At 47.5% G+C, this 72,089-nt stretch overlaps 1 protein-coding gene, 1 long non-coding RNA gene and 2 pseudogenes across 2 annotated transcripts; 2 read left to right on the top strand and 2 right to left on the bottom strand.

Annotated features, from left to right (window-relative positions):
- Positions 1-4,237: 4,237 nt before the first annotated feature.
- On the top strand, positions 4,238-5,476 carry LOC115310009 (annotated as a pseudogene).
- A 16,207-nt stretch (positions 5,477-21,683) lies between these two features.
- On the top strand, positions 21,684-36,584 carry LOC115329943 (annotated as a pseudogene).
- Positions 36,585-41,384: 4,800 nt separating this feature from the next.
- LOC120837860 (uncharacterized protein K02A2.6-like) lies at positions 41,385-41,843 on the bottom strand. The gene has a single exon (XM_040207478.1). The coding sequence runs from the start codon at positions 41,841-41,843 to the stop codon at positions 41,385-41,387; it is 459 nt and encodes a 152-aa protein (XP_040063412.1).
- Positions 41,844-60,916: 19,073 nt separating this feature from the next.
- Positions 60,917-62,889, bottom strand: LOC121833398. The gene is made up of 3 exons (XR_006076670.1): positions 62,760-62,889; positions 61,981-62,195; positions 60,917-61,431 (listed from the first exon to the last, which is right to left on the bottom strand). It is a non-coding gene; the product is annotated as an uncharacterized LOC121833398 (long non-coding RNA).
- Between the last annotated feature and the right edge of the window lie 9,200 nt (positions 62,890-72,089).

Genomic DNA, 72,089 nt, shown 5'->3' with positions numbered 1-72,089 from the left:
CATAAATTGTTTAGCCCTATTCTTGCAACATCATAGGGTTCCTCAACCCTTCATCTAGCCTTAAGACCTGCTAATTACAATCTCACCGTTTAAGTTAACACCTATATCTCTACGTTGATTTGGAAGAAAAGAACTTCTTTACATTTACGGCATTCGCGGCACAAAAATATGTAGTTACAAATGTACTAGTGTTTCCTTCATATTATTTACAAGTTATAAATCAAATCGCTGGCCTTTTTCAGCTCACCAGTGTCAAATGTGCTACGAAATTAACAGTTCAATAAATAGCCTGTTATACGAGAGGAACATTACAGCTAAACAGAACATAACGCTTGAATCAATCAAGCATTTCAAATAAATCACGTACGTAAAAAAAGCTTGACGAGTAAAGAAAATTACAGGCAAATACACTCAAATAGCGCGTTGATATAAATTAAACTCCACTTCCAGCCAACAAACCGAATCTGGGCAAATAAGGGTTAACCAACGCTTCTGTGGTATTCAGCTTCAGACATACATCTTGCGACACGAAGACACCCATATCTCAACAGGAAACATAAAATAAAAATGACTTCGAACATATAAAATAACCAATCAGCTTGTCTCTAACAGTCTATTTGAATAAAAAAAAAAAAAAAAGACACTTACAATTAGCGCTGTACAAGGCCTGTCGGGCCGATCTCTGTGGGTTACAGGCTGGACTCGTCGGAGATTCCTGTCACAGAGTTCGACGCAGTCCAAACTCATCGGATCATGACAAAGAGTACATTGTGTAGCAAGAACACATGTCCCCGATGGTCAAGAGGTCATCTCTCTGTTACTCACATGGAAGGAAGGGCGGTCCATCGCGTCTTCGGTCCGTCGAGGCTAGTAGTGACATGTATGCACACAACAAAGGAAGGTCACAGGTGTGTAGGGACTGCCAAGAGTATATCCATGGTTTTGTCACTGTTCCCTTTGAGTTCCGTGGGTATAAGAGGAGGAGTAACACTGCACCATTGAATCGGGTGCTCCTGTGCTCCCTTTGAGGGCAGTAGGTGTAGAAAGTGGAATAACTGTACACCATTCAATGGGGTGCACCCGTGTTCCCGTTCAGTGAAGGGGTGTATAAAGCAGTGTAACAGTACACCTTTGAATGGGGTGCATCTGTGTTCCCTTTGAGTTCCGTGGTGTAAGAGGACGTGCAACACTGCACCATTGAATCGGGTGCTCCGGTGCTCCCTTTGATGGCAGTAGGTGTAGAAAGTGGAATAACTGTACACCACTCAATGGGGTGCACCTGTGTTCTCGTTCAGTGAAGGGGAGTATAAAGCGGCGTAACAGTATACCTTTGAATGGGGTGCATCTGTGTTCCGTGGGTGTAAGAGGAGGTGTAACACTGCACCATTGAATCGGGTGCTCCGGTGCTCCCTTTGACGGCAGTAGGTGTAAAAAGGGGAATGATGGTGCACCACTGAGTGGGGTGCATCTGTACTCCCCACGATTAAAGAGGGTGCACAAAGTGGTGCAAAGGTGCACCCTTGAATAGGGTTCACCTGTGTTCCCTTCGAGATCAGTGGGTGTAGAAAGAGGTGTAAGAGTGCACCACTGAATGGGGTGCTCTTGTGTTCCCTTTGAGGGCAGTAGGTGTAAAAAGGGGAATAATGGTACACCACTGAGTGGGGTGCATCTGTGCTCCCCACGATTTAAGAAGGTGCACAAAGTGGTGTAAAGGTGCACCCTTGAATAGGGTGCATCTGTGCTCCCTTCGAGATCAGTGGGTGTAGAAAGAGGTGTCACAGTGCACCATTAAATGGGGTGCACCTGTGTTCCCTTCGAGGTGTAGAAAAAGGTGCACATGTGCACCACACCAACGGGTGTACAGATACTCCCATCTTTGGGGTGCACTTGTATTCCTCCAAAGGGTGTAGTATATGTGACAAGCACTTACACCCCCTATGGGTGTACCCCATTACACCCTTTTTTTAGAGTATTATTATTATTGTGTAAGAAAACTATTCTTTGCTTCAGAAACCAAAGACTTGCTACTTCGGGCGATGGGGAAGGAGAGGCTGGCACTACCACGTGTCATTTATGACACAGGAGAAGAACAGCCAGCAGAGGTAATTGAGTGCAATATGATGTCTATAAGAGCTGTAATGATGCATTCACCCTGGAAGCAGATCCGCAACCGCAAAGCAGATCTGCACGTTTCCAACCGCAATTAAGCGGCTGGAATTGTGCAGTTGAGGTGCGTTTTTGCCAACCGCTTCGTGACAGATTCCTTCCAACCACTTTCGTGAACTGCAAAGCGGCAACCAACTTTAACGTGATGCTGACGTAACGTCAATGACTTTCGAAGCGAAAACGCACCCTTTGCTGGTGAGGTATCCTATGCGCTGTAGTTCTAGCATTGCAGCAGGCTATTCAGCGAAGAAACATGTTGTTCAAGTCCATCATTTGAATCTGCTGCGAAGGTAATTGACTCCTGATCTTAACTGGCTTCTGGTTTGGGTAATTCGAGCTGTTTATTATTGGGGGTGCCAAAGCCTGTCACTGCGCTGCCTTGTTCGTCTTAGCCCGTAGAACATCAAAGCCCACCTCCAATCACCCAAAGTCGCGACTTCTGTACCTACCTCGGCATTCGCATAAACTGCTGAAAGCTTTTGATACCATGCATGACAACCTTGAAGGCTGATAGAGATGCCGTGAACATAATTGCGTAGCGCACACACTATCGCGGAATTAGCGGGACACCCAATATAGCTGTGCTAGCTTGGCCTGTGATGTTTCTACCACCGAAAGGAATAAAGTAAATCTACTCAAGAAATCAAGTGTACATACCAGACTATCCATAGGTAATCCATGTGGCGTTTATTTGAGCTTCAAGGAGCACTAAAGAGAGTTTTGTGATTGTCGTTTCTTGGTAATAACTGATTCTACGGGACCCCATGCATCCTAAATTCAAAAAATTAAAATCACGCACGATTGTAATTTTTGGAATTTTAGGATGCTTAGGGCTCGTAAAATCCTGTTTAGTGCCCTTTTAATATAAACAAACAGCAGCCTCGATCGACGTGTGAGTGACGAGAGGCGAGTCAGCCACCAACCAACCACGCCTCTAGCCGGATACATTTCCCGCACTATTCCGAAAATAAAAAGCGAACGAAGAGGCAGGTAAATTAGGCCCTCTTATCCCGAAAACAAGGTCAGCTATTCATGCAGGACGGGCCCACTTCGAAGAAAGGGTCGGGTGAATCTTCTTTTGAGTCAGCTAGGCACATCTAGCTGGGCTATGCACGTGGGTGCAGTCGAAGGAATTGAAGGCGTGGGTTTGCAGGTCCTTCTCTTTTTTTTTTTTTTGCTACCTGAACTTGCGATGCGTGTGTACCAAGTGCTCCAGCTTCTATAGCGTGCAAACAGCCCCCCCCCCCCCCTCCAAAAAAAAAAGATTTTTATATTTGGTTTTTGATTGTAAAACAAGGTTGCCAAACGCAAAACGCCAAAGATCACTCATGATCGCCCAGGAATCGCCAACAACCGCGTCTCTGTGTGTCTGAGCAGGGTTGCTCGCAAACCGCATTCATGACCTGGTTTGCAAACTCAGATCAACCGCCAGTGTGAACATAAGTGCTGTCCTAAAGGTCACTTTTGTTTCTCTCGGCATGTCTCCGGGCTGTTGAAATATTTCCTTCAGATGGTCGATAATACTTTTTTAAACACTGTTTTTAATTTTCTATCCACTTTCTGAAATTGCCTCCTTAGAGGTATATGGTATTTATGTGCAACGGATACAATAAATTCAGGTTGCTCTGAATATGTTATTACAGGGGCGGCCAGGCTGCGGCTCGAGAGCCGCATGTGGCTCTTTGTGCGTTAAAGTATGGCTCGTGGCTCCCTCCCTCCCTCCCTCCACTTCCCCGCCTCCCTCCTGGTCACACGTGCACTTCCCCAAAAAGAGAAATGGAACATATTTTCATACCTTTCGAGAATCCTTTCGGATTTTGACAATTTCGTACGGTTGTACGATTGACAGGAAAATCTCCCGAAAAACGCACTTGGCCCCTGTTTCTATCCGACTCCTGCTCTTTGTCTGGCCACATTGGCATAAAATCCAATCCAATCCTATCCTATCCAAGCACTTGATCGTTCTTTATCCAATCAGAACTAGTTGGCTTGAATTCTCTTTTCTTTGTTGTCACTAATGCCGTGCTACAGCGTCCCTCGGCGTGCGACGTTTCCTTGGCCTCTGCCAGTCATGGCTTTAAGCAAAGAGCGCGAACGCAAAAAGTATCTGCAAATATTTTTAAAGAGCAATACAGCCGAATTCGGTTGCATTGTGGAGTCACGGAAAAGCAAACTTGACGCATTCTGCGTCGTTTGTAGTTGCGACATAAGCGTTTCCTATGGTGGCAAGAGCGATGTTGTCGCCCACTCCCGATCGCAGAAGCACGTCAGCCAACTTCACGGCCAAGAAAAGCAGCAGCAGCTTGAACAATTCTTTCACAAACAAGACAGCGGCAGCGACGTTGTCCGTGCGGAGTGCTTGTTTACCGCATTTTTACTTTAACATAACCTCCCGCTGGCCGCCGCCGACCACGTAGGTCCCCTGCTCCGCAAGATGTTTCCCACTTCGGATATTGCGAAAAGGTATGCCTGCGCCAGGACGATTGTCGGCGAAATTGCTAATCATGCCCTAGAATGCATTGTGATCGCGCTTAAACAAAAAGTTCTCGCCGTCGCAACAGACGGCAGTAATGATAGCGAGTCCCAGCTGTACCCTATCGTAGTGACATACTATGTGCAAGATACGGGCTTTGTTGAGAGCTTGCTGCTTTGCTTAAGCACCCTGCAAGAACAAGCAACAGGGCGCAACATTGGAAACTTGATTACAGAAGCACTGGCATCCTTTGATATTCCTATTGCGAACTGCGTAGCGTTCTGCTCAGACAATGCCAACGTTACGCAAGGTAAGAAGAACGGTGTGGCTGCAGCGCTGACAGTACAAGAGAATCTCATCAAAATGGGATGTCCATGCCACCTTATTAACCTTGCAGCTGAAAAGGCAGCATCGTGCTTGCCTTCAAAGGTGGATGAACTGCTTGTTGACATTTTTTATTCCCTGGAAAAAAGTGCAAAGAGAAAAAAATTGTCTTCGAAAGTTCCAAGGAATGCGTGACACAGAATGCAGAAAAATCTTAAAGCACGTTCACACCCGGTGGCTTTCTCTTGGGAAATGTTTGACAAGACTGCTAGAGCAGTGGGTGCCCCTTTTGAATTTTTTTTTTTTTTAAGTGAGGTCAAGAAGGACGACACGAGACCCAGCTTTCTGGCAACCTACAGCATCCCAAAGGTGGCCTCAACTCAAGTAGGAAGTCCAGAAAATAAAGGTGGTGGCGGCAAGCCCAAGAGAAGAAACCCCGCTATGCAGGTTCTGCAACCACCAGCAAAGAAAGCCAAGGGTCCAGAAAAGGAGAAGACTGAGGGCATTACATAAGTTGTGAGGAAAGAATGTTGTGTTCTTAAGTTCGGAACTCGGTAGGGCATACTGCCTGTTCCTCCAAAACACAGTCAGTGTTTTTGAGAAGGTGAACTGCTGTCTGGGCAAGCAGAGGCACCCCAGGATCTTGTGTTGAGGTCTCACCTGTTTGGTCTGTTTGAAGACATCCTATCAAGATTTGTAAGCCCTGCTGTGTTGAAACAGCAGGGAACCTTGCTAGGTGTCAAGTACCAGAGCAGAGAAGCTCAGAAAAATGACGGAGACTTGGTCATTGGCCAAGAAACGGGCTGCAATTTCTAAGCTCAAGCCAAAGAAGCAGAAGAATTCTATGATGCTGTACGAGACTACTTCGTCACAGCACGTGACTACATCCGCCTCAAGTTTCCATTGGAAGACGCTACAATGACACATGCAGAAGCTGCTGGTTTAAGGGCTATTGATAACATGTCTTTTCGAAAGGTGCTGCTCTTTGTGGAGTGATTTCCAACCATGCTGCCGCAGCGGATGGAAGAGACGTATATTGGAGCTCTTGACGCTTTAGAAATAGAGTTTGTAAGCTACAGGTTTACAGCATTTCTAGAGATATACTGCAACAAGAACGAGCCGACACTCAGTGGACAGCTATCTCGAAGCTAAGAGGTCCAGACGAGCTCTTGATGTTCAGCCGCACTGCTGAAGTGATGCTCGGTATATTGTCCATACCTCACAGCAACGCAGAGTGCGAGCGGCAATTTAGCATTGTGAAAAGAACGAAGACGCAGTTCCGCTCATCCATGTCTGATAAGACGCTGGGGAACGTCTTCCTTGCAAAGTGTCACAGGAGTGGATTTTGCTACAGTCAAACATACTTTGAAGAATTTTTGAAGAAGGCAAAGTCAGCTGCAACAAAATGCTTGCAGAAGCGAGTTCTTGATGCTGGTGTAGTCATGTGTTAATCTGCATAGCCAGTAAGCTGGATACTGAGAATATATGATGTATTTTCTTGCTGCTAAGTGCAATATTTACGTCGCAGTACGCGATAAGTGCAATACAAATGTAATGATGTTGTCTTTATGTAAATTCATTGTCATTATTTCCTTAAAAAAAACGCTGACCCCCCCCCCCCTCCCCCCCGCCTTTGAAAATCTCCCTGATTTGGTTTATCCGAATTTTGCAGGTATGTATTTTAAATCGAAAGACAGGTTGCGGCTTGGTAGTCTTGACCTACTGCTACTTTACGTACAGTTGAACTGCTTTTAACTCCGATATATTGAAAGCAGTTTGAGTTTCGTATATTGCTCTCGACAAAAGTTTGACCCCCCCCCCCCCCCCCTGGCTCTTGGAAGTTTTGTGGCTTTGTTTGCGGCCCTTAGGCCGGGTTAGCCTGGCCAATCCTGTGTTGTTACAACACAAGCTTGATGCACAGTTTCAAACCAAAAAATGCACAGGGCAGCATTCATCAACTGCTGTGATCTTTTGAGGGTGATTGGCATGCGCCATGGAAAAAGTGTCCTCTTTCAAAACAGAAAAAAACAGCCCTCTAATTCCAGCTAGACTAATTTAGTGTTTCTTTAATATAAAAACAACCTAATGAAACGAATTGATTAACACTAAGGACCTCTGCCAGCCTACAATCCACCGTTGAGATAATTCAAACCCCAAACAGAGAGAAAATAAATGGTTGTTTTGGAGAGACTTCCAGCCTTAAAAGCTCTAATAAAGTTGGTAACAATCTGATATAGCTGAGTACAAGGAATTAAGTACCAGAGGTTTTCTTTAATCCCTCATTGCCTTCATTACTTCAGGATCACGCTTCCCAAAAACTGCTTTTTTGGAATCAGTTTTATTGTTTTTATTGTCGATGTTTTAGGATGAAGGCTCATGCTCAGGAACTGTTGCTGAGCTGCCACCGACTCCCCAAGTCTCATCCCACAAGCGTCGACATGACGAAGTGGATTTGGAGGGTAAGTGTATTTGCGTTTGCCTTACACTGTAAAAGATTTCCGTAATTTTACGAACACTTTTGTCATAATTTTGACGGACTTTGTGTCCGTTTCTTAGTTAACGGACACAAAACACGTTTTTTTGCCATATCGAACCAGCAACTTTTTCCGTAAAATGGGGAGACATTTTTTTTACAGTGATAGGTAGAATAAAATAGCATACAGTTGTGTGTCAAAGCGTACTATGGTAGAGGATAAAAGTGTTAAAAGCGCTTTTAATGTTTAATCCTGCTAAAAGCAATTCCTTATAGTGAAGAGGCCAAAGGCTACCAAGAATCCTGCAGTACCCTGCAAAAGGAACAAAGAAAAGGGGTGGGGGAAAACACTGAATAGAAATTAAGTAAAAGTCCATAATTCACAGTAAAGCATATAGGCACTGCTCTACCTCACTGGGAGTGAAGGTGACGAGTTGCATGCCTACAGAAGTTTTCGAGCTTGTGACGATTGTTAGGGGGTTTCTGCGTGAGTACACATAAAGGGATTGCCAGAACAGTGAAGACAACACCAAGACGGAATGCTGTTGCTCTACCGTAGGAAACTGTTGAAAGGCACCGGCACAATTCTTGCGAACAACTCCCTTCAGTGCTGTCTCGTGACCTTGCAGTTCCACAGCATTGTCTAGGACGCACAATAAGACGACCCACTAAAGGGCCGCACTTCAGGTCACATCTGGCCCACCAGCGAAGGGCCAGAATTCTAGCGAATGCCAGAACAGTGAGCGATCCGGAGCGAGCTTGGCTGCCGAAGAATAGTGTAAGCTGCCCGCCTTTGCTGAACACTTTCAATTGATCTCACAAGATCAACCTCATAGGAGTCTCATATGAAGCTGCAATACTTTAGGTGTGGCAGGACCAGGGCTGTGAAAAACACCTAAGTGTGCTATGGACGGTTCCACTGGACACGCAAAGTACAAAAACCCAGCGTTCCGCATGTTTTGGAGAAAACTGCCAAAATGCTGTGTGAAGAAGCATAAATGGTTATTTATAGTAGACCCTGTCGATGTTGTTCTGCAAACCTTCGTTGTTTCTAGGGTCATTTGATAAGCAGCACCAGCTTCACCTTGTCCGTAACAGCAGTGGAGTCGATTGCAGGAGCATTATCACAATTAATGAACACGTTGAGAACAGTTGTACTGAGCACACTGTCCCGTCGAAATGTCGAGCACTTGGGCCACTGGAAATAGTTCCATGGTATACATTGCACTCTGAGCGACTCAGCTTGAAGGCTTCTAGTAAGCACACATTTAATTAATTTTTGTGTTAATGAGCACCAGTGGCTCGCCGGGCCAGTCGTAAGTCGTAAGGGCGAGTCGTAAGACTGAGCTTTCACGGAAGCCGCGCACCAGGCACAGCATAGCAGCAGCTTGCCATGCTTGCTGAAGGTCACAGCTCGAGGTCATGGCGTCACCAAAAGGGTAGTCGGAACGGTATCACGACGAGCACACCTCTACAGTTCTTAGCACGATCCTTTTTGTAAACATCGTGCTCCAATGTATCATTTGACAATGTGACCACCATTAACCGAATCCTGAATCCACGTTTTCCATACCGCTAGAACTGTCTTAGGATGCGTCTCGGAGATTGAGTGAAGGAGTGCCCATTTTGAGAACCACACTGCGAGTTGAAACAACGAAAAAGGCTTGCGTCTTGCAGCGGCGCCTGTAATTAAGTCAGGCAGGGCTGAGATCAAGGCTGGGGATCCGCCGCCGGATAACTGGAGAAACAAACTAAACGACGTGAGGCTGGCAGACGCGGTTCGTGGGAGCCGACGACTTGATAATGTGGATGCTTGGGCAAGTTGCCGACGACGTTAGAGCAACCAGTGGGGGCTTGCTTGCAATGAGAGAATATTCCCGCCGACGAGCAAACCACATCTAGACAGCCTGAATGTGGCTGATCTTAGTCGCAGGAAATGGATACTGGAGCACGGTACACGGGACCGAACGTAAAGAGGCTATAAGGAACGTTGCTCAATGTTCGCCGTCATGTTGAAAGTTGAAAGAAGCCAAGCTCCAGTTTCGTACACAAAACCGCTCCAACCAGCTCCGACACATTAGTCACATGTAATACTGCCCAATTTTTACTACAAATATTTATTATATTCTTAAAATATCTTGTATTTGACACTTTGAATTTCAGTCGACTAAAACATGCACATTCACGTTGCATCGCCGTATCGCCATCGCCATCGTTCAAGAACGAATTGAGGTACGTAGTACGTACTACGCAGTACGGGGTATCAACTTTCGAGCTTTCAGAAACCGCAAACGTTCTCGGAGATACTCGCCCACATGTCGGCGTGCCCTTCGAACCAACTCTGCATTCGAGTCTAATTGGTAAGTGCTTGTTTTCCACCTTTTTCTTTTTGTAGCGTATGACGTGTGTTCTTGTGTGTGCAGGCAGCGTGCATCAAAAAAAGGAACGTGTGTGGCTCCTTGCGGACACGTGCTCCGCGCGTTGAATTGGTTGAATGACCCTCGAGTTTTCGCCAGGAAGTCCTGGAAGCAATCTGTCACACTGAGTGAACAGCAAGATTGGAGAAACGCGGCCAAAGGCAAAGGTCCCACCAGAGGCAGCGAGGGCCGAGCGGGGCACTTGGTGAGTGTATCAGGGATATGTATCACGTATAGATCGGTGGACAATAAATCAGAGTTCTATCGGGTGGCGGCTTGGTGGCACCTAGCTAGGGGGTGTGTTTCGCGGGATTCATCACTGATAAAGATATACTGCCTAGCGGGCTGGCACTCGTGTTTGCGCCTCACAGAACGAGGGACATTTCCGTCGACTGCGGGAGGTGGTGTTCAAGTTTAATTTCCGTCCTTGCAAGTCACTCGGAACAATGCGTAACGTGAGCCTTTTCCAGTGGGGGCTCTATTGATGGTGTTGCTTCTAAAGAGTGTAAATATTTCTTTTCGGATTGGGCGTGAACTTTTTATAGAACCCTCTAACAAGACCTCGTAAAATAAAATAAAAACACGCGCATTGAGTACTTACAAAAAAAAATGTTAAAAAAAGTAAAACAATAGATGATTTAAACGACTTTCTTAAAGAGACCCCAAACTAATTTTTCGACTGCTTTTTCCTCAAGTTTCTTTCGTGGCTTATAAGCCAAAAGAGAAATCACATCATATTTCCATGGAACTGGAACTTTTCCCAGCTGTCTGATGGTTGGCGAGGATAAAGCCCCTTTGATAAAAATTATTCTTCACATATTCACAAGTGCCAACAACTATAGCTGCATGCACGCGAGAAACGCGCGCTACGAGTGAGTGCTGTGCTGCCATTCACTTCCAAGTACTTCTCGTTTCAGGGCTAACTGCCATTTGCTTTCAAGTGCTGCACGGGTGCATTGACGCCGCTTGCAAAACTAACACAAACACATCAAGGTGTTTTAGGCGAGGTTAGCCTCCGTGTTCCTTGCGCCTGATACAATCGTTGATAAATGTCGAGCGACCCTGACAGCCCTCTCAGCCTTCTTGCCGACCTGGTCGCTACCCAAGAGTGGTCACTCTAATTTAGCTGTCATCGACGAAAATAAGAGCAACATCAGACTGTCGAATTTGACACTGTTGGTTGCTCCCACTGTGCTTTCTATGTACACCATCGAGCTTGTTATAACTATATATAGACGAGGAATGACTCTGAAAGTGGTTAAAATTGGGCAATATATTTCACGGTATTCATTGGCCAAGAAAGCAAATATAAATATTTGTCCAAAATTGTTGACAAACACTAACGTCCGAGTGATGTTGTGCTCAGGTCCTTTACGTGAGCTGGTTTCGGCTGACTTGCTTTGGCACTGCGGGTACATCACACTGAAAAGGCGGAGTGATTTTCGAAGCAGAGAAAGGGAGAAATAGTTAGTTCTTACTTTCAGAAATTTGGCTGGAAAGCTGGCTTTTATCTGAACGATAGGCAGCTAATACAGCCCTAATTAGGTGCACTAAAGGTGTTTTTGAGACTGTCTGTGCTTGGTGATAACTTATCTTACGGGCTCCAAGCACCCTAGAAATCCAAAGATTATGCTTGTGCGACGTCTATTTCCCATCTAAAATGTGATAGAAGTTCGTGCCATGCCCCTTTCTGGATAAAAAAAACTGGAGCACAGAATCCAGCGGTGGCGCCGGCGGCGTGACAACGAGCGCACCTCAGTCAGTTGCAAGCCGCCTTTCTGAGAGAGGCGGCTTGCGACTGGCCGATGCGCGCCTATCGTCACGCCGCCGGTTCCTCCACTGGATTCTGTGCTCCAGATTTTTCTGCGTGGCGTGAACTTCTATCACATTTTTAGTAGAAAATTAAACGTCGCACGAGCGTAAATCTTTTATTTTCGGGATGCTAAGATCCCGTAGGGATGAGTTATCACCAAGAACAGATGATCTCAGAAATGTCTTTAGTGCACCTTTAAACATTTACCTTAATCCAAAATTAAATTAATGGTCCCTTCAATTTAATGTGTTCTGCATTAATACAATCTAAGCCAGGGGCGGATCCAGAACTCCTTTTTTTTTTGGGGGGGGGGGGAGGGGAGGGGAAGGGAGGGGGGCAGGAAATTCGTAAGGATACTATTCTCTCATTCTTTGTGTGCACCTGGGGGTCCACCCATGTCAAATTGCCTTCCGAAAAGGGGGGAGGGGGGGGGCGTCACCCCCCCTTGGATCCGCCCCTGCTCGTATGTCAAAGGAGGTGGTCCTGGTGTGCGAGAAGAGGCAAGGTTTGTTGAGATATAAATTTATGATGTGTTGTTATCTGCGGTTTCCCAGTGTTTCTCACCGAGCCTACTTGAATACAAGGGTTGTGCAACAGACAGAACCACAGGCAACTGGGCGGCACATTGCTACTTCCATTAGATGGGTATGTTTAGTTCTGGAGCATTCTGCTCCCGAGCCACTCACGAAATTCCAGAAATTCGTTGGCATGAAATAATATGCATCTTAAATTAGACTCACTCGTCCATAGTTTCTTAATATTTGAAAAACATGGATATATCTGCAGAATAATGGTATATTTAACTTTTTTCACATATGCAGAAAATTCGTAAGGATACTATTCTCCCATTCTCTGTGTGCACCTGGGGGTCTACCCATGTCAAATTGCCTTCCGAAAAAGGGGGAGGGGGGGGGGCGTCACCGCCCCCCCTTGGATCCGCCCCTGCTCGTATGTCGAAGGAGGTGGTCCTGGTATGCGAGAAGAGACAGGGTTTCTTGAGATATAAATTTATGATGTGTTGTTATCTGTGGTTTCCCAGTGTTTCTCACCGAGCCTACTTGAATACAAGGGTTGTGCAACAGACAGAACCACAGGCAACTGGGCGGCACATTGCTACTTCCATTAGATGGGTATGTTTAGTTCTGGAGCATTCTGCTCCCGAGCCACTCACGAAATTCCAGAAATTCGTTGGCATGAAATAATATGCATCTTAAATTAGACTCACTCGTCCATAGTTTCTTAATATTTGAAAAACATGGATATATCTGCAGAATAATGGTATATTTAACTTTTTTCACATATGCAGAAAATTCGTAAGGATACTATTCTCCCATTCTCTGTGTGCACCTGGGGGTCTACCCATGTCAAATTGCCTTCCGAAAAAGGGGGAGGGGGGGGGGGCGTCACCGCCCCCCCTTGGATCCGCCCCTGCTCGTATGTCGAAGGAGGTGGTCCTGGTATGCGAGAAGAGACAGGGTTTCTTGAGATATAAATTTATGATGTGTTGTTATCTGTGGTTTCCCAGTGTTTCTCACCGAGCCTACTTGAATACAAGGGTTGTGCAACAGACAGAACCACAGGCAACTGGGCGGCACATTGCTACTTCCATTAGATGGGTATGTTTAGTTCTGGAGCATTCTGCTCCCGAGCCACTCACGAAATTCCAGAAATTCGTTGGCATGAAATAATATGCATCTTAAATTAGACTCACTCGTCCATAGTTTCTTAATATTTGAAAAACATGGATATATCTGCAGAATAATGGTATATTTAACTTTTTCACATATGCAGAAAATTCGTAAGGATACTATTCTCCCATTCTCTGTGTGCACCTGGGGGTCTACCCATGTCAAATTGCCTTCCGAAAAAGGGGGAGGGGGGGGTCACCCCCCCCCCCCTTGGATCCGCCCCTGCTCGTATGTCAAAGGAGGTGGTCCTGGTATGCGAGAAGAGACAGGGTTTCTTGAGATATAAATTTATGATGTGTTGTTATCTGCGGTTTCCCAGTGTTTCTCACCGAGCCTACTTGAATACAAGGGTTGTGCAACAGACAGAACCACAGGCAACTGGGCGGCACATTGCTACTTCCATTAGATGGGTATGTTTAGTTCTGGAGCATTCTGCTCCCGAGTCACTCACGAAATTCCAGAAATTCGTTGGCATGAAATAATATGCATCTTAAATTAGACTCACTCGTCCATAGTTTCTTAATATTTGAAAAACATGGATATATCTGCAGAATAATGGTATATTTAACTTTTTCACATATGCAGAAAATTCGTAAGGATACTATTCTCCCATTCTCTGTGTGCACCTGGGGGTCTACCCATGTCAAATTGCCTTCCGAAAAAGGGGGAGGGGGGGGTCACCCCCCCCCCCCTTGGATCCGCCCCTGCTCGTATGTCAAAGGAGGTGGTCCTGGTGTGCGAGAAGAGGCAAGGTTTGTTGAGATATAAATTTATGATGTGTTGTTATCTGCGGTTTCCCAGTGTTTCTCACCGAGCCTACTTGAATACAAGGGTTGTGCAACAGACAGAACCACAGGCAACTGGGCGGCACATTGCTACTTCCATTAGATGGGTATGTTTAGTTCTGGAGCATTCTGCTCCCGAGCCACTCACGAAATTCCAGAAATTCGTTGGCATGAAATAATATGCATCTTAAATTAGACTTACTCGTCCATAGTTTCTTAATATTTGAAAAACATGGATATATCTGCAGAATAATGGTATATTTAACTTTTTTCACATATGCAGAAAATTCGTAAGGATACTATTCTCCCATTCTCTGTGTGCACCTCGGGGTCTACCCATGTCAAATTGCCTTCCGAAAAAGGGGGAGGGGGAGGGGGAGTCACCCCCCCCCCTTGGATCCGCCCCTGCTCGTATGTCAAAGGAGGTGGTCCTGGTGTGTGAGAAGAGGCAGGGTTTGTTGAGATATAAATTTATGATGTGTTGTTATCTGTGGTTTCCCAGTGTTTCTCACCGAGCCTACTTGAATACAAGGGTTGTGCAACAGACAGAACCACAGGCAACTGGGCGGCACATTGCTACTTCCATTAGATGGGTATGTTTAGTTCTGGAGCATTCTGCTCCCGAGCCACTCACGAAATTCCAGAAATTCGTTGGCATGAAATAATATGCATCTTAAATTAGACTCACTCGTCCATAGTTTCTTAATATTTGAAAAACATGGATATATCTGCAGAATAATGGTATATCTAACTTTTTTCACATATGCAGAAAATTCGTAAGGATACTATTCTCCCATTCTCTGTGTGCACCTCGGGGTCTACCCATGTCAAATTGCCTTCCGAAAAAGGGGGAGGGGGAGGGGGAGTCACCCCCCCCCCCTTGGATCCGCCCCTGCTCGTATGTCAAAGGAGGTGGTCCTGGTGTGTGAGAAGAGGCAGGGTTTGTTGAGATATAAATTTATGATGTGTTGTTATCTGTGGTTTCCCAGTGTTTCTCACCGAGCCTACTTGAATACAAGGGTTGTGCAACAGACAGAACCACAGGCAACTGGGCGGCACATTGCTACTTCCATTAGATGGGTATGTTTAGTTCTGGAGCATTCTGCTCCCGAGCCACTCACGAAATTCCAGAAATTCGTTGGCATGAAATAATATGCATCTTAAATTAGACTCACTCGTCCATAGTTTCTTAATATTTGAAAAACATGGATATATCTGCAGAATAATGGTATATTTAACTTTTTCACATATGCAGAAAATTCGTAAGGATACTATTCTCCCATTCTCTGTGTGCACCTGGGGGTCTACCCATGTCAAATTGCCTTCCGAAAAAGGGGGAGGGGGGGGTCACCCCCCCCCCCCCTTGGATCCGCCCCTGCTCGTATGTCAAAGGAGGTGGTCCTGGTGTGCGAGAAGAGGCAAGGTTTGTTGAGATATAAATTTATGATGTGTTGTTATCTGCGGTTTCCCAGTGTTTCTCACCGAGCCTACTTGAATACAAGGGTTGTGCAACAGACAGAACCACAGGCAACTGGGCGGCACATTGCTACTTCCATTAGATGGGTATGTTTAGTTCTGGAGCATTCTGCTCCCGAGCCACTCACGAAATTCCAGAAATTCGTTGGCATGAAATAATATGCATCTTAAATTAGACTTACTCGTCCATAGTTTCTTAATATTTGAAAAACATGGATATATCTGCAGAATAATGGTATATTTAACTTTTTTCACATATGCAGAAAATTCGTAAGGATACTATTCTCCCATTCTCTGTGTGCACCTCGGGGTCTACCCATGTCAAATTGCCTTCCGAAAAAGGGGGAGGGGGAGGGGGAGTCACCCCCCCCCCCTTGGATCCGCCCCTGCTCGTATGTCAAAGGAGGTGGTCCTGGTGTGTGAGAAGAGGCAGGGTTTGTTGAGATATAAATTTATGATGTGTTGTTATCTGTGGTTTCCCAGTGTTTCTCACCGAGCCTACTTGAATACAAGGGTTGTGAAACAGACAGAACCACAGGCAACTGGGCCGCACATCGCTACTTCCATTAGATGGGTATGTTTAGTTCTGGAGCATTCTGCTCCCGAGCCACTCACGAAATTCCAGAAATTCGTTGGCATGAAATAATATGCATCTTAAATTAGACTTACTCGTCCATAGTTTCTTAATATTTGAAAAACATGGATATATCTGCAGAATAATGGTATATCTAACTTTTTTCACATATGCAGAAAATTCGTAAGGATACTATTCTCCCATTCTCTGTGTGCACCTCGGGGTCTACCCATGTCAAATTGCCTTCCGAAAAAGGGGGAGGGGGGGGGCGTCACCCCCCCCCCTTGGATCCGCCCCTGCGCGTATGTCAAAGGAGGTGGTCCTGGTGTGCGAGAAGAGGCAGGGTTTGTTGAGATATAAATTTATGATGTGTTGTTATCTGTGGTTTCCCAGTGTTTCTCACCGAGCCTACTTGAATACAAGGGTTGTGCAACAGACAGAACCACAGGCAACTGGGCGGCACATTGCTACTTCCATTAGATGGGTATGTTTAGTTCTGGAGCATTCTGCTCCCGAGCCACTCACGAAATTCCAGAAATTCGTTGGCATGAAATAATATGCATCTTAAATTAGACTCACTCGTCCATAGTTTCTTAATATTTGAAAAACATGGATATATCTGCAGAATAATGGTATATCTAACTTTTTTCACATATGCAGAAAATTCGTAAGGATACTATTCTCCCATTCTCTGTGTGCACCTCGGGGTCTACCCATGTCAAATTGCCTTCCGAAAAAGGGGGAGGGGGGGGGCGTCACCCCCCCCCCTTGGATCCGCCCCTGCGCGTATGTCAAAGGAGGTGGTCCTGGTGTGCGAGAAGAGGCAGGGTTTGTTGAGATATAAATTTATGATGTGTTGTTATCTGTGGTTTCCCAGTGTTTCTCACCGAGCCTACTTGAATACAAGGGTTGTGCAACAGACAGAACCACAGGCAACTGGGCGGCACATTGCTACTTCCATTAGATGGGTATGTTTAGTTATGGAGCATTCTGCTCCCGAGCCACTCACGAAATTCCAGAAATTCGTTGGCATGAAATAATATGCATCTTAAATTAGACTCACTCGTCCATAGTTTCTTAATATTTGAAAAACATGGATATATCTGCAGAATAATGGTATATCTAACTTTTTTCACATATGCGGAAAATTCGTAAGGATACTATTCTCCCATTCTCTGTGTGCACCTCGGGGTCTACCCATGTCAAATTGCCTTCCGAAAAAGGGGGAGGGGGGGGGCGTCACCCCCCCCCCCCTTGGATCCGCCCCTGCGCGTATGTCAAAGGAGGTGGTCCTGGTGTGCGAGAAGAGGCAGGGTTTGTTGAGATATAAATTTATGATGTGTTGTTATCTGTGGTTTCCCAGTGTTTCTCACCGAGCCTACTTGAATACAAGGGTTGTGAAACAGACAGAACCACAGGCAACTGGGCCGCACATCGCTACTTCCATTAGATGGGTATGTTTAGTTCTGGAGCATTCTGCTCCCGAGCCACTCACGAAATTCCAGAAATTCGCTGGCATGAAATAATATGCATCTTAAATTAGACTCACTCGTCCATAGTTTCTTAATATTTGAAAAACCATGGATATATCTGCAGAATAATGGTATATTTAACTTTTTCACATATATCTACTAGGGCTGGGCAATTGAATAATCAACCTATCAATTAATGTTTTAATAGCAATTAAAACTTTTTAACTGTTTAATTGGTAAAATTTTTACTAACAAAAATGTAGAAATTAAACTCTTCATGCAGGCACGGACGAGAACACCTGTAAAAAGGAAAAACTTAAGGTGAAATTTTAACTAAGCTGTACAGGCTAGGCTTCTACTGAGGTACAGATGATTACACATGAAACTCGGCCAGTTCAACACCATGGAAGTGTCTGTTTAGCGCAGCAGAGACTATTATAAACAATCAAAGAAAGTTGTTTTGCCGGTGAATATCAACGAACCCTTTTGCCTCATGTGGCTGAAGTGAGTGTCTGCAATATCTGTAAACGTGCGTGTTTTTAAACTGTTCGCAACTACACATCGAGATTGATTCATCATCCTAATTGTATATTGCTGCATTTATTACATATTGATAAGAAGCAAAAGGAAAATAGAATTTCGACTTTTGAAAACATTATACATGGAAATGAGTGAGACCTTTTGATTGATTAATTAATCGATTAAAGGTGACGATTAATCAGATTAATTTTTAATTGATGTCCAGCCCTAATAGCTACATTTATTTTGCAAATGCCTTTTTGGGATCTATTCCTGACGAGGCAAGATCTCAAGACTTGTAATAAGTGTAACATTATGGTACTGTTTTACTTGCTGGTCACTTATGGGACTAGGCTTTTCCTGAACATCACCACACAGCATCAAAACCAACACTCCAAATGAATCAAGACGTGTACAAATAAAGGGAAGAACCTAAAAGACGAGGACGGACAAGCTTCAAGAAAAGAAAGCATGACTGTACCAGCATACTTCGGTTGAAAACATGGATCAGCATCACACTCACTGGGGTTCGATATAGAAAATGAAGCAGTCTTTTTGGCTCTCATAGACTACACATTGCTGAGAACCAAAACTCTGTGTGAATGGGTGGTGGTAGAATGCAAAAGTTTGAGAGCAGATACCTTAATCAAAAGCTACATTCGAAAAACAAATTTCTTTCTTAGCATGCATCCACTTAGGAAAGTAGGGCGAGTTGGTTAGCATTCATGGTGGTAACAGCGTGAGTAGAAACGAAGTATTGATGAAGAGAACGGACAAGATCATCAAACCAAGACATGGCGTTATAAGTGCCCAAAACATAAATTTCAATTAAAGAAAAGATGCGACAGGAAAGAAAACAAGGTTGTATTTTGGGCTAACACATTTTTCCAGTAATATAATTGCCGCAGGCACCCCAACAATATTTATTGCTTCGATGAATGTTAAGCCTCAGAAGACACAGCTCATAGAGAAGCTTTATGTTTTGGTGTTTTTTATCTAGGTAACATTGTTTGTCAAATTTTTCGTATTTTATCACTGCCGCTAGAGTCACATTCGCACACAGTTACAGCTCTCTGCGATATACACCTTTTAATGCAGGCCAATAAACAAGGTTTCATTGTTTCTATCGGGCGATATAGAAGAATGTTATATGCTATGCTGTGAGGCCCCTATTTCAGAGAAGTAATGAGGTCCTTGCTTTTGAAGAATGAAACTAAAAGAGGAAACTGAAGAATGGGACTAATGACATATCATTGAAGCTGTTGTCGATAGAACAATGAGACAGCCCGAGTTGACCTCTGAATCGGAGGCGGAGCACTCGGCCTCGAAGCTTTGACTCGGCATTGAGAGGGCGGCATACCGCTCCGGTTAGGGCAACGAAGGCATAATGTAGACGACAATTCCAAGCATCACCTCCAGAATTGTGCACCATCCCACTTTCAAGCTGAAGTAGAAGAATGAAGAATTCTACTTTCTGCGTTAACCCATCCATCTGTGACCACATTAAGTTGAAAATACTCTCTTTTTTCCAGGTTGTACTTGGATCAATCTTCGATGAACTGCTGTCGAATCTGTGGCCGTCGTTTTTCCACGTTGGTGGACTACGTTAACCACTGCAGATTTCACAGTAGCATAACGTGTGGTGCTTTGTGCCCTGCATCAAGCTGTGGTGCGAAATTCAAAAGCTATGCAACTTTCATCAGCCATTTGAACAGGGCACACAAACAAAGTCAGGTGTCTTCGGAAACTAGACTGTTAATATGCCCAGTAGCAAAATGTGCCCAACAAGTAGCAACACGACCAAGGATGATCTCTCATATTGCTGACCACCTGAAGTTGGGAAAAGAGCTCATTGTGTGCCCTTTCACTGGGTGCATCAGCAAGATCAGCACGCGAAATGCCTTTAGAATGCATGTTTCAGGTTATCATCATCCACAGAAGGACACTTTGGAGCTCTGCCATACTGTACTAGACGATCCAACAGCCCAAATCTCCGAAGATCACGCCTCGCTAGATGTTGATGAAGAAAACCTTGAAGAGCCCTATGACCCAAGTGCCCTGCTGGACATTTCTGAGCAAAACCCTGAGGAGTCCCATGACCCAAGTGCCGTACTGGACATTGTTGAAGAAAGCAGCCATGAAGAGCCCTGTGATCGAAGCGACGTCTCAGATTATAAACTTTTTAGAGACAATGCGGCATTGTTTTTCGTCCGATTAGAAGCCCAACATCATATCCCTGCAGATACGGTTCAGTATATTGTGAATGAAGTCGACAACCTCCAAAAGCTTAGTCAGAAACTGATGGAAGAAGAACTTGCCAAAATCCTTCCTAGTGATGCACTAGAATTACTGCTTTGTCATTTTAGGAACAATGACCTTGATGCTGTAACATCAGGTAGTCTGAAATCATCGTACCTGAGACACAAGTATTTTAAGAAACGTTTTCACTTTGTAAAGCCACTTCAGATTAACCTTGGCACCAACAAGCAGAACTTTCCTTCTTTTTTCCGCTGTGTGCCTGTGCACGAGTCGATAGTTTTGTTGATGTCCAACTTGCCCCAGGAACCTTATAGGTCACATCAGTTCAATGAATGTTTCGCTGACTTTACAACGTGTAAACACTTTCAGCCCTCTGATGATGTTATACAAGTCATCTTATATCAAGATGAATTTGAATTGGCAAATCTCTTGGGGTCTGCAAAACGAAACTTTAAGTTATTGGGTGTGTATTTGACGCTCGGTAATTTGCCGCAACACTGTAGGGCTCGTACCGAGAGTATGCAGCTTGTGTTGCTTGCTCTTCAAAAAAATGTAAGAGTTTAGATTGAAGAAAATTTTTCAACCATTGATTGACGATCTGTGCTACCTAGGTCGTGTGGGTCTGGAGATCAAAGGGAAGCCTTACAGAGTGCAGCTGTGCTTCATTGTTGGGGATAATTTAGGGAGCCATGCGGTCGGTGGGTTCACGCAAAATTTTAGCACGTCTGCATATTTTTGCAGATTTTGCCTAGTTACTCGTTCACAATTTCATGAAGACCCAACCCTGACAGGTGAAAGGAGGTCTGTGGAAAACTATGAAACTTGCATTACACATGACGACGAAGAATGTACGTGGCATGTATGGTGTTGTGAGCGACTCACCTTTTAACATGCTAAGCAGCTTTCACGTATGTCAAGCTGGCTTGCCGCCATGTATTGGTCATGATATGTTTGAAGGAGCATTTCAGTATGATCTGCCCTTGTTCATTAGGTACTTTGCGCGCAGAGGGTGGTTTTCTTATGACTACTTAAACATAAAGATTATGACTCTGAAGTACAGTGCACGGGACCTGAGAAACAGGCCATGTAAGGTGAGTAGCAAGGGTGATAAGTTTGCAGGCCACGCCATGCAGAACTGGACGTTACTGCGGCTGCTGCCGCAGTATGTAGGGGATAAAGTGATTGATGCAAGCGACTCTGTGTGGCAGTTAAGTCTTGAGTTAATGGAAGTAATTGACTTGCTAATGGCACCCAAAATAACGTACGCACAGGTTGCTTACCTCAAGGTCTTAATCCAGACGTACCTCCACAACCGTAAAGCGCTTTCTCCTGATGTCAAACTGAGGCCGAAGCATCGTTATATGTTGCACTATGGTGAGCTCATCCAAGCGTTTGGCCCATTGTCTCACGTATGGACACTCAGATTCGAAAGCAAACACCAGTACTTCAAAAATTGCATTCGTTTGACAAAAAGTTTTAAAAATGTAACCAAAACACTAAGCGAAAGGCACCAATTCTTTCAGGCGTTTTTGACTTCCCGCGGTCTGTTTCCGCCAGATGTCGAGCTTCATGGTGCGAAAGCTCACGAACAGCCAGATGAAGTGTCTGAACTTTCTCATGCCTTTGGAGGTGCAGAATCAGCAAGAAATCTGACATTTTCCAAAAAGGCTGTCGTAAAGAGAACAACTTATGTAACTGGTGACTATGTGCTCATTTCAGGCAATGGCTTTGACATAATCTTTGGAGTTGTGACTAGGATTACATCCAATCCATCGGGAGAGATAGCATTTCTGCTTCGATGTGTCCCAGCTACACTCTTGCCGGCTATGTGCTTGTATAGCCTTCAGGATCCAACTGGAGACGTAGTTCTTGTCAATCAAGAAAAGCTTCTTGATTCCACATCTTACCGGCCATATTCACTTGGCCACAGTAAAGTTATAAGACTTCATTTTGCGTTTCCAGAAAGTTTCTGAATGTTCCTTTGTTATTGCTTGGTCTAATAGAAACAAGAAGGGACCGCTCCCTTTTTTTATAAGTTCTGCAGAAGTGGACCTTGATTCAGTCGGGTGCTTTATTGTACTCCCAAGCCGAAAGTGATGCTTTTACCTTGAGTCGTTAATGCTTTGTGAGGTGACAGTAGTACGTAGTTTTCTGCCAATTCATTCACTTTTCTTATCCCTTCCCCCTTCAACGTCTGGGTTAGGATCCAGTTGAGGGGCTTTTTAATGTCTTGATCCATGTGATGTATTCCTTTCATGCCCTTAACAAATAGTAGTTCTGAGCACCTTGCACAGGGATACCGCATCGTGAACAAAGTGCCTTTGAGATGAAAGAACTAAATTGTCGGGCTGTACTTGCCACACTCATAATGTGCATTTCTAGTCACTGATGGAAAAAGAAGCTCGGGGTCCCTCTTTTGGATTCATGCACTCGTTGGCTTTCCTCATGCATTGGCCATGCATGCACGCTCAGAGCTTGCTAGATTTCCAGAACCGGCTTGCTAGAACAGCGTCTCAGCTGAGACTGGGTGAAAGGAAGCACTGCAAAGGCTGGGGCATGCGAGCGTCTCAAGACATGATTTGAGTCCCGCTTGGCAGTGCTTTCTTTCACACAGTCTCAGCCGAGACAGTTTCTAGCAAGCCGGCCCAGGTATAATTTAACGTAGGAAGCTTACACTGGAGGTGGCACCATTCAAGGATCTTGACATTCTTATTCTGTCCATGACTACTTAAAGGGATCCAACTGTCGAATCTCTGGTGGCCAAGTTGAGAACTCAACACATTGGTGCAACAAGGACAATAATTATTTGTTAATATCTGATACAGCGCTCGACAATGAAAAGATAATGAAAAGAATCCTATTCACGGGCCTTGTGTTCGGTAAACACAGCTCCGTGGATAATAAGCTGGAAAAAGCGCTTCTTTACGTAAGATACTGGGCAATCGCCCCATCAAAATTTAGAGATAATCGCAGAAAAATGTGGGATGGGCGCTTGTCTGGTTATCAATTTTACATATCGATGTACGGTGCATATTTTCTCAGATCTTAGAAATTTGGGAATGGGCGCTTGGTGTGGAATGGGCGGATGCGCGGTATTCTACGATAGTTAGATCTTCACGCCAATAGCATACCAAAGCAAAGAACTGAAGATCCTTTTAATCACAATTACTAATAGAAACTTAAAATTCTCATTAAAATGCTTAGTAGTAAGAGTTAAAATAGATCATCTAAGTTACAGCAGCGTGCATAGCATCAAAACCTGTGCCTAAAACAAACTCTGAAAGATGCCCAATCTTGTTCTCATTCCACATTAATTTTGGTGGCAGGTTGTTAATCTACACGTTATGGTCAGTCATCTGGTGCTCAATCAAATGGAGCCTAGACAAGCATCCTTTGGGCCACACACTGCAGTAGATGTGGTCAAAGTTTCCGATAGTGGCACTGTGGAAATAATAATTGAACATAAATATTACGGTTTTCTCTTCCCAGGTACAATGCCGCTCGTTAAAATATGGAGTGCAGACCTCTCTGTGAGAAAAGTTGGAAACGTGAAAACGATGAGCGACGTCATAACAATTGCTAAAGAAAAAGACATGCACTTCAGAGAAGTCTAAGGTAAGACAGTGCTATTCTTATTATTCCATTCAGTTGCTTTCATAAGAATATTTGTTTTGACAGGTGTTTCTGCAATATTGGACTGAACTTGAGGATTAGGCATTCGGTGAACTGCTTTTGGAACTGCCGTTTGAACAAAGAGTATTCATTGTGGCAGAAAAACCACCATGCAAAGCACTCGACGAAACACAACCAGGTATCTCTTTTTTGTGCATGATGTTCCAGATTAAATTTTACTAATCCAAGCATGCCATAAAATATTAAGCAAGCACCCACAAGCTGGGCATAACCACACAAACATGGGGTTTGGTACTTCTAAGGTCTAGCATCAGAAAAGCAGTAGTGGCAGATGGTAGGCCAAGTGCAAGTCAGCTGGTTAAGTATTTCAAATTAATGTTTTGTCACTGGAAAAGGAACTGAAGAGATGTTGCAACCCACATCAGAAAAGCTTATGAAACTTGTGGTCAATTATGATGTACTATCGGGGAAAAATGAAATGCGAACTGAGGAGTGCTAGGCTCGCGGTACAAGCTGCGCCACCTGGAAGTGAGCCTAGGGACGAGGGTGCGTGGCCTACTCTGATGTGTTTACACCCTTCGCTCGGCGCTCTCCAAGCTTCGGCAGTGTACTGAAAACTATCACCGCTATATTTGCTCGCTCGGCGCGTGCAACACGATGAAGCTTAGTGCTACTAGCAGCTGAAGGGCGTGCTCCTGCTACTAGAGGCGAGCTTCCTCGCGCCGCATGCGCCGAGCGGGCAAAGATAGCGGTGATAGCTTTCAGCACACTAAGAGGCGCACTGCCGAAGGTTAGGGAGCGCCGAGCGAAGGGTGTAAGCACCTCCGAGTAGGCCTCGCACCCTCGCCCCTAGGCTCACTTTCAGGCGGAGCAGCCTGTATCGCAAGCCATACGGTACAGGCTCTTCTGTTTGCATTTCATTTTTCCCCGATAGTACATACCGTATCTACTCGATTCTAAGCATGCTCTTTTTTTCCACACCCGCGATGTTCAAAGAGGGGGGCTGGGGGGGGGGGGTGCTTAGATTCGGAACATGCCCCGAAAATATGAGATTTGCACAAGAAATGTTCTAAAGGAAATAAATAAAGTAAAGACTGGAGAGTAGCCCGCCTGCCATCAATTTGTACCACGGTCGACTAGTCGCCCTCGCGACTAGTCTTTTGAGGATGCTGTAGGGCGCAAGTTTCCGACCGTTGGCTGTGATGCATAGCCAACCCTTTGCTTCTGATAGCCAGTCGTACGCACTTTTACTTCTCGGGCGCCTACTTTGTTCACGGTGCACGTCCTTGGCATGTCGATGTACACAGGGGTCTCATCGGCATGGCCGATCTGCCCAAGTCCGAAGCGAGATTCGCGACGCAGCTTCATCACATAACGTTGGAAGTTCACAAGCTTGTCCTCGATGTCCAGCGGTAGCTTCCGGCAAATAGTGGTGAGGCGTCTCAAAGAGAAACCGTTCCTCTTAATCATCCGCTCCACACAGCCTCGGCTTGCGCGGAACGCCGCACTCCGAACTGTTCAGCATCGCCGTGATTTCCGTTGTCTTCCGCGTAAGAAATAACCATTCTCTTGAACTTCATCGTGTATGGAGTTCTCTTCGCACTCGTGACGGACGACTTCCGCAAACCACGGGCACACAGTGAACGGAATACGATCGCGAAGCGAACGCGGACGAATAGGCTTAACAGACTAAACAACCGACTGCAACAAGTGCAAGGAGACCGAACAGACAGAACATCTTTGATAGAGGGTACGGCAACGCACCCTCTTTCGCAACTTGCACGGATGCGAAAGTGGCAAATGGCGGTATGTGCCGCCATCTATTAACTGACGTTGAAACCAAGCGCCAGCAGGCGTTCGCGACTCCGGCGCTCGGCGATACCGGCGTCTCCACTCTCAAATTTCTTGTCGGGAGGGGGTGCTTACATTCGCATGCAAACTTTTTTCAGGTGTTTATGTTTGGAAGTAACGGGGGGGGGGGGGGGGGGGTACTTAGAATCGGAGGGTGCTTAGAATCGCGAAAATACGGTATGTAAAAAAAACAGTCAGTCTGCTTTCAATCAATTTCGAATTTTAAAATTATGCTCTGAACTGTAAGGTTGTTAGAAGTCAGCACCTCATTAAAAATAGAAATGTAGCTGTAGCTCTAAACCTACTACTTAGAAAGGCAGTGTTAGAAAAAAAAATTACCATAAAATCTTGTAAGGATGCCCACCCAAAATGAAGAGGTAAATTGGGAAAAACATAGGGTGGGCTATCTTTAAGCATGCGACAGCAAATATTTATAAAAAAAATGCGATAAGACACTGGGCTGTCCACTACATACCATGTAAAATGGAAACTGGTACTGCGGATTGCAGACACGGCAAATTTGCGTTTTATAATGCGATAAACACGCGGTACTTTGCTGCGACATCCTGTGTCAGGGTAAAAGGGTTTGCGGATGCAGCAGATTTTCTTTACAGAGTTTGCATGTTTCTAACACACTCCCGATTCTAATGCGCAGGCAGATTTAGCTTTCAGATATTCAAAAAATAAATTGTGGCCGATTCTACTGCACAGGTGAAATAATGAAGATTGAACACATACAAATTTTATGAAACGAACGCCAACACAAAAATAAATGCTGTGCACTAGTTGCCGTCCTTTAGGAAGGGTAATCTTCCAAACAACTTTGTGAGCTCGTTGGGTTGCGAGGTCACGTAGTGCTGTCCGTTGTTATCTTTTCCGCCAGCGTGATGGCCTTTTGTTTAAATAAAGCCTCCCAATTGATTTTTGTTTCTTTCCAATCATAAAACGGCGGACTTGAGTCCGTAGACGCCAGAGAGTGTGCGCGATACGAATACCAAAATGGCGAATGTAAATAAACTTTTCCGATGGTGATGGGGCTAGTCACCTTATACCAATTATTGCGTTTTTCTCGAGTTCCTTTAGGTGTCGATTGTAATGCGCATGTAGTTTTGGGCACCAATTCTGGGGAAAAGAAGTGTACTTTAGAATCGTGCAAACACAGTATGCGGTGCGAAGGTCACGCGGGAACCTGCCGCAAACTCGTATTATTGAAACCGATGCCGCAAATTGCAGATGCAGCAAATTTTCATTTCACGGTGCAACGGTTTCATGGTGCAAACATTTGGGACACCTCGTGTGTCGCGGGAACCGATATTGCTTGCAAAGATTGCGGACCAAAAATGCTGGAACCCACTACGAACGCGCTTGTTACGGGAACAAATACGGCGGATTGCGGGTGCAGGAGACTCGCATTGTACGCTACAATAAACGAGCGGAATCAAGTTCCATGTCACATGAACCAATACCACACGTGCAGATCACAAACAAAAACGCTTGAACCCGCTAGAAACTCCCTTGTCAGACGCACCGGTACCGCAGATCACGCAGTTAATGTGATTCCCTTCGGACATCAACTGATGTACGACAGAAATAGGGGATGGGCGATATTTCGGAATTTTAAGACATTTGGTCCTAAAAAACAGGATGGGCGATCTCATGGGGGACGGCGCCCTTACGGGATTTTACGGTAGGCCTTACAGTAACACAATTTCAAACTGTTTCTTTCCTCCGCCTCTTGAGATAAAGGGAACAAAACCATCGGATTGTGATTGGTATGGTATGACTTGATGCAGGCACATCTGGCGTGCAGCAAAGGGGGCTCTCAGCTGAACGACCGCCTGAACTGGAGACAACCAGTTTTAGTTTACAACTGGAACTTCTCCCATGCAGCGCACAGAATGCATTAGTAGCGGGCAAAGCACTAATTACCAGGGACCGACTGGAGCTTGTCAGGATTGTCGTAAACAACTTAATGCAAAAGTCATCACGGCCCCCGAGAGACTGCATCAGGCGTGTGGCCGAAGAACTTGTAAAGACGTTTCCGACGTCACTGGAGGATCGAAGGATTAACGGACAGATGATGGGCACTGGGTATGGTTCGCTTCTCCGTCAATTGGAAAACCGGATTGAAAACCAAAACCGGGAAAAACGGTTGTCAGCTCCTGAAGCACAGGAATCTCACCCACAGAGAAAAAGTTCTAAATCCTCTTATGGCTGCTTAAATTGGCTACCCAGGTCATCGGGTGGGGGGGGGGGGGACATTCATGACGCAAATGAAAACAAGGAATGGATGAAGAGAGAAGCCTTGAAGGCAACGAAGGATCTTGACCTGTCCCGGGCAATGGAACTTTCAACAGCTACAAATGGTGATCAAAGAGCGTACATCAACAGCGTGAATCCCATACACACTGCGAGAAAAGTGAAGGAGTGACCTCTCCTTTTTCATAAACCCCTGTTTTATGCACATGTGAAGACCCCTGCTGGGAAAGAACATTGAGGTAAGCAACTTGCCTTCTAATGTTTTTACTGGTGCATCTTCAAAAGCAGCTATTCAGTAGCAAATAGCACAGAAATTCCCAATATCAGATAGTTTACTCCCAGCAGCTAGGCTACAAATTGGTGGTGCTCAGTTAATTATACAAAGTTCAAAATGAACAGCACTCTCCATTGAAGGACAGGTGCAGCTCTTTAGTCTGTAACAATTTTTTCGTTAACATGTGAATGTGACAGGAAATGTAAACTCTTCCAGAAATTTGGTACAATGCATCCAAAGCGTGACAAAAAAGGCATGAACAAAAACTTCCTCTTTGTTCCAGTTTTTTTTTTTTTCATTTTCATATTCCTAATAAAAGTGAATGGAATATGCTCATTTGGGGTGACAACTTGGTCTTGGATACAATTTGTTGTCTCTATACCCTGTTCTAGGAAAGTGGAAAGTCATTAATGACATGTTTGTGCTAACTAATTTGCACAGCATATTTACTACCGTAGTAAGGGCGCCCAACCAAAATGAAGAGATAAATAGTGAAAAACATGAGTGGGCTATCTTTGGGAATGAGACAGAAAAATCTTCTAAAAAAATTACGATGAACACAAAGGGCACCGCTACAAACCACTTGACATGGGAACCGATACTGCAGATCACGGACATAGTAAATTCGCGTTTCAGAATGCGGCAAACATGCGGGAATCCACTGCGAAGTCCTGTGTTCATGCCATGGTATAAACTTGCATGCCATATGAACCAATATCACGCGGGCAGATAATAACCGCGGGAACTCACTAAGAACTCGCACGGGAACAAATATTCCACATACAGATCGCTGACAAGGACGCGGAACCCGCTGCGAACCTGCTTGTCACATGCACTGGTACCGCAAATCGCGCAGTTGGTGCGATTCCCGTCGACGGGAATTGGGGCATGGGTGATGTTTTGGAATTTTCATGCTGCGAATATTTCGCCAGACAATCGGGATGAGCGATCTCTCAGGGGAAGGCACCTTTACAGGATTTTACGGTAGCTGGGTTCCAGTGCCAAGTTAGAAGGGAGCTTCCAATGGCTGAGTCCCTCCCCACCTGCTAACCAACTTGTGCTGGTTGGTTAGCAGGTAAGGTTTGGGGGGGGGGGGGGGGGGGGGGGGGGGCTTGTGGGTTACCCTTTCTTTACCAAATGAATTGGACCAAAATATGCATGAAATCACTCTTCATGCCCCGTTCCTTACCGGCTGTCACCACCCCCCCTCCCTCCATAAAAGAATACTCTATAACCACTGTCATCTAACCAGAGCATATTTGTTTTGCCATTCCATGATGCCATTACTAAAGTGGATATCATACTACTCAAGAATTTGTCGAGTACAGGTACCACAGATATGCAAATGCCATATTGTAATTTATGACTGCTTGACTTTTTCTCTTTTAACAATGATGCTGTTGACATGCCCATAAGTGTTCCACCGAAAAAAAAAGTATTCAGATAGAAAACAATATTGTAGAGATGGATGCTCTTTGTTTTTCATGAGACCTGGTTCTACAATACAATTTTGGTAGAATCTAAGATTAGATCAAGTAAGGGAAAACAAACTGTAAACAATGTTTTCTTAAATTTATGTGCTATTTTTTTCAAAGAAACTTTTCCTGAAGGACTGAAATGATGCACTGCATTATTAGCCAGGCACTTTGCAAAGAGCTCGAATAGGGAGATTTTGTTTTGGACTGTCCAAGCCGGAGAGGCAGAGAAGCGTGGTGAGGCCATGGCAAAAGAAAAAGTGCTGCTGCCACAATTGCCATGCTATTTCAAAGAAAAGACCGAGACCCTGGTGCAGGTACTTGAGGTACGTGTTGCCAGTATACAGTTGTTTAATGAATTCTAGATTCAAGTTTCTATCCTAATCTGAAATGAAAGAAGAAAGGTGCTATGGCAGAAAAGAAGATAAAGTGAATTCGCAAGCTATGGTTATCCTACGTTACTTTATGGTGTGAGAATGAATGTTTGCTTCCAGTTGTTTGGATTGTTTTTCTTCACAAGTCTTGATTGCAATTTTCAGGAAGGAAATAGCATTAAAGACCTGCTGCCCTCCCTACCATGCACCCCCCAAGTGTTTGCTGTCGGTGAGCTACCTGATAGCCTTGTGCTTTCTACCTTTTTAAACGAAATTAACTGTTCTTGTAGGTGCAGAAGTGAAAATTAGGCTACAACCATGTTTGCCACCTTTTTAAATATTTATTCCCTTAGACCGAAAGTTTGTCTTTAGTTTGATTCACATCCACCGTACAATTGCGGCATGTCTTAAAGGGATACTTCAACGAAATTTGAAATATTCCCGTCGTGTTCAAAAATAGGTTGAATATGATCCACGATACCCGTAAATGACAATCGTACGTTTGTATTTTGATCCTGGTGGCTGTATTTTTCGTTATAAACGGCCCACTCTGGCAAGCGCTCAGAAAAGGCCCAGCTTAGAGCACGTGACATCCAACGCAATCGTGACGTAGGTCGTCTCAAGACAAGCAAAGCTACGGCGAGGCTGACGTCGAGAGGATGGCCTAGTTGTTCCAGTCACCGAAGCGGCTGCTTTTGTACGAATTTTGAGTGACGGGTTAATCTTCTATAATCTTCTAGGGGGACAATAGCGACCTCTGCGACACACAAAAGGGATTCTCGGGAGGAGGGGAGTTCCTCCTTCCACACTTCTCTCGTCGTGGCCGGAGACGAGACAACCTCCGTCACTAGCTGTCAAGGTTCCTAGACGAGCATCAAAAACGAGGCGTTAGCGACATCCACCAGGTGCTCTTTGCTAATCGTTTAATTCGTTTTAAAATTTCTTTTCAAGACTTTTTTAACAAAATATTGGTATGTCCCATGTGATACTACTCTTTTGAACACATATAGACCAAAAAATGAGCGCCGAAATTTCGTTGTAGTATCCCTTTAAGGAAGTGTGGTAGCCAGTAATTTCTATTGTGGGTTGTTGGGGGGGGGGGGAGCTTGGGTTACTTCGCTGACTGAGTTGGTAGGCATTAGATTGAGAGAAAGAGGAAGGTAGATGACATACATCTGTCAATTTTTACTATGAAAGCCTTTTAATACGTGACTAATGAAAAAATTAGAACAAAATCAGAACATGAAAGAATGTGCTGTCTCGTCTTTCTCTTTTTGTGGAAGCTGCTAATGCACCTTAAGATGAATAACACACGATATCATTATGCAGTTTCCTTCTTTCTTTGAGAACGTCTGATTGGATACGAGAAACAGAAATAGTTTCATGATGTGCAGGACACATGTTGAGTGAGTGGAGACTCCGCAGCCCACTTATGACAGATTCACACGATGGACTAGTATGTGCATGGATTGATTACGTCACAAGGCATCTGGAAATCGTCTGTCTCCCAGGCGCATCCACACGGAGGAGACGACAGCGAAAACGGACTTAATCTATTCGCGACCCCATAGTTTCGCGAAACACTAAAATCACACTGCGGCTCTGTTTCCCTAGCGTGGAGGCGACGTTTGTTGCTATGTTCACGACGCTATCATGAAAACGAATTGTTGTGTGCCACCGTTACGCATCGAGCGAGACAGACCGTCTTCACAGACTTAGCGTGAAGTACCACTAGCTTCACTAACCCAATGCATAACACAACTATGGTCCTGCTCAAGGAGGTTTCGGCAGAGTGATGAATCGCTGGGATCGTGGAGGGGTGTTTGGAGATGCCTTTACAAACCGCACGGCTGAGCACAGCATTTCAGCACACCACAGCACTAAGAAAGTTGTTGCTGGATGAAAAACTGGATAGACGTGCAGGAAAGATTGCGGTGTGCTAGATGAGTTCCGACAGAAACCTCTTGGCACCGACCCGGAGGAGTGCCAAAACCTGCAGCATGTCGGCTGGGCAAACTTCGCGCAGCTTCTGTCACACGTGGGGCCAAGACTGGGGCAACAAAACGGAAGTGGGGAATAGACAAAACACAATGGTGCGCCATCTTTGGCTCATTCGAAAACAAAAAAAAAAAGATTGTTTTGCTGTTCCTAGACTACCGTACATGCTTTTCAACTTTCAAGTCAATCACCTGCCAAAAGTCTGCACATGAAAAGGCACTCGCCTATTTCAGTATGCGCGTCCACGGACAAGGTGCGGATCGCAGGAATTGCCGACGTGATGTTCATGTGATAACTGGTCCACAGACGAAAACCGCAATTCAGTCCATCGTGTGAATCTGTCGCTATTTGACAATTAACCTAATATGAATAATTGATCCTGATTAAGGGAGATCAGGTTGTGTTCTCTGAAACAAAGTAATGAAAGGAAGTTTTTATAAATAATGCGTGCTACGTTGACAATGAAATGGCTCGAAGCTTGGCACAATAGAGAATTTCCGTAGATCACACATTGCGAATCACAGACGCATGCTCACTCCATGCTCCAAGTCATGACAAGCTTCTGCTTGCATTGCCTTGCCCCTGTGTACGATCTACGAAAAGTCGTTAATGAACAAGAGATACTGCTTTCAAGAATAGTATGGGGTGAAAGGAAAAGTGCCTTCGTGAATGATGTATACTCCGGTTTAGCCAGCCGACGTCAAACTTTCTGCGGCATGAACCGGCCTCTAACAGAAATACTTTAAGGGATGGTAAACCAATATTTGGTTTTCAAAAAAAAAAATGCAGGAGATGTAGTCGGGAGGCTACAATCCCTTCAACACCACTCATAAGGCGATATCTCGAATGGACGGCCATATTTCTGGAAAAAGTGGTCGAGATTGAACCAGGTCGACGAGGCGTGTGGCGTGAAGATATCTCGTTTCCTCCTTGCTTCGCTTCGCTCCCTCAAGGCGGCGAGGCGAAGAAGACGCGAGGCCGTTCCCTCTTCTTCTCGGAGAAACAATACGAAAACATATCTCTCAAATGCGCCTCCTTTTTTTGAAAAATACGGTCATCCGTCCGAGATATTGCGGTATGAGCGATGTTTTGGTGTTTGCAGCATTCCGTTGCGCGCTTTTGCCGCGTGTTTTGTGGAATCCAGATTTCGGTTCAGCATCCCTTTAAGATATACACTTCTAAACCGTGATGATGTGCCAAGAGATGAAATAAGTGAAATGTACAACTGAATTGTTTGTGCAGGAAGCATTTTCACACGGAGCTGCTTGGTTGTCGTGGAGCAACAAATTTTGTTCGGTAAACCAGTTGACTTCTACGAGGCGGCATGCCTTCTTTTTTGCGCCTATTACGTCCTCAATATGGTCTATCCGAAAGATCTAGAGGCAACGCTGGAGTTTATCCAGAGGCAAGTAAATTGAGCTTTAGTTCTTAATTCCAGATTCACTACACACTTCTAAATTTCTATGGTGTGACCAGTCTTTAAGATAGCATTCTTCACTTATTGCAGCTATTTTTTGGAGCTTGAGTTCTCAAACTGGGTTCGTGAGAGCCCAGGTGTTTGTAAACACACCTTTTGTGGGTTTCTAGAGATGCCGAATGTCCTTGATCGTTTTTTTTTTCCTAGTTTGAGCAGTATCTGAGCAGATCCCAGCCCTCCACTGACGCAAAACTAGGTGAAACACTACTTGGTATTTGCTTTATTGTTTATGAGGTCTAGGCTTCTTGCTACTTTATAGTGTGTATACTATGAAGGCCTCGTCAGCTCCTCTTTAAGGTGGTGTTCCTTGAATTAGAAGTGTTTGAGAACCCTTGTTCTGGAGTACAGTGACATCTCATTAATATGGACCACGTTAATATAGATACCTCGCTATATGGACGTTGTTTTGGGGGTTGAAGTAGGTGAATACAAGCATTTTTTTGTCTCATCATTATAGACAACCCACATTATGAACGACTTTTGGGGGATATAGAGGTGTCTATATTAACGAGATTGCTGGATATGGGGGGAACAAATTATATGGCACAACACATTATAATCTCCGGTGACAGTAGGCGGTTCTAGTTATTAAACCTTGACCTGTTTCTGCAACTCTATTTTATGTCGTGGTTGATTACTTCTCAGGCAGGTGTGCGGCATCAATCCTCCAAAAGGCAGCAAGGGCGACGGCTACAGACGTGGTCTGGTGCATTCAAAAATTTTGAGACTTCTCAATGACGTAAAATGAACCTTCAGCAGGGTATGCCAACTTTAACGTTTTTTGATTAACAAACCATCTTTTTGCTTCAAATGTCGTAGAACCTCTTTGATTCAAACTCTGTTGGACCACAAATTGTCTTTCGGGTAAATTTTACCATAAAAGCAGACAACAGATAAAAATGAAATGTGAAGACTTTCTTGCATCCACTTATAGTGTTTACTTGGAAACCAGGCATGATTACACAGTCTGCCTCACTGTGGCTGTAAACACCACAGCGTCACTGCCGCCGCAGTGGCGCTGTAAACTCCACTGTGGTGGCGGCGGGCATCGGCTACGCCAGCGCTGCAGTGCACAAAACTTGGTTGAACTGATTGCGAAGATAATCCTTGGTCCACCGATCAAGTTCGTTGAACTGATATATTCAATATTTTAAAATTCGTTTTTTGTTTAACTGAAACATCTTTGCATAAAATGTGTGGGAAAACTGCCACAGATTTTTTTTAAAGTTCGTAATTCTGAAATATTTGTTAAAGCGACGTTCACTCAAGTGAGAGTTTACTGTATTGTGCTGTCACCATTCACAGCCATGTTCTCGAGAAAGTCTGTGCCAATTTCACTGCTTAACTGAGCAGAAATGTTCAGAGGGAAACGAATTCAGTTCTAACAAGTTGTATTGTTTGTCTATTCCAGCCACATAAAAAATGTGCATAGTGGTAGACATTTTTTTTTCCTGGAGCAACACTTCAGTTTTGGAGGCAATAAGTAATTGCAAGGTCTCAGGTGAGCACCTGTTCTTTTTCTCTTTAATATTTTTACTTCAAAGAAAGTTTTTCCCTCACTGAATTAATTGAGCACTAGTCTGGAGCAGTGCCAATTTCACTGCTCGATTGAGCATACATTTTCAGAGGGAAAAGAATTCAGTTCTAACTAGCGGTATTGTTTGTCTATTCCAGCCACAAAGAAAGTGTGCATGCGGTAGACTTTTTTTATTGAAGTACCACTAAAATCTGTCGGCAATAAGGTATTCTGCTTCCACAGATGCGTCTCATTAGAGCCCCGTTCTTTTTTTTTTTCTTTCTTTAATATTTTTACATCAGACAGGTTTCCCCTCACTGATTTAATTGACCACTAGTGTGGGAAATGGCCCTTAGCAGCCTTGAACTGTAAAAATTTATAATTATTTTTCCATCGTTTTGCTCCATATGTAGTGAAACTTCGTTCATTCAAACTCTGTTGGACCACAAAAAATCCTATCAGGTAAAAATATATCTGAAGAGTGAAGAAGTGATAGAAATGAAGTGTGAATACCTTCTTGCATCCACTTAAAATGTTTACTTGGAAACCAGGCATGATTACACAAAGTCTGCCTCAATGTGGCGTGACTTGTATAGTTTATGGCACCCAAAGTCATCTATTCTCGAGGAGACAAATATTCAGCGAAGTCGCGGGTGTTTGGGCAAAACATCTCTGACAGCAGGAGCTCAGGTGCCTTGTCATTGCTGTCATTCTTAGCCTTCTCAGCTAAAGCTCTGAGCTTTAGCTGCGATGCCTTTGGAATTTTGCTATATCACCCTGAAATCTTGCTTTTGAGACTACTGCGCTGTTACCATTTACACCCATGTTCTAGAGAAGCTCTGTGCCAATTTCACTGCTTGACTGAACAGAAATCTTCACACGAAAAGGAATTCAGTTCTAACAAGTTGTATTGTTTGTCTATTCCAGCCATATAAAAAATGTGCATACTCGTAGACATTTTTTTTTTCCTGAGGTAACACTCGGTTTTGGAGGCAATAAGTAATTGCAAGGTCTCAGGTGAGCACCTCTTCTTTTTTCCTTTAATATTTTCACTTGAAAAACAGCTTTTCTCACTGAATTAATTGAGCACTAGTCTGGAGCAGTGCCAATTTCACTGCTCGATTGAGCATAAATTTTCAGAGGGAAAAGAATTCAGTTCTAACTAGCGGTATCTTTGTCTATTCCAGCCACAAAGAAAGTGTGCATACGATAGACATTTTTATTTTTTTATTGAAGTACCTCTAAAGTCCTGTGGGCAATAAGGTATTCTGCTTCCACAGATGCATCTCAGGCGAGCCCCTGTTCTTTTTTTTTTCTTTAATATTTTTACTTTAAAGACATGTTTCCCCTTACTGATTTAATCGAGCACTAGTGTGGAAAATTGCGCTTAGCAGCCTTGAACTGTAAAAATTAAAAATTATTTTTTCATAGTTTTGCTTCGTTCATTCAAACTCTGTTAGGCCATTATATCTGAAGAGTGAAGAAGTGATAAAAATGAAGTGTGAACACCTTCTTGCATCCACTTTAAAAGTTTACCTGGAAACCAGGCACGATTAGACAAAGTCTGCCTCAATGTGGCGTGACTTGTATAGTTTATGGCACCCAAAGTCATCTATTCTCGAGGAGGCAAATATTCAGCGAAGTCGCGGGCGTTTGGGCAAAACACCTCCGAATGCAGGAGCTCAAGTGCCTTGTCATTGCTGCCATCCTTAGCCTTCTCAGCTAAAACTCTGGGCTTTAGCTGCGATGCCCTTTGTAGTTTTGCTATATCGCCCTGAAATCTTGCTTTTGAGAATATTGTGCCGTTACCATTTACACCCATGTTCTAGAGTTGCTCTGTGCCAATTTCACTGCTTGACTGAGCAGAAATCTTCAGAGGGAAAAGAATTCAGTTCTAACAAGTTGTATTGTTTGTCTATTCCAGCCGTATAAAAAATTTGCATACTGGTAGACATTTTTTTTTTCTGAGGTAACACTTCAGTTTTGGAGGCAATAAGTAATTGCAAGGTCTCAGGTGAGCACCTGTTCTTTTTTCTTTAATATTTTTACTTGAAAGACAGTTTTTCCCTCACTGAATTAATTGAGCACTAGTCTGGAGCAGTGCCAATTTCACTGCTCGATTGAGCATACATTTTTAGAGGGAAAAGAATTCAGTTCTAACAAGCGGTATTGTTTGTTTATTACAGCCACAAAGAAAGTGTGCATACGGTAGACATTTTTTCTTTTTTTTTTAAGTACCCCTAAAGTCCTGTGGGCAATAAGGTATTCTGCTTCCACAGATGCATCTCAGGTGAGCCCCTGTTCTTTTTTTCTTTAATATTTTTACTTCAAAAAAGCTGTCCCCTCACTGATTTAATTGTGCGCTAGAGCGGGAAATCGTCCTTAGCAGCCTTGAACTGTAAAAAAATGCACATTGAAGGGATTGTTAACTTTGTTTTCCATCTTTTTGCTTCATATGTAGTGGAATCTCTTTAATTCAAACTCTGTTGGACCACAAAAAATCCTCTGAGGTAAATTGTATCTGCAGAGCGAAGAAGTGATAACAATGAATCGTGAACGCCTTGCATCCACTTAAAATGTTTACTTGGAAACCATGCATGATTACACAAAGTCTGCCTTATTGTGGCTTGACTCGTTATATAGTTCAGGGCTTCTCAAACTGGGTTCCGAGGAACACAGGGGTTCCACGAGCTGGTCTCATGGGTTCCGCCAACACCCAAATTGCAACCCTCCATGTCGCAGGCTGCGCGGCAGGTGGCAGGACCATGCGAAGCGCCTTCATCTTACTTTGTACTGACATCTCGATTGATATTGTGGGGATATATGGGAAGCAACACAAGCAACATTGCCTACAATTGTGCATCTGTTGCCTCTCGGTCGACAAATATGGAGGGGAGGGGAGGTTCCACGGCAGTTTTTGATGCTTCCTGGGGTTTCGTGAGGCCAAAAAGTTTGAGAATCCCTGATATAGTTTATGGCACCCAAAGACATGCTATTCTGGAGGAGACAAATATTCAGCGAAGCCGCGGGTGTCTGGGCAAAAGACCTCCGACAGCAGGAGCTCGGGTGCCTTTTCATGGCTGTCATCCTTAGCCATTTTAGCTAAAGCTCCGAGCTTTAGCTGCAATGCTCTTTGTAGTTTCGCTATATAGCCGTGAAATCTTACTTTTGGGACTATTGTGCTGTCACCATTCACACCCATGGTCTAGAGAAAGTCTGTGCGAATTTCACTGCTTGACTAAGCAGAAATCTTCAGAGGGAAAATAATTCAGTTCTAACAAGTTGTATTGTTTGTCTATTCCAACCACATAAAAGGTGTGCATACTGGTAGACTTTTTTTTTTTTTTACTGAACATTTCAGGTTTTGGGGCAGTAATTGCAAGGTCTGAGGTGAGCATCTGTTCTTTTTTTTTTATTAATGTTTTTACTTTAAAGATAACTTTCCCCTCACTGATTTAATTGAGCACCAGTGTAGGAAATTGCCCTTAGCAACCTTGAACTGTAAAATTGTTCACTGGATGGATTGCTCATTTTTAACAAAGCGTTTTGTCTCTTCTAGCCGTATGAATTGTATGCATGAAAGTGGACATTACTTAAACCATTGTTTCAGTCCTGCAGACAATAAGTCATTGCTAATTGAGGCTGGTCACTGCTAGTCACAAGCATCGACAAATTTCTGGAGCTATTCAGCACAAATGAAGCACCTTATCTGGTGTATTGCTTGTTAACCTCAAAGTGTGTTTCGTATAGCAGCGTGCAGGTTCTGGTTGAGTTGAGTTCGGGCTCCTTTACTCCTACTCTGGGCGCAGCAACTAAATGTATAGTGTACGAGAGTGTGACACACTGGAACAGTTGACGAGCCGCATAAGCCCCTTCTTATTGCACAGTTGTGACTAATTTGGCGCCTCATGGATGCGGGTGGCAGAAGCCAAAATTATTTCGAAGAAAAATAAAGGCCTGTGGGGAACAACAAAATGTAAAGTAAAAAAGGCGGCAACATTATGAAGTTTCGTCAAATGTTTTAATACTCCTGAAATGTTTAGAGATTCACTTTGAACACGTGTGCGGAAAGTTAGCATTACCAAACTGTTTATTGACCAAGCATACTGCGCAGATTTAAATGAGAACATTCTTGTGTCGACACAGGTAATTGTCAAACTTTTCAGAGTGGCAAACCAAATTGAGCCCACTTTCAATTTGTTTTTCAAGCGAGATGCACAAACACAACTTTTCTGGAATGCTGATTGATGTGTCAGCTTAGCTTTTTAAATGAAGCATTTTTATTCGCTCAACTAAGCCTTGTAAAAGGACAGGTGTCAGACTGTCTTCTCATCTCGGCAAGGTTACCGTTCGATAGATAGCACATTAATTTGTTTTCTTGCGAGATCCGCAAACAAACCTTTTCTGGAACACTAATTGCGTTCTTGGCTTCTACGAATCAGTTTTATCTGCTGGATTAAGCATTATTCAACTAAAAAAAGGCTGCAGTTCGACTGCACCCTTCGTCTCGACAGCGTTTCTGTCGGCGCAGCCGTCTTGTTTGGAGAGGAGACATCAGGGAGAGTGAAGAAGTCGCTCACGCTCCAAGAAAAACTCTGTGCTTGAAGAACGTGCTCAAGTGTCGGTCTCTGGCGGCACTCCTGTCCGTTTACCAAACAGAACTTTAATCACTAGAAAACTGACCATGTTTTATTGTAAGATTGAACACTTATTGTTATGGTATGGGGGCTGCAAACCTCCTTTCCCTTTTAGAGCGCAGCTCTTAGGGGCCCGTTTCCAGCCTGAGCGGCGTCGGCGTCGGCGTAACCGCGAGGTCACGTGACCCCCTGAGGTCACGTGACCCCCCTCAGGTCACGTGTCCCCCCTCAGGTCACGTGACCCGCCTTAGGTCACGTGACCCGCCTTAGGTCACGTGACCCCTTGAGGTCACGTGACCCCTTGAGGTCACGTGACCCCTCTGAGGTCACGTGACCCCTCTGAGGTCACGTGACCCCTCTGAGGTCACGTGACCCCTCTGAGGTCACGTGACCCCCTAAGGTCACGTGACCCTTTCAGGTCATGTGACCCCCGAGTCACCTATCCCTCAGTACGCTTCCATCTTCCTCCTCAAGAGCTGCGCTCTAACCGGCGTTACAGGGAATTGTAAACAGCTTTCACTTTTTTTTCATCATAAAGTTGGGGGTCTGAGAACCCCCTGGCTTAAAGCACTGATGCCATGCACGTTGGAAATTTGAACTGGGGGAGATGTCAGGTGTAACACACATTCCCCAAAACTAGCATTTCAGGTTGTACTCTGTGGGCACGATGTTTAAAAAAAAGCTGAAAAAACCCTTAGATAAAATAATATATATATATTATTGTGAGCACCTTAAAAATGGTGTGTGAATTTTTATTTCAGTCTCGTTAGTAGGTGAAGTGACTGTAGACCATGGCGTGCTGGCGAACAAGAAGTGCTTTATTCCTGAGCGCAGCGTTTTTATCACAGACATGACGTCACGAGCCGGGCGGCGCTTCCGCGATGACTCAGTCGCGATAACTCAATCCGCACGCTACAACATTTCCTTCCCCCTCACGCAAAAAATGTTCATTTCCTAAAGTCCTCGGGTTTAAAACGGTCAGGCGGCTTGCATGCGCGAGAAGTTCGTCGAAGGGGTTGCTTCTCCGCTGTCGTAGACGGAACCGGCGTTGCTGCAGTAGGTGTCGCCGGTCCTTCCCGGACGTGGTCTGCGGGTGGCGCTGGTGCTGTTGCGTCAGGCGTCGGCGTCGTACCAGCCGCGTCTGGAGGTGGCGCCGCTAGCGTCGGTGCCTTCGCACTGGGTGGTGCTGACGGCACCTGGGCTGGAAAGCTCGTGGGTGGCGGTATCGATGGATCGTCATCCACTGTCGTACGGCCCGGTGTCACGATGGGTTCCACATGTCGAGGACGCAGGTGGTCAGCGTGCGTGAAGCGAAGCTGGTTGAGCACTTTCACAACGTAGGTCGCAGCACTGACAACCTGACACACGATTCCTTCTTCCCAGGAGACACACTCACCGCGCACTGTTTTCACAAAAACACGGTCGCCCACGTTGAACACACGTTCAGCATCTCACGACACATCGCGTTGTTCCTTCACATGTTCTTGCTTGCGTTGCATGGCGCCGGCAAAGTCGGGTTTAAGCAGGGAAAGTTTTGTGCGTGGCTGGCGCCTTAGGAATAGTTCGGCGGGCGTTTTCCCAGTCACGCTGTTTGGTGTGTTGCGATAACAGATCAGAAAACTGTGAACATTTTCCTGAAGAGAACACTGCCGACCGGTTGCTTCGCCTTCGAGCACCTGCTTGAGCAATGCTCGTTTCACAGTTTGAACCGTGCGCTCTGCGGCACCGTTAGAGGCTGCGTGGTAAGGCGGGGTGCGAATGTGTTTCACGCCGTTGGCGTTCATGAAGTCAGCAAACTCAGCTGACGTGAACTGCGGACCGTTGCCGCTCACTAGTACCTCGGGCAAACCGTAAGCAGAAAAGGCTCCTCGAAGTTTTTCCAATATTTTAGTGGTGGATGTAGAAGACATCACCCAAACCTCGATCCATTTTGAAAATGAGTCGATGAGCACCAGAAACACATGGGCACCCTTTGAAGCGAAATCCACGTGCACACGCGACCAGCACCGGGCTGGGTAGCTCCAGGGATGCAGTGGTACCGGACGGGCGGCGGGCTGAACTGCTTGGCAGATTTGGCATTTCTGTACGTGATGCTCGATAGCCGCATCAATTCCAGGCCACCATACAAAACTTCGTGCCAGCATCTTCATGCGGCTGGCGCCTGGATGCTCCTCATGCAGCAAGTTCAGCACGCGGTCCTTTAGCTGTTCCGGGATCACTACACGGATACCCCATGTTACACAACCTTGTTCAAGTGAAAGCTCGTCGCGGCGCACGTAATAAGGCCCAAGTTCTTGCGCGTGCGGTCTTGGCCAACCTAAACTCAGCAACACGGGACAATGTAAGGCTTCGTTTTGAAAACTTTGCAATCTCTACGTTCAATGGGAGGCACTGAAACACTGAGAGGCACTCAGCAGGTTCTTCCTCAGCGGGCACCGCCTGAGGCAATCTCGACAGAGCATCAGCCACTTCCATGTTTTTCCCTCGGCGATACTTCAGCCGATATTTATAAGCTGCCAGCACCATGGCCCAACTCTGCATTCGTGCGGCGGCCAGTGTCGGTACAGGCGTTTCCTGGCCTAAAATGCCTAGTAGCGGCTGATGATCAGTGTAGATTGTGAACTCTCTGCCAAAAAGATAGCGATGAAACTTTTTGAGACCAAAGATTAACGCCAAAGCTTCGCGCTCGCACTGAGCATACTTTTTCTCGGCTGGCGTTAACGTTCTTGAGGCAAACGCGATAGGCCTCTCTTCGCCGTCAGCAGTCTCGTGAAAGATAACTGCTCCTAGCCATACGAGGACGCGTCACAGAGCATTCCGATCGGCTTATCGACGTCATAGAATGTCAGCACCTGGCTGCTAGTCAGCAACTTTTTCGTATTAGCAAACGCCTCGCTGCATTCCTTCGTCCATGACCATTTCTGATCCTTCTTCAAAAGCCGATAAAGCGGCTCTGCGACTGTTGAACCATTCTGTAAAAACTTCGAATAGAAGTTCAACATGCCAAGATATGCCTTCAATTCTGTGACGGTGGTGGGCTCAGGTGCTGCCAAGATCGCTTTTTTCTTGGCCTCTGTAGGGTAAATCCCGTCTGCGGTCACCGTGTGACCCAGATACGTCACGGATTCTTGGAAGAAACGGCACTTGTCCGCGTTGAGCGTGATGTTGTACTCACGCAACCTTCCCAAGACACGTTCGAGACTCTTTTGGCAGTCTGCCGTGTCAGATCCTGCCACGATTACATCGTCAATGTAGCATCCGACGTGCGGAATGCCTTTTAGCACCTCATCCATCATAGACTGAAATATTGCGGGTGCACTAGCCACACCGTAGGGAAGGCGTTGGAATTCAAAAAGACCCAAGCTAGTGTTAACTGTCAAAAATGGTCTGGACTCTGGAGTGAGTGGCACCTGCTGATACGCCGCAGAGAGGTCAAGTACGCAAAAAACCTTGCCTCCTGCGAGGACAGAATACAGGTCCTCCGGCCTGGGCAGCGGATAGCGATCGGTTTTCAAAACAGGGTTTATCGTTACCTTGTAGTCTCCACAGAGTCTGAGACTACCGTCCTTTTTTGGGACAACCACAAGTGGTGTTGCCCAGTCACTGCGCGCTACTTGTCGAAGCATGCCCGTTTCTACCATGCTGCGCAGCTGGGTTTCTACCTGCTCTCGCAAAGCAAAGGGAACAGGTCTAGCATGGCTAAACACAGGGACCGAACCAGACTTCAGCAAGATCGTCGCTTCGAACTTCTGTATGGTGCCCAGTGTTTTTGAGAACACGGAACTGTATTTCCTTTGCAGTGCCTGAGCCCTATCTTCCGTTGTGACTTGGCCAATCTCATGCCAGTCCAGCCTTAAACGCTGGAGCCAGTTCCGTCCAAGCAGCACTGGAAGCCTCCTTCCATTGTCTTTGACAATTACTACGGGCAACGTCATACTTTGACCCTTGTACACAACAGCGACGTCACACTGTCCTTTGAGCTGCAGATGTTCTCCAGTGTACGTGCGAAGTGACATTTTAGCCGGACCACATTTTACATGTGGAAAAACAGAGTCGTACACGCTCTCAGGAACAATTGTGACTGCCGCCCCTGTGTCAATTTGCATGATTAAGGGTTTCCCTTCAACTTGAACACTCACTTCGTAACACGGTTGAGTCGTATTTATAAAATGGTACACGTCATGCTCAGTGTCTTCGTCAGAACATTCCAGAGCATTCGTGTTCTTCGGCACCCTTGTGTTTGGACACATTTTCTGCAAATGTCCTACTCTCGAGCACTTGCGGCAGACAAAGCTCTTGTACCAACAAACATTCGATGCATGACTCCTACCACATCTTTCACACCTTCCCTTTTTAGGCCCTTGAATATCTTTAGGTTTCGAGCCCTTTCATCGTCCCTTTTGTCGACTTTGTATATCGTTTAACGATGCCTCTTTGTCTCTCGATTGCATGAGTGCAGTGTCTCGAGCCGCCAGTTCTCGATCGAGCGCAATCTTGCAAGCGCCTTCAAACGTTAAGTTTTCCTCGGCAAACAAGGCACGCTGGCTCTCTTCATTACGTACGCCTGCTACTAGCCTGTCCCGAAGGGCGTCTTGCAAGAAGTTGCCAAAGTCGCATTTCCTAGCCAAGTGTTTCAGTTCAACTATGAAGTCTTCTACGCTTTCATGTTCGTCCTGAACACGTCTGTTGAACTTACAGCGCTCCGCTATAACGGAACTCTTAGGGCTGTAATGTTCTATTAACAACTGTTTAACAACTGCATACGACTTCTCGCCAGGGGACGCCGGCACGACCAGACTCTTTAGCACTTCATAAGCCTCAGGGCCTATCACTGTCAGAAATACGGGAAGCACTTTCTCGTCCTTTATGTCGTTTGCCACTAAAAAATGTTCAAATCGTTCCAAATACGATTCAATGTTCTGTGTCTTAGGGTCAAACTCCGATATTCTTCCCAAGCGTGACATTTCGGAACCCCAAAAGAAACACAGTACTCATCCGCTCGACGTTCCCTTGCGTAGCAGGTTGTCCCCGTTGCTGTTCAAGTCGAGTTCCCGAGGCGAAATCTCGGGGGCGTTGCTCGTTGCCCTTTGTCGGTACACGAAGGCGGTGGCCGGCGTGCTGCTTGCGATGTCATACTTTGGGAATATGTAGCGTCGCTGGCAGGCTTCAACGCATGACAAGCTGCGCTTGCTCTTCCGTGGCCGTGCGTTCCTTCGCGTCACTCGCTTCGCTGTCGCTTTCCGTCGCCTACGAGGGCACGTAGACAGCCTCGTCGCCAAATGAAGTGACTGTAGACCATGGCGTGCTGGCGAACAAGAAGTGCTTTATTCCTGAGCGCAGCGTTTTTATCATAGACATGACGTCACGAGCCGGGCGGCGCTTCCGCGATGACTCAGTCGCGATAACTCAATCCGCACGCTACAACAGTAGGAGCGTTGTAATTGCCATTATTAAAAGTTCTCTGTAGCCCCACCCATTGCAGCAGGCTGAGCGCAGCAGAGCGCGAGAGTGGAGATAAAAACTGGCAAAGGTAACGTCATCGGCAGGGTCAGATGACCCTTGCTCAGTATAGACCAGTGTCCGCGCCAATTCCAGGGCACCGCCATTTTTATCTACGCTCGCGCCACCACGCGGAGAGAACTGGCAAGCAGGAGGGGGGGGCTGACTTGGCGGCGTTGCTTTGGGGAGCTGGATGCGGCAGGCTGTCCGAATGCACCGGCACATCGTGAACGATGTCTTCACCAGAAGCCTCCGCGACCCGTTCTTCAACAGATAAGATGTCGTGAACATTCGAGAACCCATCTCGATCAAGAAAACAAGAGAAAACCTTTCTTGTCTTAAATGTTCTCGGTGTCTGCTGACCCTTGACATCCGCGTTTCAGTCCGGGTTCATTACGTAGTAAATATTTCGCTACCGCTTTCTTGTAGCTTTCAAATGCTTGATTGTTGGCTTCTTGTATACGACATTACATTCGTGGCAGGTTCGAGACCGATTTTCGCGATCTGCTTGCCTTTCTGCGGCAGCGCGGCTCTGCCGAACCGAAATAGGTGGGAGGCGTTCACTTGATCGAACGCCGTTTTAGCGAATGCAAACGAGACCACGACGTTTCATCGAATGACTAGCGAATGGGTCTAGTTACATAGACAGCTCGGATTAGCTTTCTTTTGTAATGTGGCGCCTTGTCTGCTGCTGCGAAGCGGCGTAAACGAGGGCTCCGAGTATGCTAGCACGCGTCCCCCCCCCCCCCCCACACACACACACACAATCACACACTGCGAGCGTCTGGGTTCGAAACTATTAATTGCCAGTTCTAAAGGATGGTACTTACTTGAAGTGGGAGCTGGAATTCTACGAGGTACCAGGAGACACTTACTATCGGGCAACGAAGCACGGTGCCTGTGGGGGCGGAGTCTAGGAACGCTACTGATTAATATTGTGACAGGCGATCAGTTATGATAGCAGACGAAACTTCGACTCGTTTGTTCAGAAGTTCGCGGTGATATTTATTAGCCCTCGTTACAGCACACCAAGGATCTTAGGCAGTGAAATTCACATCACGCAGGCGCGTCCGTCGTAGTCAAATGAGCGCAGTCGACGACGAGGTGTAATGAGCTACTAAGCTTCACAAGGAAAATGCGCGTGAGAAAGAGTTTTGAGTAAGTCCAAAACACCGATCCAGCAGACGCACGTACGTACGTTTACTCCGGACTTCATGAACCCGACGGCGCAAGATCAAAGAGCACCGCCGCCATCGCCACCCGGTTTTCTCTGCACTTTGTGCGACGACGGCACTGCAACGGAGGGCACTCGCCTCGGCGTTAACAATTCGCGAAATAGATTAATTTACCACTCTTGAAGCCATTCTAAATGATAAATGAAAATACCTCGGCGTTGTTGAACATCTGACGACACAACCAACACAACTGTGCCGCCGGCTGCGTGAGCCTGACACAACTGTGCCGAGCGCCTGCTCGGCGCTGTTGTTGCTCGTGAAGGCCTCCTTAATTGTAGTTGAGACGACGATGATTCCACATCTTTCGTGGTGCTTGCAATAACTTCGAAGGGCAGGGGAACCTTCTCACGAGGACGTTGAAGACACTCACAACCGGAGCCACCAAAGCAATCGCACAAACCGTCGCCATGTTTGCTTCTTCTTCGTCACTCGCGGCGCGGTCAACTCGTCGCGAGATGTTTTCTGGCTCGGCTAGATGGAAACCAACAGCGGCAAAGTGGCGTATGGACACACGGCTCTTACATTACGGGCACTATACTCACATACCGCGGTAAACAGGACCGATGCCGGCGAAACGGCAGTCGGCACACCAGCGAAGAAGCCCTCAACGGGAAGCGGCGGCGCATGCCGACGCAGCCCCCCCTCCCCGTGAGCGTCTGGGTTCGAGATTATTGTTCGCTTTTGCTCCTTGCGGTCGAGGCTAAAAAGAGCACTTCCGGACAAAGGTCTATAAGCTGGCGGGGGGTGCCGACGATGTCACGCTTTGGATAGATTACAGGTGGCAGAGAGGCTCACCACATGCCCTGTAAAAATCACTGCACATATTTTTCTAAATAAAAGCAGTTTATGTTTACTTCTGCCCAACTTTAGTGAGATTACTGAACTTACGGGAGGAAATGCTATAGAAGTCTGCTCCCAGCTTGTATTTCTTAAAGTGCTTCAGATTCCCTTTCATTCTAGTTTGACTTAGTTGCACAAGCCTGTGCCATTGCAGGAAACAAGAGCAGATACATTGCTCTACTATTTTGCTTAAATGTTCAGCCAGTGGAGAAAGGTTCAGATTCTAGTATGCTCAAGAAGTTATACCTTTAACCCCTTAACCATTTTGAACGAACCTAGTGCGTCCACCTAGAGCTGTCCCCAGTCCATTTAGGACGAGTGTAGCTCGACCACACACCCTCGCTCGCCTCTTAGCTATTTTGGACGACCCAGGCTCGTTCAGAGCATAGTTTGCAGCACTGCCGAGAGGGCAGCACATATTGTTTTACTGAACACGCTTTTAAAAATGGCAACCAATGGTGGAGACTTGTGCGGCCCGGGCTGCACGTGCAATAAAAATTTTAAAGAGCTGTTTAGAATCATAAATTGCCAAAAAAAATGTTTGAAAAAAAGGCTAAGGGGTTAATTTGAAATAGGTTAGGTTGGGAGGTGTGCTAGAGATCTGGCTGAATTGAATGTGCTTAGTATCGCTGAATGGTTTCGCAATCTTAATTTGGTGGTTTCTTTTTTTCTCATGCGCTATATGAGGGACGACGACGACGAAGGGAGGGGGCTCTCGGGCTCGACATGGGCTCCCGCAATTTGCGGCAATTATTGCGGATTTATTCGAATTTCTTCCAAAATTATGGTACGAGCGAACTCTTTAAGCGAAGCAGAATCGAGGGATACCTCATTTATTCCTGTGAGTAGATTTTCAAAGCCAAATTTTTCTTCTTGAAGTCGCACCATTGGGAAGAAAAGCTAAGCCTCGTGAAACGAACAGGCGTCAACACCTGTGTGGCCGAGAGCAGCTAACGTTGAACCTAACCTTAGGTCTGACCGGGAGAACACCCGTTAGGCGCGGTGCGTATAAACAAAGATGACGCAAATTGCGGCGGAAAGGATATCTAATGAAATCGACATGCGGGACGAAAAAGACAAAAACGCGGAGGAAGTGACCGCGGAGTTCGATGAGGACAGCGGCAGGACCCTGGACCAAAACGGTCCGTGGGTTACAATCCTCAAAGACCGCAGGAACGTTGAAAAAGAGAAGAAGAGAGCCGACGCGGCGGGATCAATGGGGCAAGCTACCAATAACCAACGATCGAGGGGTGGTGCTGGAGTTTCCCAGAGATGGAGAAGGCTTCCCCCACTCCCGCAGGACGAGTACAAGGTCGTCTTCAGGCCGAGGGCAGGGCTGAAGGTGGCATCGTGGACGGACCGAGCCATATCGCAAGGCCTGGCGATGGCAAGCGTAATACCAACCAAGGAGTTCAACGCACACGTGACAATCCAGACGCAGTGGGCACAAAATCTAATCTTGGCAAGCACGGCGAGCGAAGACTTTGCATTGAAACTCCATGAGGTTACAAAGGTCCAGCTTGGGACTGTAACTTACGACCTTCTACCATACCTCAAACCAATACTCGGAACAGTGAGAGGAGTGGTACACGGAATCGAGGCAGAGACGTCTGAACAGGAGCTGATGGAACTACTGTCCGCGAAAGGACACAACATAATGCACGCAAGAATGCTAGGAAAGTCCAACTCGGCGCTGCTAACCTTTCAGGGGCCCCACGTGCCCTTCTATGTGAAAGTGGGAAGTGCATACACACGGTGCAGACCGCACAGGAGGTCTGTGCAGTACTGCAAGGCCTGCGGCGAAGTAGGCCACCGACAGGACGTCTGCCCACACCCGGACACAAACCAGTGTCCAAGATGCGGGGAAAAGGTGAACCCAGAGGGCCATGAATGTCAACCCAGATGCAAGATATGTGACCAGCCACATGAGACGGCGAGCAAGGAGTGCAAAAGAAGGCTTAAGCCGGGGCCCCTACCTCTACACGTGAGAGAGTGACGTGGAACGCCGACACCAGGCAAGAGGCGCAGCATACGCAGCAGGAAGCATCAACGCTGGAAAGCGGTCGAGGCAGCCGGCCTCGATGGGTTGACCACACAGCTGGAAAAAACGACGATTTCCCACAGCTGAAGAGCAGGCGAGGGGACAAATGCGATAAGAACTGTGAGAAAATGATTGAGGAACTCAGAAGACAGAATGGAGAATTACTTCGGCGGTTGGAGGAGAGCGAGAGAAGAGCTCAGGCGAGGCTGCAGCAACTGATAGATCAGATGCCCGGAGAGTCGGTCCAAAGCCGACCAATGCAGCAGACACAGCAGGGTGCTCGAGTAGAGGTTGTGCACACTTCGGAGGAGACGATCTTCGCGGAGTCTGACGGTAGTGAGTCGGCGCCACCGCCACTGAAGCGGAGGGCGCGCGTCACGGCGCGAGGGAGAAGGGAGGCACGCAAGGCTGAACCCGTTAATAGGGACGAAGAGAGCTTCGTGACGAAAAGCATGTTGGAGAGCGCAATCACGGGATGCATGGAGAGGATGCTGGCCATGTTGCAGAGCCGCTGCTCGAGACTGGCACAAGGCACGTCGAACCCGTTCGACGCCTGGCCGCACTACACTAGAGTCACGGGGAACATCACACGATTAGACACTGAGGCTATGATCAACGAAGATGGATCGGAGCCGTAGGAAGTACGTCATCTGGCAGTGGAACTGCCGCGGTTTCCGTAGGAAGAGGGGGAATCTGCAGCAGTACGTTAGCACCAAAGAAGAAGAGAGCACTCCCGACGTTATCGCCTTCCAGAAGACGTGGGGCATGGCCAAGCTCTGCGGCTACAGGGCATACGGTAAGGATGCCAAAGAGAAGACGCGGGTCACGACGTTAGTCAGAAGGAACCTACCCGTCATCGAGCACGACACCGGGATCTCGACGGTGGAACACGTGTTGATCGAGATCATATCCAACACGAAGAGGGACGGGCGCAGCGTCTTTGTGCTCAACGTCTACAGCAGCCCCGCCAAGCGTCACAGGTTCGCCGCACTCTTCCGGGCGACCCTGGAGATCGCAAAGCAACAGACCCTCGCGGTGGTCGGCGACTTCAACGCGCCGCACCCGGACTGGGGGTACCTGACGGAGACCGTGAAAGGCAGGAACCTCTGGCATGTCGCCCATGACGGAGGACTGACTCTGATTACTGACCCGGATCAGCCCACTAGGAGGGGAGATGCAAGGCACAGGGACACCACGCCGGACCTAGCATTCGTCCGGAACGTGAAAGGAGCGGAGTGGATCAACACCTGGGAAGATCTGGGCAGCGACCATTTCGTGGTGGCGGTGACGGTCACAGCCGGCCCGGGGAAACCGAAGGGCAGAAGGATTAGGATTACAGAGTGGGACGCCCTCAGAGGATTTTTAGAAGAGTTTGAGGAAGATGACATTGAGAACATCGAGGAGTGGACGGAAAAGCTGAGGGCCTGCGCCGAGCAGGCGACCAAGACCGTGCCAGAAGAGACGAACATGCTGACTGCAGACAGTAAGCTCCTGCACATGTGGGAGGCCAAGTCCAGCATGCAGAGGAGGTTGAGGATCCAGAGACACAACCGCAACCTTCGGCGTAAGATCGCCAAGTTAAGTAAGAAGATTGAAGCACATGCCAGCAAGATCACGCAACAGCAGTGGCAAGACACCTGCGACGGCTTCGACCACCAGCTTCGCGCTCCGAAGACCTGGAACATCCTTCGGAATCTGCTCGATCCAGACGGCACCAAGACGGCCCAGAAGAACAAGATGAGCGAGATCCTGCGTCGCCATGAGGGGAGTGAGAACGACCTCATGAAGGAGATCCGCAAGAGGTACCTAGGGGACAGCCCACCCCGAGCTCCTACGGAGTACGACGGCGAGAGGAACGAGGCGTTGGACGTGCCCATCACCGAAGCGGAAGTGAGGGAGGTCCTGCTCAGACTCAAGACCAGGTCGGCCCCGGGTCCCGACGGAGTGACGAACAAGATGATACGCAATCTGGGGGACGGAGCCGTTACCGGCATAACGCGATACATGAACGCGTGCTGGGAGCGGGGCTTTATCCCCCAGCAGTGGAAGACCGCCAAGGTGGTAATGATCCCCAAGCCGGGCAAGAGGCCGCAGCTGGATTCCCTTAGACCCATTTCGTTAACTTCCTGCGTGGGCAAGCTCATGGAGCACGTCGTCCTAGGGAGGCTGAACAGGTACATGGAGGAGAGAGAGCTCTTTCCGCACACCATGGTCGGCTTCAGGCCGCATCTGTCCACTTAGGACGTGATGCTGCGCCTTAAGCATCAGATAGTGGATGGAACGGGGAGCTCCCCCCTCGACACCAAAGCGATCCTGGGCCTGGACTTGACGAAGGCTTTCGACAACATTATACACGACGCAGTCCTCGACAACCTCAGGGCGCTGGCCGTGGGCAAGCGAACATATGAATACATCCAGAACTTCCTGAGCGGGAGGAAGGCGAGATTGGCGGTCGGCGGGGTCGAGTCCGAAGACATCTGCCTTGGGGGAAAAGGAACGCCACAGGGATCGGTGCTGTCCCCGTACCTTTTCAACGTGGCGATGATCTGCCTGCCGCGAAACTTGAGAAGATAGCCAAACTGCAGCATAGCATCTACGCTGATGACATCACGCTGTGGGTGACTGGCGGCAGCGACGGTTACATAGAGGAAGTACTGCAGGAGGCAATCCGGGTGGTAGAAGAGTACGTAGCTCCCAGGGGACTGGCGTGCTCTCCGCAGAAGCCCGAGCTTTTGCTGCTGAGACCCAAACGCGGCGGGAAGGAGAAATCGAACATCGAACTCTTCGCGCAAGGGCACCGCATCCCCCAGGTCAAGAGTATCAGGGTGCTAGGCCTGCGCATACAGGCAGATGGAAAGAATAGGGAGATGATACAGGCCCTAAAAGGGACGGCCTATCAGGTCGCCCGGCTCATCGCCAGGATCTCCAACAGGAACTATGGGATGAAGGAAAGCAACCTCATGCGCCTGGTACAAGCTTTTGTGATGAGTCGCCTGGCGTACGTGGTTCCCTTCTATGCCCCGCCGCGGGACATAGACCCGAGCAAGAGATGCTCCGCATCTAAAAAATCAAAGATGGGACTGATAGTATACTTGTTTGTTTGTATAAGCAGGCCCATAGGGTGTTAGCCAGGCACGTAGCCAGGGGGGAGGCCCATGGGGCCCGCCCCCCCCCCCCCCAGAAATCTTCCATTTTGCTGGGACCTCTTCTCCCTCCTCCCCCTCATACAGCATTTTGTCATGGGCGGGCCCCTCCCCCTCCCCCCCCCCCCCCCCCCCGAAACAAAATCCTCGCTACGTGCCTGGTGCTAGCTGAGGAGGAACAGGGAAGCAGTGAAATCAGGAGACGACCGACGCATAATACAAAGTCACACAGCATTTTTACGAATATGTAAGGATGCATGATTCTTAGAATACTGGGCGTAAATTTTGTGTAGGTACAGAATTTAATGTTTCTAGCCTTAAGAGTTACTTTTGCTGGAGCAATCAAGATAGATGTATAGCAGAAGTAGTTACATTTATTTATTTATTTTTGTCTTGCAGGTCCACCAATGGTTTCCGCAACATTGTATGAGGCTGAGCGATCAAAAAAGCGTGCCCTCAAAGAAGAGGTGAAGCGCTTGGGAAAAGAGCTGGACGAGGAGAGGAGGCATGCTCGCAACGTCCAGAAGGCACTAATGAGCAGACCACGTGAGTTTGTACTGTGCAGGTGGTTTTACTTTTAAGAAATTAGCATAAACATTTTCATGTCTTAACAAATCCTGTCTTAAAAACATAATTACCGCATGGCAAAGCTTGTTGAATACGCAAGTTGACTTTCCTGCATTGCTTGGTGGTGCATACTTCCAATGGGGAAGAGAAGTTTGCAATGTTTCCCCATGAGTGGCACGCTTTTCCTCTCCAGGGGAGAGGGCAGAGTGGTCTCGGGGAGGACAGATGTGAAGACAGAGCACGACGGGCAGTAATTTCGAGGGCAGCTAATTCATGAAAATGAACCTTGTATAAGTACATCTGTGTCTTTTCACTTGCCCAGTGGTTAACTCTATCACTCTCCTGAATGAAAGACTTTGCCAGTTCTTAGAAAAAATAGACCAAAATGAAACAGAACTTTACAGAACTTTCTACATCCATACGAAGGGGGGGGGGGGGGGGGGGGGGGGGGGGGACCCAAAAGTAACGAAAATGAATTTCTGGAGGGCTAACTCTTCGTAGTACCAACTTCCGCCTTTAGCAGTGCTTATGGCACCCCCTTCGAGTCAGTTTGCTGACCGGCGTCATTTGCTAAAGCTCTAATAACATATTGTAAATTTTTCTTCCCGAGCAAATCAAAATCATTCGTCTTTTTTTTTTCTTTTTTTTTTGCAATGTCCGATTTGAAGGAACAGCGTGAGGCCGTAAAATTCTGTTTCTTTTTTTATAAAAACGGCAGCGGAAACTTTTTTTTTTTTTGCTTCGGACAGCTTACAAGGAAGATGCCGTGAAGAAATTGCAGGTATACAGGTGGTTTTCTCGCCTCAAGGCCGGTGAATTATTGATCGACGTGACGACCAACCTGGTTCAGGCCGACCCTCAACTGATGAAAACATTAAGAAAATTTGGGCATTGTTTACTCTGAGTTTATTCCTCCTGGGGGTCTATGCAAGATGGCAAGACGAGGCGGGACAAAAGGACTGGTTGCCACCTGCTGCGATTGGTCAGTGCCACGCCACTGACCAATCGCAGCAGGTGGCGCCATCCCGGTCCCTTCGTCCCGCCTCGTCCCGCCGTCTTGTGTAGCCCCCTGGGGAAACTGTTAATCAGGTGTTTTACCTGGAAGTTTTGCAACGCGTGCGCTGCTCAGCGCGGTAGAAACACTACGATTTGAGGAAAGGGGGAAGTGGTGGTTCCATCACGACAATGTCCCAGCACACACTGCACTGTTGATGCAACAGCTTTTTAACAAAAATGGCTTGACATTGCTTCCCCCCCCCCCCCCCCCCCCCATTCACCGGACCTTCTCCCCTTGTGATTTTTTTCTGTTCGCCCATATGAAGAAAGTTCTGAAAGGAAAACTTTTTGTGAATGTGGAAGGTCCTTGAAATGAAACATTGCAAAAATTGAGGAATACTTATTAAGCGCTCGGGGAAAATAAATTTACAACATGCCGCTAGAACTCTACCAGACAACGCTGGTTGGCAAACTGACTCGGATGGATGGATGGATGGATGAATACGGCTGAGCCCTTTGGATCGGGCGGTAGCTTACGCCACCTAGCCATTTTGTTTTACCATTTAAGCTTAGAATATTTAAATGTGAAATCTATATTCACTCCGCAGTGCAAAGAAAGTGAGGCTATGAAACCCCCTTGCCATCAGTGATTAAGAAAATACCTAGTTTTCTCTCGATTTCTGCCACCATTCACTTAATCTTTGCTTGGTAATCTCTACAGTCTTGAAATCCACTCTCCCTTCGCTGTCTCTAAAACCCAATGACTTTATTAAATCTATGTTGTCTTCGGTAGGCATAGGGTGAAGCCCTTTACAGTAGAGTATCAAGTGCTCAGCCGTCTCGTCCCTCCTCTCCACAAGCAGTGCACACTGTATCAATTTCCTGGTACTTCACTCTGTATGTTCTGGTTCGCAGAACACCCGTTCTTGCCTCAAACAGCAATGAGCTTCCCCTAGAATTGTCATAAATGCTTTCTTTGGCAATAACTCTTTTGTTTAATCTATAGCTTTCCAGAGCAGTCTTTGTCTGCATTCCCTCTAGCCACCGATCTCTTTCTGTGGCCTTAACTTTCTTCTTAACTGAGACTTGCTCTTCCGTATCTTCGCTATAGCCCAAAAACCTTCCTCTTAATTTCCTAGTGCGCTGTCTCCACTTTGTGTCTACACTCCTCATGTATAAATAGCTGAAAACCTTTCGTGCCCATTGCTCCCCATCCATTAGCCTCAACCTATCCTCAAATTCTACCTTGCTCACCGCTTCCCTGCTCTCAAATGATGCCCATCCCATGTCTCCTTGTACTCCCTGGTTTGGCGTTTTGCAATGCGCCCCCAAAGCCAGTCTACCTACTCCGCGCTGTTTTATTTCTAGTTTCGCATGCACTTCGGATTTCATGCATAGCACTGCGTTTCCAAAAGTCAAGCCAGGCACCATGACCCCTTTCCAAATCTCTCTCACCACCTCATACCTGTTGTAATTCCAAAGTGCTCTATTTTTCATTACAGCTGCATTTCTGTTGCCCTTACCTATTATATACTTTTCATGGTCTCTGAGATATTCTGCACCATCACATATCCATACTCCTAGATACTTGTATTTACTAGCTCTCTCAACTGTAATATTCTGTATCTTCAGCCTCTCAACTTCATCCTCGTTAAAAATCATGACTGCCGATTTTTCGCTACTGAATTCTAAACCTAATTCCTCTCCTTCCCTACCACAGATGCTCATTAATTCCTGCAACTCTGTCCTGTTGTTATCCATTAGTACAATATCGTCCGCATACATCAATCCCGGTAAGGATTGCTGAATTTTTTGGCCTAGCTTACTGTAAGAAAGGTTGAACCCAAGCCCACTCTTCTCTAGTCTATCCTCCAATCCTCTCAGATACAACATAAACAGCAAAGGCGATAACGGGCACCCCTGCCTAAGGCCTCGTCTTATCTCTATTTTCCCTGTCGCCTTTCCTTCCCATGTTATAATCACCTTGTTATCTTTGTAAATGTTCCTTAATAGTGCTGTTAGTCCTTCATCTAGGTTTAAGTTCTCCATTATGTCCCACAGGTTTCTTTGGTTCACATTGTCATAGGCACCCTTGATATCCAGAAATGCCAGCCAGAGCTGTCTGTTTTCTTTTTGCGCTATTTCTATACACTGTGTTAGAGAAAATAAGTTGTCCTCCAACCTTCTTTGTTTTCGAAACCCGTTCTGTAACTCGCCCAGTATGCCCTCGCAATCTACCCATTCCTCCAGTCTGTTCTTTATAATCTGCATTACCAACCTGTAAATAACCGGTGTCACGGTTATAGGACGATAATTCCTAATATCAGACTTATCTCCCTTTCCCTTATATATCATACTCATCCTACTAAGCCTCCATTCATCTGGAATATTTCCTTTTGTTATCATGGTACTCACTACCTCCCTTAGTTTTGCCTTAGATTTAGGACCCAAATTCTTCACCAGCTTGATAGGGATACCATCTGTGCCTGTCGACGTGCCACTAGGGACTCTTCGTTCCGCCTTTTCCCATTCTCTTTGTCCAAAATCCGCGATGTCACAAACTGGACTGCTACTTCCTTCGGTTCTCCTATCTTCCACATGTACCCGTTCCCGAAATTTCTCCTCCATCACTGCTCCTATATATTGTATCGCATCATCTCCCTCTAATTGATCTCCCTGATGCGAGAGTATAAACCTCTGTCTAGCTTGCGTTGTTTCACCGAGTGAGTTCAAGTGCTCCCAAACTTCTTGGCAGCATTTCTATCTTTCTTACTTACATTACTCATCCATTCCTCACCCTTTCTCTGAATTTTCGCATTGATCAAACTGGATGCCTCTCGGCGACATGTTACAAAATTGTCCCATTTTCTTTTTACTTCCGTTTCGGACTCCCCACTACGCTTGGAATACCTGTGTTCTCTAGAGGCTTCCTGACGTTTTTGTATCGCTTGCTTCACTTCTTTGTCCCACCAACTTTTTGGTCTATGTCCTTGCTTCCCCTTTCGTTTACTCTTAACTTTGTCTAGTTCTAGAGAAAAAAGCCTAGTTAGGCTCTCATAGGTCCAATCTGTATGCCGTTGCCCTGAAACTGCTGCCTCTATTCTTTCAACAACTATTTCCAACTCTTTGTCGCTGCAGAAAGTTTGCTTTGAATTATGTTGTCTAGTTTCAGCATTTACTTCTCTGGCAAAATTCAGCTTAATACGTTTGTGATCACTACCAAGACTTTTGGAACCTTCTTCATCTATTTTCATTACTTGTAACTTACCATATATTTTGTGTGACATGAGTACGTAATCTATAGTTGAATGCAGATTGCCAGTTTCCCAAGTTATGTGCCCGTCACACTTCTGACTGGTATTACATAAAACTAAGTCATGTTTTTCCACCAGTTCTAGTAATATGCTTCCAGTTGAGTCCGTATACCCATCCAGACCCTCAATATGGGCATTCATGTCTCCCATAATAATTATTTCGGAGCCTTCCCCTAGTTCACTAATGTCTCTTGATATGCAATCAATCATTTTTCTGTTTTCCTCTTTAGCACCTGTCCCTGTCCATAAGTAAACCACTCCAAGGACTGTTGATTCCCCAGCGACTTTTCCTTTCAGCCACAAATGTTCGGCGCACTCCTTTCCGATCCTTTGAAAGTTCATATTCTTCTTAATGAATGCTCCAATTCCACCTCCCTTCCTCGTTCCCTCCATTCTGTTGCATTCTTCCCACACATAGTCAGGGTTGCAAGGTGGCTGCTCCATGTCTCTGAGATGTGTTTCCACAAACCCATACACCATTAAATCCTCCTTTCTTAGTTGCTCCTCTACCTCTTCCCATTTTAACCTATTTCTACCACCCTGCATGTTAATATATCCAATGTCTGATTGTGCTGATTTTTTATACCTGTTCTTACGTTTTCTCCTCTTTTTAACCCTGGGTGCCTCTCCTGACTTTGTTGGGTTTTCAGTTACTTCAGTGCCCCCAGGGCCCTCGGTCCCCCCAAAAAAGCAGTCACCGTGCGGCCCATCCTATCCCCCACCCTGTAACCCGTGGCCTCACTGTAGTGAATGCCATCTGCAAAAGGGCGGAAGGGAAGCCGCTAAGCACTGCTAGCGGCGGAAGCTGGTACTACAAACGGTCGCCCTCCATAAATTTATTCTGGTTGCTTTTGCGTCCCTCCTTGTATGTTCTCCCTTCCCGCAGGCACTATAGTCACTGGTAACTTAAGGAGTGTGAGCCATAATGAATGCCAAGCCTCTTATTGTCACACTATACCCAATATGATAGCATCATTAGCCATAAGAATGTCAAAGAATTAATCATGAAGCATGAACATAACAGGTGACGCCCTGAATTCTTTAAGCTGGCCGTGACAAAGCACAAAGTTAAAACTGAACAGAGTGCCCATGCAGCAGTTGGACAAATATTGTATTACCGTGTATCAGGAAATTGTAGTGGCCCGGACGCTTTTCTTGTTTACAACGCATTTGCAGTACGACGCGGCCGGAGTCTCCTGCAGAATTGAAAAGTAGACATTCATCACGACCTCTCGCGCCTGACGCCCAGACATGCCTTTGCGAAAGGACGTTTTGAAGCGACTCGGTGAGGAAAGCAACGAACAAGCAGCGAAGCACATGATTCGGCCATTACGGGAACGAAATCACAACCGAGCGCTGCAGCCGTGTTGCCAGCGGACGTACGTTTTTTCACCAAACCACATGTATCTACATATATTAATAAAAACTTAAACTTCAGCACCCGTATTTACCAGGCGCGGCTAACTAGCGGCGTTTTAAGGTTAGTAGCACGACTAAGTAGTTGCGAGCTAAACGAGAAATCCGCGACTAACGAGCGATTATGTTCTGCGGTATTCACGAGCGCGAAGCGAGCGGGTGACTATCTAGTCAGAACTAAGAAGCGGAAGTGACACAAAAAGATAGGTCACGGGCACGCGAACTTCAACGCCGCTGCGTAAATGGGTATTTTATCCTATAAAAACTAATATTTAAATGTTTATCAGGAAAAAAAAGTTACAATGAGAGACATATTGTCTTAGACAGAGTTTTACAACGAAAAATTTCAAAACAACGCCAGGGAGAAACACGGAAGCCGCATTGCCAGCGACATAAACGAATATGGAAGCGCCCGTAAATGCGTTTCTTCGCGCCGTCCACCGCCCTGCCGAGATCGCTTTAGCAATGTCTCTGGCCGTTGAACATGGCTATTTAGTCAATATTTACTCCTCCGATTCTTTCTAGATATGTCCCCCAGCGTTCCGAGACAGTAAGTGCTTCGTTATAGCGCTGGCGGTCAGCGGTGATACGAGTCGGCCATGGCGCTAAGCCGCTAGTCGCCCGCTAAACACCGGCCAAACTAGTCCTACCCCATGACTAAGATTTGTTAGTCGACTCCTTAGTCGCACGGGGCGACTAGGCCCTAAACACGACCGGTGAATACCAAGCGCTCACTTAGCGGCGACTATCGCTTGCCACGTGATCATTTTAGTCGATGACGTCGCTAGTCAGTGGTTAAACAGGCACTACTCGCGCCTGGTGAATACGGGTGCAGATATTTAATTCCTTTAGTTGCAAATCATTCTCAGCAGCACACATCTGGAATATTGTGCAGCGTTTACGCACAAAACAGTTGTTTAAAAGGAATTACTTTTGCGGACTACTTTGCGATGCATAGGAATGCTCATCTCGAAGTTGCGAAGCGCCCGTCAGCCTTTGGCTGCGCTCGGACGGAAGCTGAAACAAAGTATAGTCATTTTTTGCCGTTAGCCTTTTACTAATTAAATCGCGCTGTACTTTGACGCTCTTTTTGTGTGTGACTTTGTATATCGAATTTTGATTATATCGAACTATTTCACGGTCCTCGCACTGTTCGATTTAACGAGGTTTGACTGTAATTTGCCAACGCCTAGCTTTGAACATTTCTACGAAAGGCCCATGTGGCTGTTGGGCCTCTTCTCCTGTGTACTTGCTCTTCCCCTAGCACTCACAGTGCCAATGTGTTCTGCATGCCCAGATGCTCCTGAGCCGTCCACCTCACCTCTCCAAGACAGCAGCGTTGGAGCTGCTTGTGCGACTCCGCCGGCAAGGAGCATTACCTGGCCCCGTGCTGAGCTGCCAAGCGGGGCATCCAGAAGAATTGGAAACCTCATCGCAGCACTGGAGCGGATCATGGCTCCTGAAAAGGAGGCCCGTGTAGACATCCTCGAGAGGGAAGATCGGCGGAAGGAGGCGCAACATTTAATGCAAATGCGCATACTCCGCAACAAGCTTTTTGAGCAGCGACGACGCGGACGGGCAGAGTTCCAGCTGCTCCAGCTGGAGAGAGAGATAAAGGTGGAGCAGCTGGCAGCCCTGCGCTGCAAGCTACAAGAGTGTGGAAATCACAATTAAATTTGGGTTCTTTCAGTTTAAAAGCATTCCGAGGATTTACTTATTTATTTTATGTGCGCTATATTGAAGTGAAACGATAGAACCTAATGTGTTTTGCATATTCGGAAGTTCAATGAAACAGCACACTACAATTAAAGGGAAGGGTAGGTCTTTTGTTAGCTCTGTGCTGGCCACAAGTCTTTCCCAGAATATGTTAGAGTGACCGAATACCCGGAATTTGATTTAAAAATCAATTTATTCGAGAGCTTACTACTGAATTCGTGTCCGAGTATTTTCACGAGTCAGTGACGGGTTAAGAAGAGAGTACAAGCTGGAGATGAAAAGTAAGACGGAAGCTTTAAGTGGAGAGGAGGTTTCTCCTCTCCACCTCAAGCTTCTGTCTGCTTCCTCCTCTCCAGCTTGTACACTATCCTTGACCTGTCATTGACTATAAACATGTGCTACTGGTTGAATATCCCTATTGGAAACACAGTGCGATAATCTGTGTGCGTTTCAGCGAGCCGTTGATTGTGTCGACAGGGTCTGGAGGTGATGGCAGTACATGAGGACGCAGCCGCCTCCGGCATCGGGGTACTGGTGGAGAGGGTAGAGCAGGTGGGCATGGCTCTTTTCGCAGCAGGGCCAGGTTGTGCAGTGCAGCACAGGCGGTGATGATGAAGGCTGACCGTTCCGCCTTGTACTGCAGCCGCATGTCCAGGCATGGGAAGCGTCGCTTGAACACTCCAAATGCCCGTTCGACCGAGTTCCTTGTTTTTAGGTGAGCTGCTTGGTACCTATATGGTGCGCAGCATTGGTAATGGAAGCAACGTCGCAAGATAAAGGTCTTCAGGTGTAAAAATCGCCACTGCTGCAACCATCAGTATGGTTCAGTAACCTGTACAGTGCGGCCCACCCATGCTAGCTGCATTTTCGGCATTTTCTATTGCTTACCAGAGGCTACTGTTCTGCATACAGTGGTTTTGGCTGGTGTTTCCTACATTACCGTCTTAATTCAAGTTCTTGGCCCTAGTCCAATTCTAGTGACAAAAAGCAACCATTGACACCGACTAACTGTCAAGAGGAAGAACAACAAATATTCTCGAGGAAAATAAAAATAGAACTAAAATGTTGTATGCTACATACTTTTGAAACAAAACATTTGTCCACAGGAAGTGAATAATGCCAGCTTTTTTTGCCATACAGGCCCAAAGGTCATGAATCTAGCTGTGACAAAGATTTGCAGAACTAATAGTAACCAATAGGAACACAGTGGCTACAGTATCACTTCTTGTTAGCTGTTCTGAATTTCATGCCATTATTTCTTCCAACAAACTAGTACATACCTGCCCTTTGGGCTGTTGGCTACACCTGGGCTGGTCAGGGGCGTCAGAAGAAATGACATGCAGGCATAGCCTGCGTCTCCGAGCAGCAGCCCATGGATAAGCTGATTCTCGTACAGGACCCTTGCACGACTGTTGTCGAATATCCTGCTGTCATGCAAGGAGCCTGGCCACCCAGCAACAAGGTCAAAAAACTGCCGCTGGGGTCCTGTGATGGCCTGTGGATAGGAAGGAGCAGTACAGGGATGAGCAGGTTGCCATGATATGAACACAAGTGCTCAAGCTGATATTTCTACTATGATTAGTATATTTTTTGACAAAGTGCATCTGAAGCTTTGGAAATTAACTAGCATTTGAGTTCTCGCAGTTTTATGTGACGTAAGCTTGAATGTGGCTTAATTCCTAGGTTTTTCACGCGGTATAGTAGAAGAGAATTTGAACACTTTATACTTTTCTTCGAGCAATTATACTTTTCTTCGAAAAGTATAATTCAAGGGGAAAATGCTATAAAACATGAGCGTTTGCTATAAAATAACAAAAGCCATCTCGGCGCCCAATCAAATGTATGTTTCCAAACACACAATACATAATTCTTGGTTTTGAACCCTCTCTAGCTGGCCCACCACCACTCTGCACTGTCACAGAGTGCAGATCTCTCTACAAGTTCTAGTCTATATCAGTCACAATATCGCCGAGCTTTCACGTGCCACACCGGGTCTTGACTTGCCGTTGTTTTCAACTTACTTCGCTGTCGCTAACAGCACAGACAGAAGTGAACTTACCTGCACGTTGAGGGAGAAGAACCCCTTCCTCTTCCTGAAGACTTCCCCATTGGGACCGCCAGGTCCCTTTATTTTGACGTGGGTGCGGTCGATGCACCCAGTCACTCTGGGGAACTTCCCGATGTTGTAGAAATCCCGCATGACCTCGTCGCAGTCGCCCTCCGGGAAATCCACGAGGTAGGGGAAGAGAGTCTCGGCGAGGACTCGGGAGACACGCTCGATTACGCGGCACACCGTCGGCTGCGACACGTTTACGAGGTCGCCCGTAACTACTTGGAAGGTCCCGGCGCCATAAAATCTCAGCGCTACGAGGAGCTGGAGCATCAGGGACAGTGGCAGGCCGCGACTGCTCTCGTTTGCTTCCAGCGGCAGGCACTGGAGAAGGCTTACGACTGTCGATTTCGTAGAACGATATCGCACCAGAAACTCCCAGTCGTTGAAATGCTCCAGCGCGTTGAGCCGGTCCCGGCAACGCCGTCTCGGCACATCGACGTCCTGGTCGGGGTCTCGGCTGTCGTGAAGGACTTCGTCCGTTCTCAACAAGAAGTCGACGAAGTCGGCGAACGATGCGTCGGCCGCCATGACACTGAACGCACGAGTGGCTCGAGTGGCCGTTCAAGGTAGCTCCGGCGCAGACTCGAGATCTCGAGTAAATTTTGGAGTTTCGAGTGGAGATTTTGGAGTCGAGTGGAGTTTCGAGTGGAGATCTGTTTATGAATCGCAAAACCACCCTCAAGTCGAGTTTCGAGTCGAGTTTCAAGTCGAGTAGCGTTTAAGAATACGGCGGTAAGTATCGACCAAAAACAAAAAGCCGGAAAAGACTTACTGATTCTTATTTCTCTGCCATGCTCTGGGGTCTGCTGCAGTCGATTTTTATGTTTTCAACTTAGACACTGTGGGAACCACGTGTTCCCCGCAACTTTATCTAGGCCTAGCTCAGGCAGGCCGTGGGACGTCGCCACGTGGGGGCGCGTCCCGGATGCGAGGGCGAAGCCGTATTCCCTGGTGGACGGCTTTCCCTCGTCCTTCTCGGGTGATTTGCCTAAGGCACACCCCTCGGGATCATGACTTGGACGCGTCCGCCCCTCCGGGGACCCACCTACATCCGACCCACCCCGGGCGCGTCCATTCCCGCAGGCTATATAAGACGGCCCTAATCCAACGGGCGTGACTCTCGGTGGGGGAGGCTCTGCTCGACGGAGCTTTCATATCCTTATCTGATCCTCCCCCTCCGTAATACTGTCAATAGCGGCAGCGCGGAGTCCGACTGGCGATCCTGTCCAAAGAGACAGCGCCGTCATCTCCAACATTGTTGGCCTTCGGGCAAGCGTGTGGCATCTAAGTCAAACACGTCTTTATCAGGATCCAAGGAACCTTCTGTGTTTCTAAGTGGTAACCCCCATAAAAGGGGAAACTCACATCTGGCGCCCCAACGTGCGGCCTGTCCGGCGACTGCAAACAAAGCAGCACTCTCGCAATGACAGCGAACCAGGCCAATTTCCGGCCAAGAACTTCGTGACAGAGGGAAAGGCGAATGTCCAAAACCCGATGCCACTCAACGGCTTTGTGGCCACGCCAGCCACGCACGGACACAATGAGCAAGTGTCCTTTCAGCCGAGCTTCCCTAACGGGTATGACTCACAATGCCCGGAATGCAACCGTGGCACTCCTTCTCGGAGCGCGCCAGCCTTCATCGCTGAGCTAAGCCCACCCGCGACTTTCGAAGTCAACACGGGTTCGACGAGACAAGAGACAATGACGCAACAGCAGGCAAATGCAGCCTCTTACAGCTTCGATCTCTTAACCTCAGACTGGCCGTCAGCTTCTCCGCGCGGAGATAACACTGACGCCGTTTACGAGCCGCAGCACAGAACAGCTGCTACAGGCGCAACAAACCACTTGGCGGGCCCATACAGAGGGAACAACCCGCCAGCCGCACATGCGGAGAGCGATTCTCACCACAGAGAACAAACCACTAGGCGGATATCACTCCCTGCTAGAAAACGCAGCTCCGGTGATCGAAAGCCTGACGGGCGCACTGCAAACAGCAGTTAGGCCCCCGCCGCCGACACGGCCACCGGTCAGAATCCTTATCCCGACATACCGAGGGTACAGAGACCGAGTGAGTGCGACAGACTTCCTCGAAAACCTGAAAAAGTATCAACAGGCCATGGGAATCTCGGACCACGAGATACTAGAACGCGTCTTGCCAATCTTGTTGGTGGACCAAGCGGCGCGGTGGCTCCGTCTAACCGGAAGCCAGCTGTCGTCGATCGAGCAGTTCCGAAAGGCATTTCGCCAGGAATTCCTCCCTGCAGACTACGAACGCAGGATGAGGAGAGAGCTCGAACAACGGACCCAACACTCAGACGAGTCACTGTTGGAGTTCGTTAGGGCGATGCAAGAGCTCTTTGAGCTAGCAGAACCCTCAGCGCCCAATGCAGAGCGGGTAGAGCGAGTCATTCGACAAACGCACCCGTCTTTCGCGGCGTATCTCCGAGGCAGTGGCTTTCGCGACTTGAACGAACTGGCCTCGGAGGCTCGGCGGATTCAAGGAGACATTCTTGCCGCACGAGCGTATCGTCCCCCACCCCCAGCATCAGCGGCACTCGACCCCGCTGCGCGTGGAACGGTGACGCGGCGTCCCGAAATAGGAGGCAAGAGGCCGCCCACTACGCAGACGAGCGAATTCGAAACACGTACGACATATCAGATCGTGCGCTCGACCCGTACTCCTATGAACGGCGGGCAGCAGAGACTGCGCCGCTGTTCAACAGGCGAGATCGGACCACAGAGTTACCGACGCCACGGGAGGAAACGCGGCCAAAGCGTCCAAACACACAGGACGAAAGGCGCGGCGCACATCAAAGCGCACGACAGGACTTAAGAAAAGTCCCGCAACAACGTTGCTTTCGCTGTAATAGCGCCAACCACCTGGTTCGACAATGCCCAGAACGGCAGAACCCCGGTCCCCAACAGTCGGGAAACGAGCAAAGCCGCCGATAACCAACCCCGTGGCTCAAAGCGGCACGGAGCAAGAGACTATTTTGCCTACAGCCTACAGAATAGGCTTTCCGACCGGCACGCTAGCGCCATTCATAGCCCTGACGATTGTCGGTCGGACGTTCAAGGCACTGCTGGACACAGGAGCCAGAGCCTCGCTTTTTGGCGACGAAGTGGTGACCCACATCCAGCAAAACTCAGTGCATATGAGGGAGGGCAACACAGCCTTTCGACTCGCGTGCGGTACCGCCCATTCAAGCGGTACTGTGCGGTTGGTTGCGAGATGGGAGAATCGAGTAAGACGGCAACGCTTCGTTCATCTCCCCAGTCTTTCCGTTCCGATCATCTTGGGCAGAATTTTTCTCGTCAAAACAGGGATCGTGATCGACGTGAGTAGCGGTGGCTACCGAGAGGGCACATTCGCACCTCTGAAACCCTTCTGCGAACCCCCAACGCCAGAAAAAACACTGGTTAATGGGGCAAACAGCAGCTGCCAAAACAAGGCATCAGAATCACAAAAACCGGGTATCAACCCCTCAACAGGTACCCCGACGCGGTTGCAAACAAGCGCCGTAGCGTCGGAGGTCACCCACCCCCTACTGACTGAGTCATGCTGCGGGTCAGGGCAAGAAAAAGCCTGTTTGTCGACATTATTGCGACGCTATGACGCCATGTTCACGGAGCGTCCCGGGTGTACAAACGAAGTGCGACACCGGATCGACACGGGCGATGCGCTTCCTCGGAGGCAAAACGCACGACCCGTCAGTCTGGCTAAACGAAAAGCCATCGACGTCGCCTTGGACGAAATGATCGACACCGGAGTTGTCCGGCGGTCAAACAGTCCCTGGGGATTTCCCGTTGTGCTGGTCCCAAAAAAGGACGGAAGCTCACGTCTCTGCGTAGACTACCGCCGTCTGAATGACGTAACGCGGAAAGACGCATATCCGCTACCGAGCATTGACTCGATCCTTTCCAACCTCGGCAGCGCACGGCATTTCACAACCCTTGACGCTAGCCGAGGCTACCTTCAAGTTCAAATGGAGGCAGGTGACGAGGCAAAAACAGCCCTTGTGTGTCACCGCGGGCTTTTCGAATTCACAAAGAATGCCCTTTGGTCTGTGCGGAGCGCCAATGACGTTCCAACGCTTGATTGACAGAGTACTGGGAGAAGCCAAATGGAAACATGCAATGGCCTATCTCGACGACGTTGTCGTGTACTCCAACACCTTCGAAGATCACCTACGAGATCTGAAGGATGTGTTCGACAGGCTAAAGGCCGCGGGTATCACTTTACACCCGGAAAAGGCCCAAATAGCCGAAACCCGAATCAACTTGCTTGGGTTCACGCTCGATTGCGGGCGCATCACGCCAAACCCCGAGAAGCTAAAGGCTATCCGGGAGTTTCCGGCGCCGACGGACGTAAAATCGCTCCGTCGCTATCTGGGAATGGTAAACTTTTACCGCCAATTCATCCCGAACTGCGCATCACTCCAAGTGCCACTAACACGACTACTGTGAAAGACCGTGAGATGGAGTTGGGGTCCCGAGCTGGAGGCGGCATTTCGCTGCACCTCTAAAGCGCTCGAGGACACAGCTGAACTAAAGCTGCCCGACTTGAACAAGCCTTTCGTGATCCAAACGGACGCGAGCAAACTGGGCTTGGGAGCGGTCCTGCTCCAAGAGCACGAGGGAGTGCTAGGTCCGGTAGCTTTTGCTAGCCGCTCGCTGACACCCGCTGAGGTGAACTACAGCACATGTGAACAAGAGTGCTTGACCATCGTATTTGCCCTGAAACGCTTCAACATTTATGTCGACGGGACCACGTTCACGATTGAAACAGATCACCAGAGCCTAATATGGCTGTCCAGACTTCGCGAACCCGCAGGACGGTTAGCGAGATGGGCCATGCTACTGCAGAAATACGACTATGTCGTGCGGTACAGGAAAGGCAGCACAAACGTGGTGGTGGACGCACTGTCGCGAGCCCCCGTAGACTGCGAAAATCTTTCCGCGAGGACTCAGGCCGAGCCAATGGCAAACTCCAAGCCACGTGAAGCCGAAAATCAGTCCAAAATGGAGGCAACACCACTGACCTCCTCGGACGGAAACGTGAACCACATAGACGCAGTGAGCGCAGTGGGGATCGTGTTCAGTAAAGAAGAGCTACTGAAAGCTCAGCAGAATGATCCGTTTTGTCGAAAGGTGATTGACGGACTCTCGTGTGAGTCGGACTCTGTGGAGTCGGGCGGGCGTACTACTGCTGGTATTGCAGTAAACGCCGAGTGTCGGGATGTATCTGGTACTGGTAATGACACGCTGGATCAATTTCTGCTGAACGCCGACGGGCTCCTGCTGAAGTATATTCCATCTGAGAAGGACACAGATAATGTGTTCAAGGTGGTAGTGCCAAAAAGTCTGAGGTGCGCAGTAATGCGTTACTATCACGACTCGCACTTGGCCGGACATGCGAGCGGCTCCAAGACTTACACAAAGTTATGCCACATCGCAACCTGGCCGGGCATGAAAAGGGACGTATTCCGCTACGCCCGCACGTGCCACACTTGCCAAAGCTTCAAACCAAGAGGCGGCAAACCTCCCGGCCTAACACAGCCGATCCACAGCCAAGAACCATGGTCTTTGGCGGCTTGCGACGTGGTCGGCCCTTTACCAAGGAGCCCCAAAGGACACCAGTATCTATTGGTTGTCACTGACCACTTCAGCAAATGGGTAGAACTTTTCCCACTACAAAAGCTGACGGCCCGAGCAATCACTGAAAAGCTCATGGAGGTGTTCACCCGATTCGGGTTCGCTGAATCTCTTCTAACAGATAGAGCAAGCTACTTCGTCGGGAAGGTATTTGTGGACGCTTGCAAAGCGCTGGGCATCAAGCACAGAACAACCACACCCTACCACCCAATGGCGAACATCACGGAGCGATGTAACAGAAACATCAAACCCATGCTGGCAGCATTTGCCGAAAAGCACCGCGACTGGGACGCATACATTCCCTAGATTGGGTTCGCACTCCGTTCCACTGCCAATCGTTCGACAGGCTTCACCCCCGCCTTCCTCACATTTGGGAGAGAATTGCCGAATCCAATGGACCGCGAATTGGGGGCAAACGCTGGGGTGAGCGACGCACAGTCGAAACAGACTGAACATGCGCGCACGCTACAAACCCGGATGACGAAAGCCTTCTCGGAGGCCCGTCGCAATCTCGGGGTAGCACGAGCTAAACAAAAAGCTCAGTACGATCGCTCTCGCCGGGATCCCCGCTACAAAGTAGGCGATCTCGTGCTCAGACAAAACCATGTTCTGAACGACGCCAGCAAAGGCTTTTCTGCTTCACTGGCACCAAAGTGGTTGGGCCCGTACCGAGTGCACAAAGTATTTTCACCACTCGTGTACAAGCTGACTGAGAAGGACTCAAGAAAAGTGAGCTGCCTGTGTATGTCTGCGATCTCAAACCCTACAACGAAAGGGAAGACGGGGACGAACAAACGCAGCCCCCGCAGCAATATGCACGCAAAACGCGAGACAACGCCGACGATGAACAACAGGCGTCTGGCTACAATCTGCGAACTCGGAAAAACTAATATTCGAAGTTTTCGTAGAGGCAGCCCCAGTAAGTGGCGAAATGTCACATTAAGGGAAGTGCAAAGCACAATGCACCTGCTGCCTTCGCGAACGCGCCAGACACCATTGTTTTACTGGCAAGCAGTGACCTAGATAAAAGGTCACCTCAGCGTTCGCTCCCGGATCAACCCGTAGGTGAATCCCCCGAACTACGGCATCCGAGGGAAAGGGTAGGCGTAACGGCCATTGGTCAGTTATTGCCACCTACGCTCACCTGTCCACACGTCACCGCAAAAGCGCGGTGCGAGCGTCGTCACAAGCGGTCGGAGACCAAGTGGTCATTCGACTGGAGTACGTGACTGTACGTCCCCGAATCCACGAAGAGGATCCCCAGCCAGTACGGGGCTTCGCGCCGTTCGGGAGCTGCTGTCTCCTGGCTACGGCGGTTCAGCGGCGTCCATGGACCAGAGCTGAGCGTGACTCGTCAGGCAGCCCCGCTACCCCAGCCGGCCGCGGGCTGAACAGCGACCCGCCGTCTTGGGCCCTCGGGTTCGACATCCGGTCAGGGACCGCCCGCTCTTCATCAACGGGACCCGCGCGGTGGTCGGACAACTCGCCGATCAGGGACCAGCTGTTCCCGTCCGTCCCGTGACAAGTCGCAAGGGCCCCACGAACCACTTCCACCAAAGACGCTACGCCATGGTGAGCGAGCTACGGCAACGTCGGAAACGTCACCGAAGACGTCAAGTTATTTGTCACTCCATGCATGTAGAAGCCAGCACCGCCGCGTTGTTTTTTTGTTTTTTTTTGTGTTTCTTTTTTGTTTTGTTTTTGAGAGTCGGTAGGCTAATTTTTATTTTTCATAAACCTACCTCAGCCTTAAGGAGGGGGGAGTGTGAGAACCACGTGTTCCCCGCATCCCTATCTAGGCCTAGCTCAGGCAGGCCGTGGGACGTCGCCACGTGGGGGCGCGTCCCGGATGCGAGGGCGAAGCCGCATTCCCTGGTGGACGGCTTTCTCTCGTCCTTCTCGGGTGATTTGCCTAAGGCAAACCCCTCGGGATCATGACTTGGACGCGTCCGCCCCTCCGGGGAGCCACCTACATCCGACCCACCCCGGGCGCGCCCATTCCCGCCGGCTATATAAGACGGCCCTAATCCAACGGGTGTGACTCTCGCTGGGGGGGCTCTGCTCGACGGAGCCTTCACATCCTTATCTGATCCTCCCCTCCGTGATACCGTCAATAGCGGCAGCGCGGACTCCGACTGGCGATCCTGTCAAAAGAGACAGCGCCTTCATCTTCAACATTGTTGGCCTTCGGGCAAGCGTGTGGCATCTAAGTCAAATAAACACGTCTTTATCCGGATTCAAGGAACCTTCTGTGTTTCTAAGCGGTAACCCCCATAAAAGGGGAAACCCACACCACCTATAAAATATTTACCATTACAATTGCACAGAAATATATCAGTGTGAGTGAAAATTATTTTGGCTTAATTGCCGCCACACAGTTTTCAGGTGGATAATATGCTTTCGGACAGCACACGATATCGGGATGTCCGTGATGGTGAATTTTTTTAATACTTTTTTTTGTTGCGTCATGAAAATACCGTTTTCCTCTAACTAACCCCCCCCCCCCCCCCTCCCAGGGGTCAGGGTATCCCGCATTTCGCCTACAGGAAGGTGGTCACCCTACTCGCAAGAACATCTAGTAACGGCTCTCGGTAGCACCAGCGACGTCCTTCGTGAGCTCATTCGAGGTGTCGTCCGTGAGGAACTTCAAAAGTTACAGGCGCCGGTACTTCAACCCACCGTCGCCCCGGTGTCAGCAGTCATCCGGGAAGAAGTTCAAAGCGCCCTTGGCATGACACCAGTGCAGGAGGGAGCCCCGGAACCGCGCACTCTATCATAGGCTGCCGCCGTGAGGAATTCCGCACCCCTCATTGACTTCTCCAGGTGAGCTCCGTCAAATCCGCCGCCAATACGGCAGTTCACTCGATGCCCTAACAAACAGTGCCCGCCGACAAGGAAGACCGAGGTTTGGCGCACATCAGATCACAGGCCGCTCTGCTACCACTGTGGCGAAGCAGGGCACGTGTGCCGACAGCGCCCATACCGCCAAATGGGACTTCGGGGCTTCTCACCTGATGCTCCCCGACCGCGCTACGACCAGCGACCACCCGAAATCGAGGACTACCTCAACCAGCCGGCTGCTTCAGCTGATCGACGTCAGTCTAGGTATCCGTCACCGAGACGTCACGAGTATTCAGGACGCCGTTCCTCTTCTGACGCTCCCAGGGAACGGTCATTAAGCCCATGCCGGGGAAACTAAAGGTGGCGACTTCGGGAGGTGAAGTTGCTTGCCGCCGAATCCGAGAAGACCCTCCAACGACGCGAAACGCATAAGACGACGACATGGAGACACCGTACAGCGACGATCAACTAACTACCTCCGACCTCCCCCTGGTTAACGACGGACACCAAGTGACTGCGCTGGTCGACAAGGGCGCCGATTATTCCAAGTTACGTGGGAGTCTTGCCGCTCGACTGAAGAAAGTTATGACTGTCTGGGATGGGCCACAAATCCGCACGGCTGGAGGTCATTTAATTACACCGGTCGGCAGGTGCACAGCAAGAATCCAGATACCAGGAGTTACGTTCATCGCCAGTTTTGCCGTTCTCAAGGAGTGCTCAAGAAAAGTAATACAAGGAATGGACTTCCTCGGAGAGAACGGCGCAATCATAGACCTACGT

The sequence above is a fragment of the Ixodes scapularis genome, unplaced genomic scaffold, assembly GCF_016920785.2.
Source record: "Ixodes scapularis isolate PalLabHiFi unplaced genomic scaffold, ASM1692078v2 PGA_scaffold8__174_contigs__length_109621045, whole genome shotgun sequence".
Classification (NCBI taxonomy): Eukaryota; Metazoa; Arthropoda; class Arachnida; order Ixodida; family Ixodidae; genus Ixodes; species Ixodes scapularis.
This window is presented reverse-complemented; position numbering and strand designations above follow the sequence as displayed.

What these genes read in the sequence shown, in the direction of transcription:
- LOC120837860 (XM_040207478.1), bottom strand. Translation starts at nt 41,843, where the DNA reads ATGTCTTCTACATCCACCACTAAAATATTGGAAAAACTTCGAGGAGCC.